The following is a 72,089-nucleotide window of genomic DNA, read 5'->3' as shown; positions in this document are numbered from 1 at the left end:
GTTGGCTATAGACTTGCTGTATATCGCCTTTACTATGTTTAGATATGTGCCTTGTATCCCTGATCTCTCCAATACTTTAAACATGAATGGATGTTGGATTTTGCCAAATGCTTTTTCAGCATCTAGGGAGATTATCATGTGTTTTTTTTTCTTTCAGCTTGTTAATATGGTGGATTACATTGATGGATTTCCGTATATTGAACCACCCCTGCATACCTGGGATGAAGCCTACTTGGTCATAGTGGATGATATCTTTGATGTGTTCTTGCGTTTGGTTTGCAAGTATTTTGTTGAGTATTTTTGCATCAATGTTTATAAAGGAGATTGGCCTGAAATTCTCTTTCTTTGTTGGGTCTTTGTGTGATTTAGGTACCAAGGTGACTGTGGCTTCATAGAATGAGTTTGGTAATGTTCCTTCTGTTTCTATTTTGTGGAATAGTTTGAAGAGAACTGGAGTTAGCTCTTCTTTGAAGGTCTGGTAGAATTCTGCACTGAAACCATCTGGTCCTGGGCTTTTTTTGGATGGGAGACTTTTGATGACCGGTTCTATTTCTTTGGGGGATATAGGACTATTTAATTGATTTACCTAGTCCTGATTCAGCTTCGGTAAGTCGAATCGTTCAATAAAATTGTCCATTTCATTTAGGTTTTCATATTTTGTGGCATATAGACTTTTGAAGTAAGTCCTAATGATTGTTTGAATTTCCTCAGTGTCTGTAGTTATGTTTCCCTTTTCATTTCTTCCTCCCTTCTAAAACAATTTAACAGGCTAGCAGGTAGTTTTCTGGACATGAGGTCTTTTGCAGAAGGTGGGCATTAACCAGAGGGGGGAAGTAGTGACCTGATCCTCCCAAGGCTTTTTGCAGCCTTTTTGGGTGCCTTTTGGGGAGGAGAGGAAGACCCCATTAACACCTGAGGGCATCCCCAGCAGGTTGTGGTTAGGGGTAATCAGACACCAACCTCTATGCAATCAGGTTTGCTTCTCAGGGGACTCAGAAGCGGGCAATTGGGCCCTCCCCTTGCAATGTCATCTTGCACCCCATTACAGGTACCCAGGAAAGCATTTATCTGAGTTTCATGCTGTTCTCATGAGAGCCAAACATAAGCAGTCAAGACCCATGTGATGGACTGTCAGCAGTCTTCCTCTGGCTCAGCTAAGCCTCTGTCAGCCAAATCAAGTCTGTGATAATGAACTTGTATGGGTTTAGATGCCAGGGAGTCAATTTGCTGTTTTACAAAGCCAGTAAGACTTTTAATAGCCCATGGGCCGAAAGATACGAGGAGAAGGAAACCCACCAAGGGTCCCAAGATTGAAGGAAGGAGGGTGGTGAGCCAGGGAGAGGTTGAAAACCAATTATGAAACCAACTTTCCTCTTGTTCTCTCTGTCTCTTTCTCTCTTCTAAGCCCTCTCTAACCTTAGTCATGCTGTCCCTTACAATCCCAGTATAATCCGTGTAAAAGCAGCACTCTTCCTAAAGGGCAGCACATAAGCAGTCATCTTGACTGGAAGGGTCTTCTTTGACATCATCATCATTGTCAGGAGAAAACTCCTCATCCACTTGTTGCACCAGGCGTCCCAGTAGCCATCAAGCTGCATCCTTTTCCTGTGAAAGAAACACAGACAGCCCTCATCCCCACATGAGTACAGGGTCGGGTCTATGCCATTGATTTGTTAAAGGATTTCTCCATTTTACTTTAGCAAAGTTTTTTGGCTTTTGTATGCCAAAATCTATCTGCTGCAGATTTACCATGCTTATCCAAATTTTTCAGAAAATTCAGGCATCCAGGGAAGTGGCTCCCTCTTCTTTGTTTTTTGCAAGTAAATCTTAATTGTTTAATGGGCACACTCTAGCATGCCTTGTCCTTGGATTGCAAGGTATTTTAGTTATATGAGGAGCTTGAAACTGTTGACAAATCTTTTAAAAGATTTGTTAGTATATCCTGCTCCATTGTCAGTTTTAAATTGCTTAGAAACTCGTAGAACATTAAAAGCTTGTACATAATGAACAATAACATTTTTTGCAGTTTCTCCTGGTTGAGGAGTGGCAAAAATAAATCAAGAATAGGTATCAATGTAAACATGTACATATTTTAATTTTTCAAATTAAGGAATTATGAGTAATATCCTTTTGCCAAATCTGATTTGGAACCAATCCTTTAAGACTGACTCCCAAATGAGAAATAGGCTGAAATTGAGGACAAGTACTGCAAGCCTTGACTATACTACGTGCCTGTTTCTTAGTCAATCCATATTTAAGTCTCAAGGTTTGACTATTAAGATGATGCATGTTATGGGCATCTTGAACTCTTTAGTAAACAATAAACTTTGGTGGTTTTATTTGCCAATGCATTTTCTTTTAGACAGGGGTCCTGGCAATTTAGAATGAGCCCTCAAATGTCCTATAAAAAAGGAAAAGGTTTTTTTTTTTTGTATCAAGTTTTGAATTTGTGAAAATAAAATTCCAGCAGGAGAAAATATCTGGATTTGACCTGCAGTCTCTAACCTCGGAAAAGACAGAGCTACATATGCACTATCTGTAAAAAGGAACGTTCAAAGACTACTTATTAAAACTTTAAAACACAGCCAATACTGTAGATAACTTTGCTATTTGTGCAGATGTGCTAGACACTTGAAAAGACATTGTTTTTCTTTTATAAGCACAGGCAGCAACACCAAATCTCACTATAGATGGTTCTGAGCCACCATGTGGTTGCTAGGGACTGAACTCAGGACCTGAGAAAGAAGAGCCAGTGCTCTTAACCTCTGAGCCATCACCAGCTCTCTGTTTGTGACTCTGTTATAATAAGCTTACATATGTTAAAATGCCATATTTATTAGAACTTTTACAAGTCTGAGAGCCAGCATATTTGAATTACTCTCTGTCTACCTTTATTATCTGCTCTAAACTGCATCCTACAAAACAGGATGTTATAATCTCTAATTTTAGCATATATATATATATATTATATATTTTTAATGTATGTTTTAGAACCAAATTTTATGGACAAACTTTATGGTTATCCATTTTAAATTTAACCTTAAAAAAAAAAAACAACCTAAACAAAGGGACTAGGTAAAACTCAACTTTGTATTCAACTATAATCTTTAGCATAACTTTAAATCTGCTCTTTTTAAACTAAAATCAAAGCAAAACTTTTAATTAAACATAATTTTTAAAGGGGCTAGCAAATCTTATCGATCCTATAATATTGTATTAAAACTTAACAGCAAAAAATTAAAGGACAAAAGTTTTACGTAGCATTAAACAGAGAACTAAACTTAGCCTGCAGCCTTTAGCAAAAATGGACTATTCTGGCCATACCAGATCTATAGGCCAGAAAGAAACAGCATTAACTCATTTATTTAGGTATTGTCAGCCAGGCACACTTTTGACCTCCCCCAAAGGGTTGAGAAACTGTTTTTAAGTTTTTTGTTAGATAGTCCAAGGGTTATTATTTTAAAATACCTGACAAATTTTAAAATGTTTTATAGAATTTAGCTATGATGGTCCAAGACCAAACTTAGAGGTGTTGATTTAAACTGTCTCATGTCCAAAAATATTAATATCGTCAGTCATATTTTAAAATATCATCAATTGAATTCCAGAGATAAACATATACACATATAGAGACACAGCTAAAGAACACAGAAATCCGACATTGTCCCCTTGGAGTAACCAGAATACCCAGATGCCAGGATTTGACTGGCCTGGAAAGAGTGGACTTCCTCATGATTCCTCTCCAGAGCTCCCAGATGGAGAGCAGGCTCTAGCAGCCTTCTTTCTACACAGAATAGGGTCCCAGATTAGGGGAGCAATTAAGGGTTCTTTTTTCGGAAACTGGGGTGTCCCGCAGATTTCCTTGACCAGATTGGAATCCAGAGCTCGAAAGCAAACCAACACCAGAGACCAAAACAGACACAAAAACAAAACACAGAGACAAAGACAAAAAAAAAACCAACCTCGGTACCTGTTTTTTAAACATTTAAATATATATACAGAGCATAACCATGATTTTAAAAGTCAGTACTAGAAAAACGCAGAATTTATCAGTGAACACAATTTAATCTTTAAAACTAGAAGTGGCTCCATCCCTCTGGTTTCTGTCCTAGGGCTGGCTGAAGCTGACACTGGCTGAAGCCTGTGGGAGGGGGCAGGGTAAACTGCCACTCTGCTAAACTGTCCTGAATCCTGCTCAGCTCTGCAGCTTGGCAGAGGCAGGTCTTAGGCCGATTCTGAGGGTTTGGGCAAGCGTTCTCATCCACCCATTTTTCCGCAAGCCATCCAAGCCTAGCCTGCAATAGAGGAGTGGGAAGGAGACAAGCAGCCTCCCCTGTTCCTCCTGCTCACCACACCATGGTTCTGCTCCTAGCCTTCTGCCCCAGCCCACTTGCGGGCCTTTTTTCTTTGTTTTGGGCAAAAGGGAAGCAGCTCAGGGAAACAGGCTATGAGACTTAGCAGTTTCTTCCCCTGACTCTGTTTTATTCTCACTATCTAGCTCCTAAATAATTTTTTGCTCTCAATTTACAGAAATCTGTTTGAGCTCCTTTATGAACACCTGAAATAACCTTAGAAGTACCTCTCTCTCTCTCTTTTTTTTTTTTTTGACTGCTCTAATTTCCCAAGTAACTTTTTAGCTTTTGAGATTCCTTTTGTTTACCCTTACTCCTTGTGCCTTGAGGGACTCCTTTAGTCCCTCTAAAAATAAATCTTGTTTACTCAAATCTTGTCCCATGACTCGTCGTTCTGATTTACCTCTCAGATCAAGCTCACAGACGGGCGGCTCTGTGGAGATCTCCTGTAGTTTTACTTCCCGGTGGAAAAGCTGAATCCTTGTGTATTTTAGTGGCCTCTTGAAGAAAGACATTCAATCCAGATCTCCGTACCTTTAGGTCACGTTGGGCACCAGATATGCCCCGGACCAGCAGGGGCTTCAACGGGGTTCCTAAGGGAGAAGAGTGGAAGGAATTGGGGTGGGGGACAAGAAGCGCAAGGAAGGGAGCCAAGTCTGTTTGTCTGATCAAGGCTTCCGTTTATTAGAAATTTTTACCCAACTTATATAGGGAGAAGGCAGGAAAGGGGGAAGGTAATTAGCTGCTGCAGGAGACAGGAAGAGTGCTTTCAAAATGTGTTAAATAGGGTGCCTGCAAGATAACTTAGGGATGTTTTCTCATGGATGCTCTAACAAAGGGATGTCCTCACAGTCTCTCACCCATGAGTTAGGGTCCTAGATAACTTTCACTAAATAGCTTTAGGTCTCCACTAAATGACCTTTGCTCACTATTTGGCTTTGGCCTAGCAAACACCTTTTGTCTCCACTAGATAGCTTTGACTCACTAATTGACTTAGGCTTCAGTAGATAGCTTAGTCTTCACTAGATAGCTTTGGCTTTGGCTTCCGTAGATAGCTTTGGCTCCCAGCAATTTCTGATTTTGTTGATTTGGATGGTGTCTCTCTGCCTTTTAGTTAGCTTGGCTAAGGGTTTGTCGATCTTGTTGATTTTCTCAAAGAACCAGCTCTTGGTTTCATTGATTCTTTGAATTGTTTTATTTGTTTCTAATTGATTGATTTCAGCCCTGAGTTTGATTATTTCCAGCCGTCTACTCCTTTTTGGTGTGTCTGCTTCTTCTTTTTCTAGGGTTTTTAAGTGGGCCATTAAGTTGCTTGAATGAGCTGTCTCGAATTTCTTCTTGAAGGCACTTAGTGCTATGAACTTTCCTCTTAGCACTGCTTTCATTGTGTCCCACAAGTTAGGGTATGTTGTGTCTTCATTTCATTGAGTTCTAGGAAGACTTTAATTTCTTTCTTTATTTCTTCCCTAACCCAGCTGTCATTTAGTAGCAAGTTGTTCAGTTTCCATGAGTGTGTAGGCTTTATGCTATTTCTGTTGTTGTTGAAGTCCAGCTTTATTCCATGGTGATCAGACAGGATACAGAAGATAATTTCAATCTTCTTGTATTTGTTGAGGTTCGCTTTGTGACCAACTATATGGTCTATTTTGGAGAAGGTTCCATGAGGTGCTGAGAAGAAGGTAAATTCTTTTGTGTTTGGGTATAAGGTTCGGTAAATGTCTGTCAGGTCCATTTGATTCATGACCTCTGTTACAGACATTGTTTCTTTGTCTAATTTCTGTTTTGTTGACCTGTCCTTTGTTGAGAGTGGGGTGTTGAAGTCTCCTACTATTAATGTGTGGGGATCTATGTGTGGTTTAAATTTTACCAATGTCTCTTTTACAAATGTGGATGCCCTTGTATTTGGGGCATAGATATTCAGGATTGTGATGTCTTCTTGTTGGAGTTTTCCCTTGATGAGTATGAAGTGTCCTTCTCCATCTCTTTTGATTAATTTTGGTTGAAAGTCTATTTTATCAGCTATTATAATGGCTACTCCTGCTTGCTTCTTGGGTCCATTTGCTTGGAAAGCTGTCTTCCAACCCTTTACCCTCAGGTAATGTGTATCTTTGTGACTTAGGTGAGTTTCTTGTATGCAGCAGATTGCTGGGTTTTGTTTACGCATCCATTCTGTTAGTCTGTGTCTTTTTATTGGAGAATTGAGTTTATTGGTGTTGGAGAGATTAATGTCCAGTGGCTGTTAGATCCTTTGATTTTGATATTGCCTGTGGTCATAAGGTTGTGTGTTTGGTTGCTTTTTGTTTTACTGTAGTGAGGTTAATTGTTTCCTGTGTTTTCTTGAAAGTAGCTAGTTTTCTTGGATTGTATTTTCCCTTCTAGTGTCTTCTCTAACGTTGGATTTGTGTGTAGCTATTGTTGAAATTTATTTTTGTCATTGAATATCTTGTTTTCTCCGTCTATGAGGACTGACAGTTTTGCTGGGTATAGTAGCCTGGGCTGACATCTGTGTTCTCTTAGGGTCTGCATGATATCTGTCCAGGCCCTTCTGGCTTTCATAGTCTCTGTTGGGAAGTCAGGTGTGATTCTAACAGATTTGCCATCATATGTTACTTGGCCTTTTTCCCTTGCAGCTTTTAGTATCTTTTCTTTGTTCTGTATACTTACTGTTTTGATTATTATGTGGCGGGAGGATTTTCTTTTCTGGTCTAATTTATTGGGTGTTCTGTAGGGTTCTTGAATTCTTATTGGTCTCTCCTTTAAATTGGGGAAATTTTCTTCAATGATTTTGTTGAAGATATTTTCTGGTCCTTGGAGCAGGGAATCTTCTTTTTCTGCTACACCTATTATTCATAGGTTTTTGTCTTTTTATGTTGTCTTGAATTTCTTGGATGCTCTGTGTCAGGAATTTTTTAGATTTAACATTTTCTTTGACAGATACATCTATTTCTTCCATTGTATCTTCCACACCTGAGATTCTTTCTTCCATCTCTTGTAGTCTATTGGTTATGCTAACCTCTGTGGTTCCTGTTTTCTTCCCTAAGTTCTTTCTTCCCACAATTTCCTCCATTTGTGTTTTCTTTAAGTTTTCCAATTCTATCTTCAGGTCTTGAGTCATTTTGTTGATTTCCTTCACTTGTCTGACTGTATTTTCCTATTTTTCCATCAATTCCCTCAGCTGTTTTTTTAGCAATCCTCTTTTTCATTTATTTCATTCAGTGATTTAAGCATTTCCTCTCTATAGGCCACTAACTGTTTGACAGCAACTTCCTCTATTTCTTTATGGATGGCCATAAACTCTTTTTAATCTTCCTCTATTTCTTTACACATTTTATTTGTTTCCTCTGTTATCTTCTTCGTGATCATAGATGCTAGGTCCTCTTCTTGCATTTCAATTATGCTGGGGTGTCTAGGGCTACCTGTCCCTGGATAACTGGGTTCTGGAGATACCACATTGCTCTGGCTTTTGTTGGTTGAATTTTTACGCTGGCCTCTACCCATTGGGTTATCTTAGGTTTTTGAAGTTGGTTTCTGTTTTTTCCTGGAATCCTGTGGTGGAGAGAATCCCTTTGGCAGGAAGATGGTTTTTTTTCTGAAGGAAGCCTTCTCAGCTTTTTTGGTATAGTCACAGTCACTGGGTGGCTGGTGTTTTCCAGGAGTTGCTGCTGCTCACCTCAGGCGTAGAGACCTGAATGGTAACTGTGGTCCTTATTAGTCGAGAGGGCTCTCCTCTCACCAGGAGAAGTCCTGAAGACAGCTGCCCAGTTTCTTGCTGTAAATTTAATGATCTGCTGTTGTAACCTGTGTGTCCCGTGGTTTGGTCAGTTTTGTTAGGGATAAGTGGTTGCCCCATGGAGCAGAATCTGGGGGTTGATCTCGGGGATCCCGGGTTTTTGAAGGTCTGAGGTTGGGGCTCTGTGCTCCAGTACCCAAGCAGTAATCTGTGGCGGGTAAGTACTGCTCTCCTGGTAACAGCAGGCTATCTGGTGCACAGCAGGTCCCTGGGTTGGGCCAGTCTGCGGGACCGTTTTCAGGGATATACTGGGTGGCTTAAGTCCATCCCCTTTGCTTAGTTCCCTGTGAGGATTTCTCCAGACAGTGACACCAAGTCTCTGATGTCCTGGGGCACACAGTTCTGTCTGTGAGGAATAGTTGGTACACAGCAGGTCTCTGGGCTGGTGGCACGTGCGCCTGCCTGCTAGTCTGCAGGAGCTGGGTGCCCAACTACTCTTTGTGCTTCCGGCCTGGGCCCAGTTCCTCTCTGTGCTGGCACTGGCATTGGCACTGGCGGCTGGAGCCCAGTTCAGTGATGGGGCTGGTATCTGCTGGTCTGTGAGAGACTTTCCCCAGGTAAAGCCTGGGTATCCCAAGTCAGTACTGTTTCCTTCCTTCCCTGTGGGGCCCTCTCCCGACAGGAACTCCCTGTCTCTGTTGCACTGGGGTGCGCAGCTCTGTCTGTGCTAGAGAGCTGGGCGCAGCCACTCCATGCTGGAGGCGGGAGGCCAGTTCAGTGATGGCGGCTCATACCCGTGGTCTGCGAGACTTTTTCCTGGGAAAGACTGGGTGACTCGTGGCCAGTCCAGCTGTTTTCCTTCCCTGTGGGTTTTTCTCGAGACTGGGACTCCCCATCTCTGGTGTTTTTGTGCCCACCGATCAGCCTGGGAAGGTGATCAGGACACGCAGGTGTGTGGCTCTTGTCTGGGGACCTAGTGCCTGCACAACCCAGGATCTCTTCCAGGTTCTGGGTGGGTGGCCTAAGCTTGGACACACATGATTCCCACACCGTGGGGGTATCCTCTCACCTGGGAAACTGATCGCTGTTGTTTTAGGGCCCGAAGTTCAGTCTCTTGGTTGCTACACGGAAAATGTTGTCCTGCTTCTTAGATGCAGTGTTCTCCTGGTGCCACCGTCTTGGCCTCTCTCCAAGCCAAAAGCATACCACATTTTCTTTATCCATTCTTCTGTTGAAGGAAATTTAGGTTGTTTCCAGTTTGGGGCTGTTAGGATTAGAGTAGCAATGAACATGATTGAGAAAGTGTTCCTGTGATAGGTTGAAACATCCTTTGAGTAGATACCCAAAGCTGGGTCTTGATGTGTATGAATTTCCATCTTACTGAGAAGCTGCCACACTGATTCCCATAGTGGCTATAAAGAGTGCTCTCCTGCTAGCAATGGAGTAATGTTCTCTTTTCTTCACACACATGCAAGCAGGAGCTACCACTTGCATTACTGATCTTGGCAATTCTGAATTGTGTAAGATAAAATCTTTAGTTTTTACTTGCATCTCCCTGATGTCTATGGGAGTTGAACATTTTTGAAGTATTTCTTAGCCATTTGAGTTTCCTCTATTGAGAATTCTGTGTTTAAATCTTTACCCCATTTTATAATTGGATTATATGGTTCTAAAATATCAGGTTTCTTGAGTTCTATTTATATTTTGAATATTAGCCCTTGTCTTAGGGTTTCCATTGCTGCAGTGAAACACTATAGCCAAAAAACAAATTGGAGAGAAAAGTGTTTGTTTGGCTTACATTTCATATTGCTGTTCATTATTGAAGTAAGCCAAAATGAGAACTCAAACAGGACAGGATACTGGAGGCAGGAGCTGATGCAGAAGCCAAGGAGAGTGCTGCTTACTGGCTTGCTCATCAAGCCTTGCTCAGCCTGCTTTCTTGTAGAATCCAGAACTTCCAGCCCAGGGATGTCAACAGGCAATGGACCGGGCCCTCCTCCATTGACATTTATTTAGAAAATGCCTTACAGCTGAATCTCATGGAGGCATTACCTCAACTGAGGCTCTTTTCTCTTTGATGACTGTAGTTTGTGTCAAGTTGACACACAATACCAGCCAGTTCAACTGACCTCTTGTCAACTTGACACACAAACACATCACCATTAAACCATAATCTTTGCTTTCTTATTCATCCCACGATCTCATAGTAAAAACATAAAATGACATTAAAAGTCCCACAATCTTTACAAATTCAAACACATTAAAATTTCAGTTCCTTTAAAATAGGCAATTACTTTTAAAATCCAAAGTCTTTTAAAATTCAGTCTCTCACTTGTGGACTCCAGTGAAATAAAAATAAACCAAATACTTTCTTACTTCAAGAGGAAAACTTAGGGCACAGTCACAATCACATCAATGCAAAACCAAACTCCAACCATCCAATCTCAATCTACTCTCAATCTTGTGGACTCCTCCAAAGGGCTTGGATCACTTCTCCAGCTCTGCCCTCTGCAGCACACAAGGCTTGTCTTCTAGGCTCTGTCTGGCTCCACTCCACTGCTTCTGCTCTTGGCGGTCCTTCCATGGTCCTGGCATCTCCAAAACTTTTGGAGGTCCTTTACTTCAACTGGGCTCCACTTTCTTCAATATCTTCTTGTAGTCTCTATTCCTGGTGCCAATCCTCAACTTTTTTCCATGACCCCTTCAGTCCTAGGCCTTCACCTGACAGTGAGGCTGCACATTCACCAATGGCCTTTCATGACCTCTTGCAGTATCAAACCTCACCTGCTCTCCATGACCCCTTCATGCCTTTAAAATCAGTACCACTTGGGTGGCTCTTACACATTGCCAAGTCCTGCTGCCAACACAGGCACAACCTTGGCCACTTCTGGAACACAGCTTCTCTGTGCTGTGAGGAATCACTTCTCAAAAGATTTCACCTCCACAATGCTGATCTCTTCTTAATCACTGCTAAATCTGCAGCATTAGCTATCCATCATTGAGTATCCCGCAAAGCAAAGGTTTCAGTATTGTAGTTCTGATACCTTGTTAATCACAGTTGATCATTCAGCCCCAGCTAACCAGAACCAGAGAATCTTAATTCAAAATAGCTAGCAGTCCCAACAGTCTTTAAACTTCTCTGAAACTTCACAAGCCAGGCCTCCATCTTCCGCCCTGCCCTCAACATTCTTATATTCCAAGCTCTTAAAGAATATCCCACTGAGTTCTTGCCACCCAATGGCTTTTCTTGCCCAGAGGTCCAGAGTGCTTCCACAACTCTTTCAAAAACATGGACATATATGTCTGTCACAGCAACAACCCACTATGCTGGTATCAACTTGTCTTAGTTAGGGTGTCCTTTGCTGTGGTGAAACACCATGACCAAAAGGGAAGCTGAGGAGGAAAGGTTTTATTTGCCTTACACTTTATATTGCTTTTCATTATTGAAGTAATCCAGAGTGGGAATTCAAACAGGGCAGGACTGTGGAGGCAGGAGCTGAAACAGAGGCAATGGAAGGTTGTTGCTCACTGGCTTGCTTCACATGGCTTTCTCAGCCTGCTTTCTTATAGAATCTGGAACCACCAGCCCAGAGATGACACCACGCACCGTGGGCTCTGCCTTCCCCACTGATCACTAATTGAAAAAATGGCTTTCAGCTGGATCTCATGAGTCTCAACTGAGACTCCTTTCTCTCTGAATTCTCTAAGCTTGTGTCAAGTTGACACATAAAACCAGGTAGTACAGCCCTCTGTTGGATGTAGAATTGGTGAAAATCTTTTCCCATTCTGTAGGTTGCTGCTTTTTTTCCAAATGAGGGTGTCTTTCACATACAGAAGCTTTCCAGTTTCATGAGGTCCCATTTATTTTTTTAAGATTTATTTATTTATTTATCTATTTATTTAGTGCTCTGTCTGCATTTATGTCTTCAGGCCAGCAAAGGGCATTAGGTCACATAATATATGATTGTGAGCCACGATTTGGTTGCTGGGAATTGAACTCAGGACCTCTGGAACAGCAGTCAGTGCTCTTAACCTCTGAGCCATCTTTCCAGCAACAAGGTCCCATTTATTGTTCATCTTAGTGCCTATGCTATCAGTGTTCTGTTCAGAAAGCATCCTCCTGGGCCAGAGTATTCAGGGCTATTCCCCACTTTCTCTTCTGTCAGGTTCAGTGTTTATGTTCATGTTCAGGTCTTTGATCCACTGGGAGTTGAGTTTTTTGCAGGGTGGTAGTTATGGATCTATTTGCATGTAGCTATCCAGTTTGACCAGCACCATTTGCTGAATATTCTGGGGGTTTTTTTTAGTATTTATTCTGGCTTCTTTATCAAAAATCAGTCATGTGGATTTATGTCTGGGTCTTCAATTCAATTCCATTAATAAATGTGCCCATTTTATGTCAATACCATGGTATTTTTATTACCATAGCTTTGTAGAACAATTTGAAATTGGTAGTGGTAAGGCCTTTAGCAGCTCTTGTTTGGGATTGTTTTTGCTATCCTGTTTTGTTTTGTTTGTTTGTTTTATTTGTTTTGTTTTGTTTCCCACACAGGATGCTGAGGATTGTCCTTTCAAGACCTGTAAAAAAATGTGCTGGATTTTTTACGGGCATTGCATTGCTTTTGGTAAAATGTCCATTTGTACTGTTAATCCTACTGATCCATGAGCACGAGAGAATTTTCTATCTTGTGATATCTTCTTTAATTCTTTCTTGAAAGACTTTAAGTTTTTATACTACAAGTCTTTCACTTGCTTGGTAGAGTTACCCAAAGAAATTTTACATCATTTGAGGCTATTCTGAAGGGTGCCATTTCCCTGATTTCCTTCTCAGCCCATTGCTGGCTTTTAGAAGAGAGCTACTGACTTTTGTGTGTAAATTTTGTATTCAGCTACTTTTCTAAAAGTGTTTTACCACCTTAGGACTTCCCCAATAGAGTTTTGGGGATCAGTTATGTATACTATCATGGCATCTTCAAATAACGATACTTGGACTTTTATTTTTCCAATTTGTATTCCCTTATCCTCCTTCTCGCGTCTTACTGCTTTAGCCAAAACATAATGTACTGTATTGTATAGCTATGGAGAGAGTGGACAACTTTTTTCCAGATTTTTGCTTTGAGTTTCTCTCCATTTAAGTTGATACAGGTTATTGACTTGCTGTAAACTGCCTTTATTATGTTGAGGTATGTTTTTTGTATCCCTAATCTCTCTAGGATTTATAGAAGAGGTGTTCGATTTTGTCAAAGTTATCTAATGAGTTGATCTTGTGGTTTTTGTACTTTCAGTTTGTTTATATTCTGGATTTTATTGACTGATTTACATATACTGAACAATACCTGCATCTCCGGGATAAAGTTTACTTGATGATGATAGATGATCAAGTAGTAACTATCAAGAAAATTATCAGTTTCTATTAGATTTTTCCAATTTGGTGGAGTAGACGTTTTTAAAGTAGGTACTTACAATTCTCTAGATTTTCTCAGTGTCCGTTATGCCCCCCTTCCCTTTCTGAATTTTAAAAATTTGAATGTCTACCTTTTAGTTAATTTGGATAGGTGTTTGTCAACCTTGTTTTTCTCAAAAAAAACTAACTTTGTTTTATTAATTCTTAGGATATTTCTCTTTCTATTTTATTGATTTCAGCCCTGAGTTTGATGTTTTTGTCCTCTAATCCTTTTCTATGTGATTTCTTTTTTTGTTCTAGAACTTTCAAAAGTGTGTCCATTGTTCAGTTGTTACTGAACAATGAGATTTCTTATTTTTTTAAATGCAATCACTTAGTGCCATGAACTTGCTCCTTAGAACTACTTTCTTTGTGTCTCATGTGTTTGGCATGCTGTGTGTTTATTTTTACCCAATTCTGGAAAGTCTTTAGTTTCTTTCTTATTTTTGTCTTGACCCATTTTTTATTTATTGTAGAGTTGTTTAGCTCCCATAAGTTTGTAAGCTTTCTTTTGTTGATGACGTCCTGCTTTAATCTGTGGTAGTCAGGCAGGATGCAGGAACTTATTTTAATTTTTCTTCTATATGATGAAACTTGCTTTATGCCTGAGTATGTGGTCAATTTTGGAGAAAGTTCTATGAGATACAGAGAAGAAAGCATATTTATTCTGTTGTGTTTGGGTGTAATTCTCTGTAAATATCTGTGAGGTCCATTAGGTTTATAAAGGTAGCTCCAGCATTTCCCTGTTTAGTTTTTGTCTGGGTGACCTGTCCATTGGTGATAATTGGGTATTGAAATCTCCCGCTATTGTGGGAAGGTCAACATGTAATCTTTTTTAAAGCTGTGGTAGGTTTTTTTTGTTTTGTTTTGTTTTTTGTTTTTTTTTTTTTTTTACAAACTCAGTGCCTTTGTGTTTGGGATGTAGATGTTAAGAATTAAAATGTCCTCTTGGTGTATTTTTCCTTTCATGAGCATGTCGTGTCCTTCCCTATCTCTTTTGATTAGTTTTGGTTTAAGGTACATTTTGTTAGATATTAAAATGACTTCACAAGCTTGTTCCTTCGCTTGGAATACAATTTTTAATCCTTTACTCTGAGATAATGTTTATCCTTAATGTTAAAGTGTGTTTCTTTGATGCAGCAGGAGGGACCCTGTTTTCACATCTATTCTGTTAGTTGGTATCTTTTTTACTGAGGAATTGAGACCATTGAAGTTGAGAAATATCTGTTATGGGTTCAGAAATAGCTGCACTGACCACTGGAACACCAGACCCAGGTTGATGGAAGTTTATGAACATTAAACTAAAACTGATCAGTCGGAGCCAGACTATGCTACTGGTTTGTTTCTAAGGCGGGTTTTTGTTTGTTTGTTTGTTTGTTTTTATATATGAAAAACTGAAACCCAGTAACCAGGTGTAGGAAGCAAGAGGGCAGCATTAAATCATTTTGACTAGCTGAACATAATTGATTTTGTTCCAAGTGTATTGGGCTTTGTCTAGGTAGCCAAACAAAGCCTCTAAGCTAGAATTTAGGGTAGGAGACCTCTTGTGAGCTTTTCAGCTTTCTCAAAGTAAGGAACATAGCAGGATCTAGCAATCTTACCTCTAACAGAACATACATTTATCTTTAACTCAAACAGAGCATGCATTTATCATCTATTGTTTTATTGTCAGCAGCAAGCACTGAACTACTGAATTGTATCCCATTCTGAGGCATGGAGAACCTGGGAACTTAAACTTAAATTTACCTCATATTCAAGATGCTAAGTTTCTCATATGCTAAAGGCAACAGTAGGTGTTAAAAAAGGAACCAGAGTTATGCTAAGAACTAAAGTAGGTCTCAACTGAGGGGCTGTATAGTTCAATCAGGTTAAAACAATATACTCACTTATAAGTGGATATTAGATCTATAACACAGAATAAACATATTAAAATCTGTACAACTAAAGAAGCTAATCAAGAAGGAGGACCCTGGATAAGATGCTCAATCCTCATTCAGAAAGGCAAAGGGGATGGAGAAAGAGGGAGAAAACAGGGAACAGGACAGGAGCCTACCACAGAGGACCTCTAAAAGACTCTACCCTTCCGGGTATCAAAACATACACTGAGACTCATAACCAAACTTTGGGCAGAGTGTAGGGAATCTTATGAAAGAAGGTGGAAATAGAAAGACCAGGAGGGGACAGGAGCTCCACAAGGAGAGTAACAGAACCAAAAATCTGGTACGGGTGTTTTCTGAGACTGGTACTCCAACCAAGGACCATTCATGGAGATAACCTAGAACCCCTGCACAGATGTAGACTGTGGGAGCTTAGTGTCCAAGTAGGTTCCCTAGTAACGAGAACAGGGACTGTCTCTGACATGAACTCAGATCACCTACCCTTCAGGGGGGTGCAGCCTTACCAGGTCACAGAGGAAGAAATGCAGCCACTCCTGATATGACCTGATAGGCTAGGATCAGATGGAAGGGGAGGAGGACTTCCCTTGTCAGTGGACCTGGGGATGGGGCATGGGTGGAGAAAATGGAGGGAAAATGGGAATAGTAGGGGACAATGGAGGGGCTATAGGTGGGATACAAAGTGAATAAACTGTAATTAATAAAATAAAATATTAAAAAACAATATCAATGTTCAATGATGATTGATTCCTGTTATTTTGGTGGTGGTGGTGTGTGTATGTTTCTTTTCTTTTTTAAAATTTTGCTGGTCTGAGATCAATTTTTCTCTCTATTTGCATGGTTGTAATTAACCTTAGAAAGAAAATTTTCCCTCCGGTACCTTCTGTAGGGCTGAATTTAGAAATAAATACTGATTAAATCTGGTTTTATCTTAGGGTGTCTTATTTTCTTCATCTATGGTATTTGAAAATTTGGCTGGGTATACTAATCTGGGCTGGCATCTGTGGTCCTTTAGAGTCTGCAATCCAAAACCTTCATGTTCTTAGACTCTCCACTGAGAAGTCATATGTACTTATATTATGCCAGTTTTTCTATGTTATTTGGTTGTTTTCCTTGCAGTTTTTAATAATCCTTTGATCTTTACATTTAATGTTGTGATTATTGTGTGCCAAAAGGAGTTTCTTTCCTGATTCAATTTACTTAGCATTCTGTATGCTTCTTGAATCTGTTATTTTAATTTTTATAATTTTTATTTCTATTAATTACACTTTTTTCACCTTGTATCCCCCATAAGCCCCTCTCTTCTCCCCTCCCCATCCCACCATCCCACCCCCTTCTTCACGCATGTCCCTCCCCAAGTCCACTGATAGGGGAGGTCCTCCTCTTCTTCCTTCTGTTCTTAGTCTATAAGATCACATCAGGAGTGGCTGCATTGTCATCTTCTGTGGCCTGGTAAGGCTGCTCCCCTCTCAGAGGGAGGTGATCAAAGAGCAGGCCAATCAGATTATGTCAGAGGCAGTCCCTCTTCCCAATACTATGTAACCCACTTGGACACTAAACTGTCATGGGCTACATCTGTGCAGGGGTTCTAGGTTATCTCCATGCATGGTACATGGTTGAAGTATGAGCCTCTGGGAAGACCCCTGTGTTCAAATTTCTGGCTCTGTTGCTCTCCTTGTGGAATTCCTGTCCTCCCCAGATCTTACTATTTTTTTTGTAGGTGCTAGCTTGTAAAACTCTACTTTATTTGGGGGTTCCTTAAACCTTATATCTCCCTTCCAATCCCCTAACACCACATAAGGGAAGAAGAGGTTGTAAGGGAGAGGGGACTCAGCCCTCTTTACTTCTTCCTGCTGGGTAAGGTTGAGGATTCTTTTGGGGGCAATGGTAATATTCGTCATCAGGAAATCCAGACGTCCAGGTAACCAGCAAACCAGCAAGCCAGCAAGAGCTGCAAGCAGTAGTCCCCTGACTCCTCCAAACTGCCACCCTGTCATCTTCTGGGCTATCATATTTATAGTCCTCAAAGTCCCCAAAATTCAACTAATTCTAAAGAGCCTGTTGTGGACAATCTGAATCGGTTCCATATCCCACACCAGGGATTAAAATAAAAACATATTTACATCCACAACATTTCCCACTTTCTGTTTAAAAAATTTGACTTTTTCTCTAACATTAAACTATATACAGTAAGAATTATGAGAATTATCAGGTAAGAATTACATTTACAATGTCCAGTCCATTTGTATTTGGCAATCTCAGAAAAAGTATTTCCAGCATCTATCCCATCCTAGTGAGCCTAAATTCTATACGTAAATTACTTCTTATATTTTGTATCTAAAAACATCTAGACCTTAAAACATCTTTTTAGACCTAAAGCATTGTCTTAGTTTCTAAACAACTAAGCTTACTTTATCTTTCTCTCCTATCTAGTGTTAGGGGAAAAGAGGAAAAAAGGGAATGATAAAAGAAAAAGCAGGATATAGGATTATAGGATAAAAGGTAGATTATTGAATCTACTAATCTCAAATATTTTACGTTGGTATGGATTATTGTATATTATAGAAATTTAAGTTTTGTTCAACTTTTGTTTAATGTACAAATGCAACTCATTTATTGTATATTGATAAAAATTTAAGGTTATTTTGATCAACTTTTGCTTAATGAATTGTACATACGCAACTGATTTATTATATATTGAAAGAAATTTGATTTGATCAACTTTTGTTTAACATAATGTACATGTGCAACTCAATTGAAAATGTGGGGTAAAATTCTAGTCTTATAAAAGCTAACTGTTACAAACTGTTCAAGGTGATTGGAGATGCAAATTAGGTAGTCACCTATAAGTAATCTTACTTGTAGTCTTGTTAGATACTAGTTTAATTAACTACTGAAATAAGCTTTATTTAGTCTCATGTATATGTTTTCAAGATTAAGTAGTGAATATCTAGAAACAAGCAACATTGCTCTATAGATGATAGTCTTCAAACACTTCAGAGATCTACAGAATATAGCATTTAAAGATATTTTAATTAAAACAGCACTTTTCTGACAGAGAGACTCATCCGCTGGCAGCACCTCTAATCTACTTCAAAGATGATGATGGGCAAAAGGAAGAAACTGTGGCCAGATAGCCACTGGAGAAAATAAAACTGTTTTTCAACTGCTCATAGCAGGCTGTCTGCGCAAACTGTGAAGAAGCAGGACACTGGAAAATTTACCATCCAACTTTGCAGAGACTAAGTGGTCAGCCCTTCAAAACCCCTGCTTCACAGAAAAGCCTGTCAGATATCCTGGACCAGAAGGCTGAAGACTAGATGCCCAACAATACTGAGAAACCTGTGGTGACTATCTAGGCAGTCAGCTGCTTCTGTCCTTTCTATAGTTCTGTAAGCTGTTTGCTTTATGTCTATACTATAATATACCTATACTATATTATTTCCGTTAAGATCTCTGATGGTTACATAAGATTCCATGCACACTGCCCAACAGTTGTCCATAAGTCTCAGCATCTGCTTTTATAGTCTGCAGGGCAGAGCCTTTCAGAGGCCCTCTGTGGCAGGTTCCGAGGTTGTTTCCTGTTTTCTTCTTCTTCTGATGTCCATTCTCTTTGCCTTTCGGGATGGGGATTGAGCATTTTAGTCAATTTAGAGCATTTAGAAACTCTCTTGATTAGTTTCTTTAGATGTACAGATTTTAGTGGGTTTATCCTATATTATATGTCTATGTGAGTGAGTATATACCGTGTGTGTCTTTCTGCTTCTGGGAAAGCTCAGTCAGGATGATCCTTTCCAGGTCCCACCATTTACCTGCAAATTTCATGATTTCCTTATTTTTCATTGCTGAGAAATATTCCATCGTGTAGATGTATCACAATTTCTGCATCCATTCTTCAGTTGAGGGGCATCTGGGCTGTTTCCAGCTTCTGGAAGCTACTACAAACATGGTTGAGCAAAGGTCCTTATTGTGTACTTGAGCCTCTTTTGGATATATGCCTAGGAGTGGTATGGCTGGGTCTTGAGGAAGTGCTATTCCTAGTTGGCTGAGAAAGCGCCAGATTGATTTCCAGAGTGGTTGTACAAGTTTACATTCCCACCAGCAGTGGAGGAGGGTTCCCCTTTCTCCACAGCCTCTCCAGCATGTGTTGTCACTCGAGTTTTTCATCTTGGCCATTCTGGTGGATGTAAGGTGAAATCTCAGGGTCGTTTTGATTTGCATTTCCCTAATGGCTAATGACGTTGAACATTTCTTTAAGTGTTTCTCTGCCATTCAATATTCTTCTACAAAGAGTTCTCTGTTTAGCTCTGTTCCCCATTTTTTTAATTGGATTACTTGGTTTGCTGTTTTTCAGCTTCTTTAGTTCTTTATATGTACTGGATATTAGCCCTCTGTCAGAAAAAGGGTTGGTGAAGATTCTTTCCCAATCTGTAGGCAGTCGTTTTGTTTTGATGATGGTGTCCTTTGCTTTACAGAAGCTTTTCAGTTTCATGAGGTCCCATTTATTGATTGTTGCTCTTAGAGCCTGTGCTGTTGGTGTTCTGTTCAGGAAGTTGTTTCCTGTGCAATGAGTTCTAGGCTGTTCCCCACTTTTTCTTCTAACCAATTTAGAGTATCTGGTTTTATGTTGAGGTCTTTGATCCACTTGGACTTTAGTTTTGTGCAGGGTTATAAGTATGGATCTATTTGCGTTTTTCTACATGTAGACAACCTGTTAGACCAGCACCATTTGTTGAAGATGCTATCTTTTCTCCATTGTATGGTTTTGACATCTTTGTCAAAGATCAGGTTCCATAAGTGTGTGGGTTTATTTCTGGGTCTTCTGTTCAGTTCCATTGATCCACCATTCTGTTTCTATGCCAGTACCATGCAGTTTTTATAACTGTTGCTCTATAGTACAGCTTGAGATCAGGGATGGAGATACTTCCAGAAGATCTTTTATTGTAGAGGATTGTTTTAGCAATTCTGGGTTTCTTGTTATTCCATATGAAGTTGAGAATTTTTCTTTCCAGGTCTGTAAAGAATTGTGTTGGTAATTTGATGGGAATTGCATTGAATCTGTAGATTGCTTTTGGTACGATGGCCATTTTTACTATGTTAATCCTACCAAGCCATGAGCATGGGAGATCTTTCCATCTTCTGATATCGTCTTCTAATTCTTTCTTCAGAGACTTGAAATTTTTTTCATACAAGTCTTTGACTTGCTTGGTTAGGGTTACACCAAGATACTTTATGTCATTTGTGGCTATTGTGAAGGGTGTTGTTACCCTAATTTCTTTCTCAGCCCTTTTGTCTTTTGTATACAGGAGTGCTACTGATTTTTTTTTTTTTTGAGTTAATTTTGTATCCGGCCACTTTGCTGAAGCTGTTTATCAGCTGTAAGAGTTCCCTGGTAGAATTTTTGGGGTCACTCACATATACTATCATATCATCTGCAAATAGTGATACTTTGACTTCTTCCTTTCCCATCTGTATCCCCTTGATCTCCTTCAACTGCCTTATTGCTCTAGCAAGGACTTCCAGAACTATGTTGAAGAGACATGGAGAGAGTGGGCAGCCTTGCCTTGTCCCTGATTTCAGTGGGATTTCTTTAAGCTTCTTTCTTGAATCTTTTTAAATTATTTTTATTAATTACAGTTTATTCACTTTGTATCCCCCCTGTACCTCCCTCCCTCCTCTACTCACAATCACAACCTCCCTCTTCCCTACCGTGTCCCTCTCCCAGTCCACTGAAAAGGGAGGTCCTCCTCTCCTTCCCTCTGATCCTAGTCTATCAGGTCTCATCAGGAGTGGCTGCATTGTCTTCTGTGGCCTGGTAAGGCTGCTCCCCCCTCAGGGGGAGGTGATCAAAGAGCAGGCCAATCAGTTCATGTCAGAGACAGTCCCTCTCCCCATTCCTATGGAGGCCACTTGGCTATTGAACTGCCATAGGCCACCTCTGTGCAGGGGTTCCGGACCATCTCCATGCTCATGTATCTTTATAAGCATCTCCATTTCATCCTTAGGTTAAATTTTTTTTTCTATGATGTGTTGAATATATCTTTCTCAGCCTTTGATCTGTATTTCTTCTCCTTCTTCTATTCCTAATATTCTTACTTTTGGTCTTTTCAGTGTCCTAGATTTCCTGAATACTTTTTAGATTTAACATTTTCTTTAACTAGTGTATCCATTTCTTCTATTGTATTTCTTCTATTGTATTTCTAATGTCTGTTACTCTCCCTTCCATTTTTATATTCTGTTGGTAAAACTTACCTCTGTAGTTCCTATTTAAATTCATAAATTTTTCATTTTTTTCTTTTTTTACAATTTTTATTTTTATATAACTTTTATTTTTTTATATTAATCACAGGTTGTTTACTTTGTATCCCAGCCATAACCCCCTCCCAATCCCACCCTTTCTCCCTCATTTTCTCATTGCCCTTTTCCAAGTCCACTGATAGGGGACGTCCTCCTCCCCTTCTTTCTGACCCTAGCTTATCAGGCATCTTCAGGACTGGCTGAAGTGTTCTCCTCTTTGGCTTAGTAAGGCTTCTTCTCTCTCAGTGGGGAGGAGGTCAAAGAGCCAGCCATTGAGTTCATGTCAGAAACAGTCCCTGTTCCTCTTACTAGGGACCACACTTGGATACTGAGCTACCATGGGCTACATCTGAGCAGGGGTTCTAGGTTATCTCCATGCATTGCCCTTGGTTGGATAAACAGCCTCATAGAAGAACCCTGTGCCCTGATGTATTTGGTCCTCTTGGAGCTCCTGTCCTCTCCAGGTCATACTAACTCCCCCTTCGCCGAAGGTTTGGTTATGAGTCTCAGCATCTGCTTTGATACACTGCTAGGTAAAGACTTTCAGAAGCCCTTAGTGGTAGGCTCCTGTCCTCTTCCTTTTTTTTCTCCTACTTCCAATGTTCATCCCATTTGCCTTCCTAAGTGAGGATTGATCATCTTACCCCGGGTCCTCTTTCTTGATTATCTTCTTTAGGTGTACAAATTTTAGTATGTTTATTCTATCTTACCTGTCTAGTACCCATTTATAAGTGAGTATATACCATGTGTGTCTTTCTGCCCCTTGGATACCTCATTCAGGATGATCTTTTCTAGATCCTACCATTTGCCTGCAAATTTCCTTATTTCCTTGTTTTTAATTGCTGAGTAGTATTCCATTGTGTAAAAGTACCACAATTCCCTTCCTCCATTGATGGACATCTTGGTTGTTTCCAACTCCCTCAGTTTGTGTTTTTTGAAAAAAAAATTATTCTGTTTCTATTTTCAGGCCTTGAACAGTTCTATTTATTTTCTTCTACTGTTTTCATCAACTTGAATATCTTTAAGGGATTTATTCATTTCTAAGGACCTCTATCATCTTCATATAGACTGTTTTTAGGTTTTTGACTTGTGCTTCAGCTATGTTGTGCTATTTGGGGCCTGCAGTGGTAGGGTTGCTGGGCTATAGTAGAGACATATGGTCTTGGCTGTTTTTTAAGCTGACATCTAGGCGTCCTGGGGTTGGGATGATTACAGGTCTAGGTTCTGATATCTAGTTTTGTATTTGTTGTATGGTGTTTTGTTTTTTTGTTTTGTTTTATTTTTGTTTTGTTTTTGGTATCTATTTTTCTCCTAGATTTTAGGAGAGTATAATGGTTGTATTTTGGCTGTTTGGAAAATTTCTGTGTGTTCTATAATATCATAGTAATCTAAAAGTTACATCATACAGTAGGGACTACCAGACAAAACAGAAAAGAACACGTTATATTTCGATTTCATACATACAAAGAAGTTTAATAGGTGTAAGCAGAATAATATAAACATGTATTTACTTGTTTCTTTATATTTAAATTAGGTATAACTGAAATTTTAATTTGGCTATTTTTCTTGTTTTTACTTTCTTCATTTTCTGAGACCTACATCATACAGTACCATAAAAATTATGTGAGTGCTCAAAGAAAATTTCCAGTTGCATATTGTATTCAAACTTTGAAGCAAACCTATAATACATAAAATTCTCTATAAAAATGTACACATATAGTTTAAATAAAATTTTCATTTCTGGGCTGACCATGCTCCCTCATTTGAGCCTCACAAGGCTCAAAGATCATCTAATTAAAAAAAAAAACGCAGTCATTAGAAGCCATCTTTTGAATTGTTGGTCAAGGTTGTCCTAAAGGCTCCCAAAGCATTACAGGCTGCTGATACTGCTCTTGCTCTTGGTTAATCTCTAGACATGAAAGGAAAGAATGCAAACTTTGACTATGGCCGAAATCCCTGTGTAATTAGGCTTTGTGAGAATATGCTAATGTGCAGTGTAGTGGGAAAGGTTTACAGAATAATGTGTCCAGCCAATAGCAGCTAGTAAGTTATAGCTCTATCACATATTTTAGAAAATTCATTGAATTGTCTTTTCAAACATTTTCTACTTCTTCTTAATTCAAAATTTCTAGATGCTTATAGAAATGGCTTGAGAAAGATTCTCAAGACAGACCATTTCAATTTATTATCTTACCTTAATATTGTTGGTGAGAGTTTACTGACAAAGGTCATAGTTTTAGAAACAAAAGCTAAGACATTTGCTTTCACCAAGAAAAAAAAAATAACAGGGTACAAACCGTTCATCTCTGTAAGTGACATTATTGGTGGAATAAAATGTGAGGTTATGTTAGCATCTATTTTTTTAAATTCATCTATTTTACAAATTATCTGTAAACAAAAATTTCAAAGCAACTTCCAGTACCACGAAAACTAGACAGTAGAGATGAAGCTTCCAGGACAGTAGCAGCTTTATTTCCTTTCTTCAATATGAGTGTTCCTTTGCTAGTGGTGCTGGGTATAATAGTTTGTATTGACAGTTGTGGTTTCTCAGAACTTGGAAAATAAAGGACAATTAGCACTAAAAGTTATTCAAAAAAAAGAGAGAGAATGGAATAGAAATAAGAGCCTCAATAAAATACACATGTATGTATTTACATACACAAACATTTATGTGAATTCAACGGACTTGTAATAAAAGTACCAATAACACATGATAGAGAGAGAAAAATATGCTCTTCAGTAAATAGTGTTAAGAAAACTGAAAATGCACATGTAGAAATGATACTGAATAAATATATAATTATACAAGTTACTAACAAAATTTTAATTAAAAAGTATATACATTTCAAAAAGATATTGAGCTTCAGTAACTTTGATACCTAAACCACACAAAGACACAACAAAAAAGAGAACTTCAGACCTACCTCTCTTATGAATATTGATTCAAAAATACTCAATAAAATACTCTCAAAACAAATCCAAGAACAAAAAAAACATATCATTCACCAAAACCAAGTAGGCTTCATTTCCGGCATGCAGGGGGTAGTTCAATATATGGAAATCCATCAATATAATCCATCACATATGCAAACATAAAGAAAAAATCATGATCATCTCCTTGGATGCCGAAAAAGTATTTGACAAAATCCAACACCCATTCATGTTTAAAGTTTTGGAGAGAGAGGGATACAGGGCACATACCTAAATATAGTGAAGGCAATATACAGCAAGCCTGTAGCCAACATCAAACTAATTGGAAAGAAACTAAAATCACCACTGAAATCAGGGACAAGGCAAGGCTGCCCACTCTCTCCTTACCTCTTTAAGTACTTCAAGTACTATTACTTGAAGTCTTACATAGAGCAATAAGACAAGTAAAGGAGATCAAGTGGATTCAAATCAGAAAGAAGTCAAAGTATCACTATTCATGGATGATAGGATAGTATACATGAGTGACCCAAAAAATTATACTAGAGAACTCCTTCAACTGATAAATGCCTTCGATAAAGTAGCTGGATACAAAATTAACTCAAAAAAATCAGCTGCCCTCCTGTAAAAGGGTTGAAGAAGAAATTAGGAAAACAACATCCTTTACAATAACCACAAATAACATAAAGCATATTGGGGTGACTCAAACCAAGCAAGTCAAAGACTTGTTTGAAAAAAACTTCAAGTCTCTGAAGAAAGAAATTAAGAAGATATCAGGAGATGGAAGGCTCTCCCATGCTTGTGGATTGGTAGGATTAACAGAAAATGGCTATCCTGCTAAAAGCAATCTACAGAGTCAATGAATTTCCCATGAAATACCAACACAATTCTTTACAAAACAATTCTCAATTGCATTTGGAAAAGCAAAAACAAAAACAACAGCAACAAACTAACAAACACAGAATTGCTAAAACAATCCTGTACAATAGGATATCTTCTGGAGGTATCTCCATTCCTGATCTCAAGCTGTACTATAAAACAACAGTAATAAAAACTGCATGGTACTTGCAGAGAAACAGTCTGGAGGATCAATGGAATTGAATGGAAGACTAAAAATAAACCCACACATCTATGGATGCATGATTTTTGACAAAGAAGTCAAAACAACACAACGGAAAAAAAGATAGCATCTTCAACAAATGATAACTGGATATCTACATGTAGGAAAATGCAAATAGAGCCATATTTATCACCCTGCACAAAACTAAAGTCCAATTGGATCAAAGACCTCAACATAAAACCAGACCCACTAAACCTATGAGAAGAAAAAGTGGGGAAGAGCCTTGAACTTATTTGAACAGGAGGCAACTTCCTGAACAGAACACCAACAGCACAGGCTATCCTAATTAATGGCCATGAAGAGGAATCAACCACATCCCCTCCTACATGTCTTACCTGCTTCTCATGGCCTAATAATTTCTTTTCTCTTAAGGCTATCACTTTTAGGATCATAGGATCAGTTCATGATCTATGCTTAGAGGTCCTGGGCACAGACCAATAGAGAGGCTTTGAGTTCCAAGCCAAAGACTCAGATGAATTATTTCAAAATGGTGTCCCAGTCCATCAGTGCAACCTAATGCTAGAGAAAGAAGAGAGAAATTGGCATGAGTCAGAACACTACAGACTCCAAACCCACATCTGGTGAGACTGTGTTTCTGCCTAGTGTTGGCACTGCTGTCAATGCTGTTTTCTGAGTCTTTCACTATTTCTCTCACCTCAGTCATAGTCTATACTTACTCCCTTTCAGGTATATTGGGTGCTGAAGCTGTTTCTGTCCCTAAATTCTACCTTACAAAAATGATTGTTTATCTCTGTTTGCTTTAATGATTCTATACTCTCACTTCTAAAATTTCAGTGTCTTCCCATCATAAAACACTTGGAGCTGTGAGAAATGGATGAATAGCATAGTTAGCCACATTTCTTATGATAGCTAAACAGTGGAAACAAAATAGGAGCTCTCCAATGGGATGATGGTTAAACAAACTGACACACCACACAATGAATTACTGCTATGCATGCACAAACACAATCTATTGACATCCACAATAAGATAATTTAGAGAATGAATTTAGTAAACAGTTTCTCCTTGAGTAACTGTAGGCATAGGAACATATGAATAGTACAATCTCTCTCCAAACATACATCATCTTCAGGGAGAAAATGTCACTATTCTTATTACAAAGAACTTTCAGAAAATAGGAAGTGGTTTATAAATAACTACAGTGGAAAATAAGCCTTTAATTTTATCAAGTATCCTGAATTTGAAAAACTTATTCACTTTAATTCATTTTTGCTCCCCCCATTCATGTTCACCATTTGTGTCTCATGTTTCATTTCTTACGGAATTCATGGAGGAGGATTATGAGTCATGCCTGTGATTCGTATGAACTATAAAATATAGCCCACAAAACAATAACCTGACCTAGAGGTTTCCACAGTGTCAAAAATCTGAGCCCCATGAGTATGTGTAATTTGTTTCAGCTACTCCAGATTTTATTATAAAACTTGTATAGGGAATGCAAATATTGATCATGAGCTTTTCAACATCTGGTAATACATTAATTTTACCCCTCACGAGATGTACTTAACTCACTGTTCACTACTGAAAATGGTAAGAATGTCTGAGCTTATATGCCCTAGTTATAATGATGCTCAATTCTAGTTATTACTATTATATTTCCATTCGATGTCTACAAACTTGTTAATTCCAAACTCATTGTACATGTGACTAGCAATATGATAGAGTTTTTAAAATAATTACTGTGCAATTAAATATCATAGCAGTGAATTTATTCTCTAAATAATTATTACAATGTTCAGCATAGTCTGTAAATTTCCCGAGCATATTCTCATTAAGATTTCTTAATCAAAATACACACATTTCAGGACAAGCACAGAATCAGTTGTATTTTAAATAATATGTTCTCAATTTTCAGTTTTAAGAAGACCCTATTCCATTTAATACTAAGACAAAGGATTTATTGCACAGATCTGTTTTAAATTTTTCATTAACGGAACTAGTACTCTGGTATTTGATAAAACCTTAGGATTTGTATCTATATTATGGACTGACCACTGAGAGATTTGCTTTTGCAATAGGTTCATTTAATGAGTATATTTGTGACTGCACATCAACCGGTAAAGGCTCTTGTGTACAGAACAAAATAAAGAATGAAAATCCTGTGGGTTTGGTTTCTTAGCACTCAGTAGTTTCCAAGAAGTCTTGCTCTTCTTTTTTGCTGATGCTTTTGTTTATCAATCCACTCCTAGAATCAAAAAAATAGGAAAAACAGCAGATGAATGGGCATAAAGGTGCAAGCGAAATGTTAAAAATATATAAATGATGTTTTCTTGTACTACACACTTAGAGATTACACATTTCTCTTAAAAACTCATTCAGACTTTGAAAGATATTCTTTTTCTTAACTTGGAAATTTTTTAATTAAAATTGTATTTTTAATATTAATTACAGTTTATTCACTTTGTATCCCATCTCATTCCCTCCCAATCCCCTCCCTCCCTAATCTCCTCCCATTCCTCTCTCCAAGTCAACTAATAGGGGAGGTCCTCCTCCACTTCCATCTGACCCTGTCTTATCAGGTCTCATCAGGATTGGCTGCATTGTCCTCCTTTGTAGCCTGGCAAGGCTGCTAACCCCTCACGGGAGGGGTCAAAGAGCCCTCCACTGAGTTTGTGTCAGAGACAGTCCTTGTTCCCCTTACTAGGCTACCTACTTGAATACTGAGCTGCCATGGGCTACATCTGAGCAGGGGTTCTAGGTTATATCTATGAATGGTCCTAGTATGGAGTAACAATGTCAAAAAGGACCCCTGTGCCCAGATATTTTGGTTCTGTTGCTCTCCTTATGGAGCTCCGGTCCTCTCCAGATCCCACTATCCCCCTTCTTTCATAGGCACTCTGCCCAAAGTTTGATTAAGAATCTCAGCATTGCTTTGATACCCTGTTGGGTAGAGTCTTTCAGAGGCCCTCTGTGGTAGGCTCCTGTCCTGTGAAACATATTCTTAAAGAAATAGTCTTGAGATCATGTATGAATATAAATTAGAACCCCTGCTCAGATGTAGCCCATGGTACCTCAGTATCCAAGTGGGTTCTCTAGTATGGACAAAGACTATTTCTGACATGAACTCAATGGCTAGCTCTTTGACCCCCACCACCTTGACCCTCACCACCACCGAGGGAGGAGCAGCCTTGCTAGGCCACAGAGGAGGACATTGCAGCCAATCTTGAAGATACCTGATAAGCTAGGGTCAGATGGAAGGGAAGGAGTACCTCTCCTATCAGTGGGTTTGGAAAGGGGCAGGAAATTGATGAGGGAGAGAAGGTGGGATTGGGAGGGAATGAGGGTGGAGCCTACAGCTGGGATACAAAGTAAATAACCTGTGACTAATATAAAAAAATAAAAATTATAAAAAAATAAAACACTCACACAAAAATAAACTCAGAATTCCATATGTACTAGGATGCAAGTCTAAGCGTTTCATGTGGACATAAATCTGTCTAAATAAACCTTCCTCTAGTACTGTGAAAAAAAAAAGAAAAGAAATAGTCTTGAATTAACATTACCATTTGAAAGATGTTTAAGTGGAACTCTGCGATCTTTTATAACTCACCCAACTTACACAGTTACTTAAAACAGATATTTTTACAAGTAAAGTTCAAAGCTTTACACTTTAATTCAATGTTCATTTTTTTGGCATACCAGAAAAGTGTTACTTTCCCCGAATAATACATGCTTATGAAAAAAGATATATGAAACATGAGGCATTCCTGTCATCTTGGTTTGAAAACTATAGTCTAAAGAACAAAAAGTGTAGTGGACATCTGGCATGTCAGCAGATCTATGTCAGTCACTGTGTCAGCACATACATTAGGCAAACAATGAAAAGATAAACTTGACTGGAAACAAACTAGTCATACGGAGATGATGCTTAAGGTGGTATACGGTATGATTTATTTTAATAAAGAAACACTTTTACTCCTACCAAGTGAATAATTATGTGAATATTGTCATGTTAACTTTAAGTTTTCATTTGACATAGCAAAGCAACACTTGAGAAGGGAATTTTAGCACAGATCAGATTGGCCTGTGGACAGATTGTTGGGCGGACAGGAGTTATTGGTTGTTATAGGAAGGTCCAGCCCACTGTGGGCAGTGCCATATTCTAGGCAGCCAGTTGTGGACTGTACAAGAAAGATATCTAAACATAATCCAGAAAGCCACCCAGGAATGCAATTTGATGAGCTGGGATGTATGGGAAAGGGAGCTTCCCTTTTCTGAGGAATAGGCAGGGAGAAGGGGGAAAGGGGGAGAAAGGGTGGAACTGTGAGGGGAGAAGGAATGGGACTACAACCAGGATATTTATAAAATAAAAAATGATTGTGCAATATGATGATAATGCTTAATGTATAACATTTAAGCCCATTAGGAAAAGCAGAAATAAAATAAGATTTGGCTTGAAATTCTGGTTTTGAATTTTCACATATATATTTCTGATTTTATAGTATACATATAAATTATCTGACTAGATAGATAGATAGATAGATAGATAGATAGATAGATAGATGTAGATAGATAGATGATAAATAGAAGATAGATAGATGATACTAAATTTTCTAGCATGAAATATAGAAATTATACATTCCAAATCATAGATTATATAAAATAATAGACAAATAAACACTTTTTAAGTTGCAAAGTTCTATAAGATACTAAGACATTTGTTATTTAAATACATAAATGTATATAATAAAATTATTTTGTAAAAGGAAATCAGAGTTGTGTATCTTATAGATATTCATGTATTACTAGATATAATATTAACAAAATATTCTATTCTTACTCTTATCAAATTAGAGTGTATAAGTCTACCATGTAATCCTAAACTATTTTAAAATTGCACAACTTTCCTTTCCACGAAACTGCACCAACACAAGATCTCACCTTTTCTCCATATCCTTGATATCGTCAATAAATGGAAGATTAAAGGTCTCCGGCAGAAAGTAGACGTTGATTATTGCTACTATGGGTAGGATTCCATAGAGAATCATGGGAAGGTGTACAAAATAATTTCTTGTAACAAGTACGAGGGCAGACAGCATTCCTGCCAATCGAAAAACCATGCTATAAATGCCAGCTAGAGTTGACCTTCAAAAAGAGAACAGAAATGCCAAACCTGAATCGAGAAGCTTGGTCTATTGAAGCGCAACATTTTCAGTACAGATATCTGAGATCACCCATGGCCAACATGGGTTTTCCAGCATTCAGTGCTGCTAATGTTGTATACATGTCATATATATCCCAGTGCCTTCTAGTGTCCCATAATAAGCATTATTTTCATACAGACACAGACTTTTGCTTCTCTTGGACATAGTACATGGTGTTTAAAGCTATAGATTTTGTTGCTGACACAGTATACATACACTGTTATTTTTACTTTTGTCCTCTGTAAAATGGACAAAACAGATATTGTATCAATGTTCATGGAACGCAATATTAGGATAACTTGATAAAATAAGATAAACTAAATCGAAAGTTAAAATAAACACGGATGTTATTTTAGTATGGAGTATTCAGCATGGGTCATTTCCTCAGTTTTTGTTCCATCTTTGTCCCTGCACATCTTATAGGCGGGACAAATTTTGAGTTAAAGGTTTTGTGAGTGAGTTAGTGTTTTATCCCTCCACTGGAAGTCCTGCCTGGCTACAGGAGATGTCCAGTTCAGACTCCTTATGCCCTACTGCTAGGAGATCAAGGGCATACAAATTGGAAAGGAAGAGGTCAAAGTAGCACTATTTGCAGATGATAGGATATTATACGTAAGTGACCCCAAAATTTTTACCAGAGAATTTCTACAGCTGATAAACACTTTCAGCAAGTGGCTAGATAAAAAATTATCTCAAAAAATTAGTAGCCCCTCTGTATATAAACAATAAACAGGCTAAGAAAGAGAATAGGAAAACAACACCCTCATAATAACCATAAACAATATAAAATATCTTGGTGTGTAACTGTAACCAAGCAAGTGAAAGACCTGTATAAGAGGAACTTTGAGTCTCTGAAAAAATCGAAGAAGATATGAGAAAATGGAAAGATCATAGATTGGTAGGATTAACATAGTAAAAATGACCAACTGACCAAAAGTAATCTACAAATTTTTTGTTTAGTAAAATAAAGGAGTAAGAAAATAAATATTGGATGCTACAGGAGGTCCCCATGTTGCCATTGTATCTATAATGACGTCATGCCTTCAGGATATGGTAAGGCAATGGTGGCGCAAAGCTTGGGAAGTAACCAAACAATGTCTCATTTGACATAAGGCTCACGCCAGGAAATAGCACTCATACTGGACACCCAGAGCCAGATACTCCGTAGCTCAAGGACCTAGGGTAAAACCACATACCACTGGGCTTGAATTTTTTTAAAAGTAGAGAAAAGTGACTTTTAATAAAATTCTGCTATACTCATAGATTTGTACTTTCTTTGGCCCTAATCAGAAAATTTTCCTCCTGCAGGAGATGGAAACAAATACAGCGACCCAAAGCCAGGCATCACTTGCACACACACACACACACACACACACACACACACACACACACAGAGAGAGAGAGAGAGAGAGAGAGAGAGAGAGAGAGAGAGAACACTCAGCCCAAAGTGGGATGTCTTCATCAAATGCTTCCCCTCAGATCTTAGGGAATCTTGATGACAAAAGAATGTAAAAGCCAGTTGGGATGGAGGACATCAAGAAAACAAGGCCCTCTAAATCAACATGAGAAAAGCTTACATGAATTAACAGAGTCTGGTGCAGCAAGCACAGAGCCTGCACAGGTCTGTTTTAGACCTTTTGTGTACATATTATGGCTTAAAGTTTAGTGTTTCATGGGATCACTGAATGTGTAAAAAAGTGGGTTTCTGTTTATTGTGCCTTTTCTTAGAATCTTTTCCTTTTGTTTGTCAGTCTTGTTTAACTGATTTGATAGGTTTTCTGGGAGGGGGTTGTTAAACCTCATAATATTTTATTTTGTTGTATTTTATTATTATCTTCTAAAAACGTGTTGTTTTTCTTAATGTGAGGCAGAAAGGGAGCATATTCTGATGGGAAAGGAGGTGGGTGACTCTGGGAGAAATAGAGAGAGGGAAAGTCATAATCATAATATATTATGTGAGAAAATAAGCTATTTTCAGTAAAAGCTCGAAGAGGAAGAGGAGAAGGAGGAAAGTCCACCACAAAGAAATGTAAACCATAAACCAAAAAGTAAGATTTTCAGTAACTTTTCCAAAATAAGTTTCCTTTTCCATGTTGCCTGATATTCTCCCATTAAACGTTAAATGGTTTACATATTCCAGATATTCCAAGATTCTTTATTTGAAGATAGAAAACTTAGAAAGTTCTTCCATTGGTAATGGAAAATTCACTAGTAAGGAATACTGAGTTGAGTGTTATGTTTGGCAAACAAACATAAAGGCTCAGTTTTGCAAAGGAAAGGCTCAGTGTTGAACATGAAGCTCTAATCTTCTTGGACATATATGCATGTTTAAAGCTGTGTCATAGGACCAGTTATGGTGCTATAAGTCAACCATTCCTCAGTATGCAACATTTTGGTTTTGTACATGAAAACAACTTCAGGAAAGCGCCTTTCAAAGTTTGCACACAAGTTTTCTTTGAGCCATCAGCAATGCAAAGTAATAGGCTAAGCTAGGTTATTATTTTAAGCCTGAAGAGATAGAGTAAGAAGATAATAGTCTGTGTTCTGCAATTTACACATGACCAGAGTTTTAAAAGTATGGTGATGTAGAGGAACTTGGGGCAATATGACAGAATATTTCTACCTGCTGAATTATTCTTTCAACTGCTGCTTAAATGTCAATGATTTATCTCTGAATGTTGTTGGAGGATCCTTTCTATTTATTTAATATTTTAAGTGGGCTTTATGAGATAATGGGTTTAGTTAAGATATTTTCATACATTTGTAACTTTGCTTTGTCATTATTTCTCTTTCCTCCCATTTTTCCTTCCTCATCCTCCTGCTCCAGGTTCTTCCCCCAACAGATTTCCCACCTTTTCATGTCACATGCACTTCATTATTCTCTCTTTTTCCTTCTCTTCTCCCCTCATGTATATTCCTTTCTATTTTTTTTTACTTTAATGACTCATAAACCTAAACATACACAGATACACTCACACAAACACACACATACATATGCAGAAAGAGAGACCTACATATCACATCACATCACATCACATCATATCACATCACATATATCTCACTCACATTTAGACAGTTTGTACTGTATAATTTTGTGTCAACTTGACTCAAGCTAAAGGTATCTAAAAGGAGGGAACCCAAATTAAGAAAATGCAGGGGGACAGTACAGGAGCCTACCACAGAAGGCTTCTCAAAGCCTCTACCCAGCAGGGTATTAAAGCAGATGCTGAGACTTATAGCCAAAGGCTGAGCAGAACGCAGGAAATCTTATGGAAGAAGGGGGAGATAGAAATACCTGGAGGGGACTGGAGAGCCACAAGGAGAGCAACAGAACCAAAAAATCTGGGCATGGTGATCTTTTCTGAGACTCCAACCAAGAACCATTCATGGAGATAACCTAGAACCCCTCCACAGATGTAGCTCATGGCAGCTTAGTCTCCAAGTGGGTTCCCTAGTAATGGGAACAAGGGCTGTCTCTGATATGAACTCAGTGGCTGTCTCTTTGATCACCTCCCCCTCGGGGGTACAGCCTTACCAGGCCACAGAGGAAGACCATGCAGACAAGTCCTCATGAGACTTCATAGGCTTGGATCAGATGGAAGGGGAGAAGGACCTCCCCTATCAGTGGACTGGGGAAGGGCATGGAGGGAGAAGAAGAAGGGAGGGTGGGATTGGGAAGGGAGGAGGGAGGAGGCTACAGCAGGGATACAAAGTGAATAAATTGTAATAAATAGAAAAATTAGAAAAGAAAATGCATCCATACAGTCTGATTGTAGACAAGCCTGTAGGGCATTTTCTTAATTAGTGATTGAATAGGAGGGTACAGACCATTGTGGGTGGTGCCATTACTGGGCTGGTGGTCTTAAGGTCTACAAAAATGAAAGCTGAGCAAGCCACTTAGAGCAAGCCAGTAAGCAGTGCTACTCCATGGCCTCTGCACCAGCTCCTGCCTGCAGGGTTCTGCTCTGCTTGAGCTTCTTTTCTGTCCTGACTTCATTTGATGATGAACTATGATGTGGAAGTATACACTAAATAAACTTTCCCCACCCTAAGTTGCTTAGTTAGTAACCCTAAGACAAAGGTCATCCAAACTAAAGATCAGCATGCACTTCAGAGCTAAACAACAGTATGAATTAAATAGACCTAACAGATATCCATAGACTATTCCTTCCAAAAGAAATGGAATACCTATTTTCCCAGCAAACCATCGAACCTTTTGTAAACTAGGCTAAATGCCGGAAATGCCTCTTAAAATGATGCCTGTTCTACTCATTTACACTATCTAGATGCTTCCAACAATATTCAGGATGAACTGTTGTGATTTCTTTTCTCACCTGAGTGCTGTTGGTGTGAGTTCCTGGTTGTAGACCGAAAATACACAAAGGGAAGCAGCATAAGATCCTTTTGCCAAAAGGAAAATAATAAGCCGCAGGACATGCATCTCTGAAAACCATGTTAAGAGGAGAAAATGCTTACTTTGTCAATATTTATTAACCTCTAATTAAAAAAAACTACAAATATTTTCTAAAATATAACAACCAAGCCATTATCTTGAATCAAGAACTACTTTTGAAAATCTATTCTGATTATGTTTCCCTCCTGTAACTCCTTGTATATTCTCTCTACTTTTTCTCCACTCAAATCCACATCCTTTCTTGCTATCTTTCATTAGAAACAAAATAGGAACCTAAAAAAGAAAAAATAATAAAATTATATAAAAACAAGCCAGACTATAACAAAAAAACACCGAAATAATTTTTAAAATCTTTTTTAATTGAAATATTATGCATAAAATGAACTTGTCTTGATATGACTAAAGTCATATGTAAAGATCCACTTCCAAAATCACATTCAACAATAAAATATGAAACTTTCCTTAAAGACATGGAACAAGGCATGTGAAATCCAATAGAGTGAAAATATAATCTATAGAACGGGAACAAACAGCTTAGCACTCAAGTGGGTGTCCTAGTAAGGGGAACAGGGACTAACTCTGACATGGACTCAGTGGTGGGCTCTTTGACCTCTTCCCCCTCCCCCGAGGGAGGAGCAGCCTTGTTAGGCCACAGAGGAGGACATTGCAGCCAGTCCTGAAGAGACCTGATAAGCTAGGGTCAGATGGAAGGGGAGGAGGACCTCCCCTATTAGTGGACTTAGAGAGGGTCAGGGAGGACATGAGGGAGGGAGGATGGGATTGGGAGGGAATGATGGAGGAGGCTACAGCTGGGATGCAAAGTGAATAAACTGTAACTAATATAAAAAAATAAAAAATTAAAGGACTGCTAAAAATGCTTAACAAAAATTCAAATAATTTGGGTAAAAATGAACAGAGGCATCAACAGAAATAAAGACAGAGTACTTAGATATGATTGTGGAAAGTAGACCATTCTAAGTGAATGGAGTCTTGGGTGAGTGTGTGTTGTGGAAATGAGCAGGCTATTTCAAGAACCCTAGACTCAGACTCATGGGAAAATGTTAACACTCACTTCTCTTGTAGGGTTAGACTCTCAGGGATGGCACAGCCTTCCTGTAGTCTTGTGAAAATGTTGACAGTGTGTGCAAGAAGTGTCCACTGTTGCTCTCTCCCCCAAGATATTTATGGCCTGAGACCCTCTCCCCTACAGAGTGCTCCTATTGAAGTTAGCTATGCCTACCTCTTTGTTCAGCTATGTATAACTCTGTCCTTTTTTTTTTATCATATGTCATAATCCCACCTTATGGCCTATCTATATGTAAAAACTTTGCCTCTGTATTCAACTGTGTATTGTATTAAAAATACAGTGAGTTTCCAGGATGCTACAGTTTCTCCAACAAAGATCCCAGTTTACCCAATTCCTGTGTGTGTGTCTGTATCTGTGTCTGTGTGTGTCTATGTATGTGTAGGTGGAGTATCCCTGAGGAAGCACATCATTGGATACTTGAAGTTTACAACTCAGTCCTGCTTCCTGTCTCCTTTAGGTTTCTTATTTCACCAAGATGTTAGAAGGTAAAGAGTCCTAGCCACACACTCATGCTTTCATGGAGCCACTGGCCATGATGCCTTCACCACCATGATAGTGACTGTATCCCGTCAAATGAAAATAAATCCCTTCCTTTAAGTTACTCCCTGGCAGGTACTACTCACAAGCACAAAAGGGAGCTAACAGACTTCATATGCCCTCTTTTCTCTTTCTAAGACAGCTTTCCTTCATCTATCCTACCTGTCTACAATGCAGCCTAGTCATAGTCCATTGTTTCAGCCTTACATTATTTAAATAAATACTCTGAGATACAGTCGTTCCAGCAGAACCTTTCCCATTGGTGAATAGCTTCAATAGAATACCTTCTAGATAATGAAAATACTCTGTAATCAAGTCTTTCCTTATCTCTTACCTTCTCATTATTTACAGGTAATTAACACAATGACACTAATTTTTCAAACCACATGTCTTCCTGCCACTTCCTGGTGTATCTTTCTCCTACATCATTTTTTTGTGCTTCTTCACCAAATAATACCTATTTGGATTTAGGGGTTCTCTGAATGGCACCAGAGAGATTCTTCTAACTACTCATGTGTAGTTACTTTTCTTTCCCCATGCTGTCTTCATGCCAAGCAATATTGTTGATATAGGCCTTCCACACACGACTGTGCTTTCACTGATGATACATAATTAGATCCTAGTAGAATCTGATTTAGAGCTTCCAGGTTTAAAGGAAGCTATAAAGCTGGAATCCTTCTTATTAAGAAATTCACAGAATTTATAATGTCGAGACTTAGAAGTAGAGTGCAGAGCTGCTAGCATGGCTAAGCTGGTAAAGGTGCCACCAAACCTTAAGACCTGATCTTGGTCCCTGAAGCCCAAGCTGTAGAAGGGAACCAACTAATGCAAGTTTTATTGACTTCCAAATGTATACTATGAGAATGTCATAGAGATTTGTGTGTTCAATCTCCCCTCCTGTTACTCTTAATCTAGTGCAAGGGTTCTCTAAGCAATTCATGCACATTTATGAAAATCATATAATTTTTTTCTGTGATCATTTTTCTTATCCTGAAATTTAACTAGAAGTAAATCTCACAGGAGAAAGCTACAAATTTTAACTTTGATTGTTTTGTAGAAGAATCACTTGTAGTAATTCTATCCCTTCCACTGATTTCATATCAATATAAATAAATCAATTAATATTAAGATATGAAAATTTTCTTTAAATCAGTAAATAGGGAGCTGGAAAAACAGCTCAGGTGTTAGAACCTACTGCTCTTGCAGAGGATCATATTTTTTCCCAGCCCCCACAGTAAGTAGTTTATGACCAGCTTGCTAAAACTCCATTGCCAGGTGATCCAATATCTCTTATGTAGAATTTTAATCCAGCAACATGTCTGCTTTATCAACATATCACATCTAAAGTTCTTCTAGGTCTATATGATCTGGCTGGAATATAGATATTCACTGACTACACACCTTTAATCCCAAACAATGAAAGTTAAGATTCATTTATAGAAGAGAGCAGGCAAGTTTGAAAGTGATGTCTAAATGAGGAGCAGACAATGAGATGAAAGAGAAAGGTTAGAATGGATGACTAGGGATACACCACTTTTTCATAAGAGCAGCACAGGAAACAAAGGTTACTTAAAAGCATCACAGTGAGAGGAGGAGGAGGAGCAACAAGAGGAGGAAGGGGAGGTGGAGGAGTGCAGTGAGAGTATTGTGTGGCAGTTTCACCAGGACTGTTTTATAGAAGCAGGTTGGAGAAAGAATAAGCCAGAGAATGAGAAGCCAGAAGATTAGAACAAATTGCCAGAATTAGTTTGCAGCAAAGCAAAGCAATTCAGTCAGAAGCTAAGAGAGAAGGAAGATTGAATCAGTCTGTTTGGAGAGGAGCTTGGACCTGAACAGCTGAGTTGAACCAGCCAGTGAAAGTGAGTTTATTCAGCAGGAAGTCTCAGAGGTTGAAGCGTTGTAGGCCTAAGTTAGGAGGTGGAGACTGGAAGCTGAAACTTTCAAGGATTGGGTTTACAGAAGATTGTCCAGATGTTAGAAGCTTCCAGGCCTAGGCCTAGGGGTAGCTAAAATAAAGAAAGAAATGCTCTGGGCTCAGCCCAAGCAGTGTATTTGTACAGCTTGGGTAAGTCTCTTAACTCACCCCTTTATAGGAGGAAATAAAAACCACATCATTCACATCTACCTCTAACAGTTACATTCCTCCTTCCTAGGGCGCCCACGTTCATAGACCCGCGCATTCAAGTACCTGTACATTCACATAGAGCATACACACACATGCTGGCACATGCACGTGGCATGCATGTGCGCACACATATACACACACGTAATTGAAAATAAAATAAACATCTAAATAAATAGTCTAGTGTCCTTCTAGGCAGCAGCGTCAGTTACATGATCTATTTGGAAAGTCATGTCTACATAGATATACACTAATAATAAGATTCTGGGATACCAAGGAAGTCTCACCTTCAGGTAGAAACATGGTGATGGTAATACAGCTTCCAACTGAAAGGAGCAAATAAGCTGTTAAAGGACGGCGTCTTACATGCCTTAGTGCAAAGTATGTGAGTAATTTGCTGGGTATGTCTACTGCTCCCAGGAGAAACTGGGTGAGGAATATGTTCTTTCCCAAAATTCGAATATCCAACAAGATGCCAAAAGAGCTGAAAATTTCTGCAAAACTGGGAGAAAGCACATAGACACATTCAACCAACTGAGCAATCAAAACATTTTATTATGGGGTCAATGAGTGTGTGTGTGTGTGTGTGTGTGCATAATTTCATTTAAAAACTAAAACTGAGCATTCCAAATATGGAATGAAATGGACTTTTATAATGTCACAGAAATTACTTAGGAAAAATATGAAAATAAGATCATTATAAAAATTGTCAGTAAATCAAATAGAGGTTATATAAATAAATTTATATTAAAAAACATTCTGAACTTACACCACATTTGAAGTGTAGAGAAGAATGAAGCAGTTTTTAGTGACAATGTTTTGTTTGTTTTTGTTTTTGTTTTGTCTAGAAAAGCATGGGCTCACCATCTTTCTCTTGCCACTCTTGGTACAGTACAAAAAACTGACCATGCAGTACGTGTATATTTAGGAAAGTCAAATGATTTATCCTGGGGTCTTCTTTTCTTATCCTGTAATTTTGACTAGAAGTAAGTTCACTGGAGAAATCTGTAAATTTTAACCTGTATTGTCTTGTGGAAATGTATTATCACTCAAACTGATTCTGTCCCTTCCACTGTTTTCGTACAATTGCCCAGTGGGCTGCAAAGATGCACATTTGTCATAATTGGAGATTAAACCAGAAACTCATGATGCTTAGCCTTGAGCAAAACTTGAAGTTTGTGTGGATTTGATTTCAATGTCATGTATGTAAGCTTACTGTATTGCAGTATAAATGAAATTGAACAGTTTAATTGAAAACTTGCTTTGTCATTCTCTTCATTTAGTGAAAATTAGTTGAGGTCTAGATTGCCTTTTAATTCATGGTTACATTTCTACAGTTCCTGAACATTGCAACCATTCCATAAACCATTTCAAAAATCATGGCCCAAATGAATTGTTTAAAATTTTTTCCTGAATATGATTTTTGTTTCTACTGTCTTGAATAAAGGAGGAAAGAAGGTGTTTGTTTACCCCAGACATTCCTCAAAGGGCTTAGCATTATGCTGAAGCAGCTGACCTTGTGTTAGAAGACCAAAGGGATGGGTGACACTACTCACATTACGCTGGAAAAACACAGCATTGTTTTACGCATGATCGGATTAATAATGATGTTCTTTATTTTGGCATGTTTTCTGGTTGAATTCACATCTTCCTTAAATTTAGATCGCAAAGACTTCAAAAAAGATCAAATCAAAACATTTAGGTTGAACAGAAGTTTGAAACAAATTCTCCACAAATTATATTCCAGTACTCTTTGCTGTCATGCACCACGAGGGAATATCTCCTAAGCCCAGAGTATCATGGCTTATATTCAGGCCATCTAAAAGGAAAGCAGGACTGGCAGGGTTGCTTTATGTAAAGGCACCGTCCACCAAGCCGGATGACTTAACTTGAACCCCAGTACCCACAGGACATGCCCAGAACTGACTTACACAGATGTCTTAAAACTTCCACATGATTTTCCTCTCAAGTGCGTGTCCCCAACACATGCACACAAAACGACTAGTAAATACAATTGAAAAATTCTTTAAAGCAAATAAATAAAAAATAAGAGAAATAGATTTTAAAATGTTTAAATGATGAAGCATATATATGTTATGAACCTATTTCCTGATAACAATTATAGAAATTACTTTAATAATTCCTAAATTATCTGGTGCCATGTAGTCTGACACAGTCCTAAGTATCTAAATGATGCTCAAACTGAGTGGTAGTTGTCAAGCTCTCCCTAGGAATCCCCACTACTAGTTACACATGATTAATTAATAGCCCTTTCATGATAAGTCAAGTCCTTTACCTGGTTAACTACTAAAAAATTTCTATTATATAAATATACATGAAGATATTACATATCCTTTAAATATTAATATAGTATGCAATATTATGTTAATTTGAACCATAGAAACAATTACCTAAAGGATGTATAATATAATCCTAACCTTATTTATTATATATTATTTAGCTAATTATTTCTGTGATTAAAATTGAAAAGAAACTGTAGAGTGATCAGGAATGAAGATACTTATATCTAGCTATTTGTCTATGATGCCTGTAATTACAGACCTCGGAAACACAAATCTCCAGCATACCTTACTAGATCATTTTACCTAGATGTGTTACATACTACATTATATCCAGGACAAAGCGAGGCTTATTTAACTTCTTTTCTTTTTTACTAAATAAGTACAGTGACTAAAATTCACCTAGCAATCATGAAGATACATCAAGGCAAGCAGAACTTGTTAGACACATAAAAAAAAAAATATTAGTTCTCAATGTATTGACTTTGTATCCCTGCTATGGTCCCCTCCCTCATCTCCTCCCAATTCTGCCTCCCTCCATCTTCTCCACCTATGCCCCTCCCATTAATAGGAGAGGTCCTCCTTCCCTTCCATTTGACCCTAGCCTATCAGGTCTCATCAGAACTGTCTGCAATGTCTTCCTCTGTGGCCTGGCAAGGCTGCAACCCCCAGAGGGAGGTGACCGGAGAGCCTGCCACTGAGTTCATGGCAGACTATAATATAGTAATATCGTAACTTTTCTTCTCTTGAACCCATCACGTGCACCCCCTTGGTCTCTGCCAAATTCATGGCCTTTTTTGCATTGTTGTTCCTGTATGAGCACTTGGTATAGGATAACCAATTGGAGGTGGGGTAGGAAATTCTCAAAATGTTTTTTTTTCTATTTAGAAAATATTGGTGATGTACTTACAATTATTACAATTATTTTTTTTACAATTATTAGGTTAGAAACCAAATTACTAAGTCTGTGAGACCTCCTTTCCTCCCATGCCCAGTTTGACACACATAATGTGGACTTCTTAAACACCTACCCATCCTATACTCAATTATTTTCATATTTCCAACATAATCTTATAATAAAGCTGAAAATCACATACCCCAGGCATATTTTCAAAAGGGTATTTGCACATCCATGCTCACTACCACTAACTTCGTAACATCTAGGAAACAGACAAAACCTAAACATTCTTCAACTGATGTGTGAATAACAAAAATGTGGAACAAATAAACTAATTTAGCAGAAAAAAGATAAGACTGTAAACTTTGCAGGTGAAATGGCTCAAGCTAGAAAATATTGTATTTATTGCCACATTTTCTGTCCTACCTTTGGTTTCTAGCTCCAAATCTTTATAGTTGGGATGACAGTGCACACACAAAGATAAATACATTCTCAAAAAAACAACAACAAAAACAAAACAAAAAAACAAGTACGAAGCAGAAGAAATAGCATCACTTAGTCAGGGCTGTCCAAGAGACTTTCAATATAATACAGACTTTTGACTTTGCATTTGTTGTCTCCTAGAGGTTGAAGGTAATTCCCTATTGCTGAAGACACCATGCACTTTGAACACAGGACTTGGAAGGTCTGAGGGGGATCTAACCTCCTCCTTGAGTACTAGCTGTTATAGTGCTGGAAGGTGTTGTCTAAGTGGCCAAATGAAGGAAATAACCAATAGTCCTACCCAGATGTGATGTGTAGGAATCACAGCAATGACCAGCATCATCAGATATCACTAATGGTATGATAGTGGCATATCTTGGAAGTAATCAATATCTATCTAATTGAATTTAAGGCCTACTCAACAGATAGGAAATGCTGTTTGGTACTGGAAACTAAGCCAACTACCTAGAACTATCAAAATCAAAGATCTTCATGCATGTTCCTTGGTTGGAATATGAGTCCCTGGGGAGACCCCTGTGTTCAAATTATCTGGTTCTGTTGCTCTCCTTGGGGGGTTCCTGTCTTCTCCAGATCTTACTATTTCCCACTTCTTACTTAAGATTCCATGCACTTTGCCCGTCAGTTGGCCTCAGTGTCTGCTTTGATAGTCTGTAGGGCACAGCCTTTCAGAGGCCCTCTGTGGCAGGTTCCTAGGTTGTTTCCTGTTTTCTTCTTCTTCTGATGTCTCTCCTCTTTGCCTATCAGGATGGGGATTGAGCATTTAGTCAGGGTCGGCTCTCTTGATTAGTTTTTTTAGATGTTCAGGGTTTTAGTAGGTTTATCCTATGTTATATGTCTATATGAGTGATTATATACCATGTGTGTCTTTCTGCTTCTGGGACAGCTCACTCAGGATGATCCTTTCCAAGTCCCACTAGAACCCCTGCACAGAGAGCGTAGTATCCAAGTGGGTTCCATAGTAATGGGAAGAGGGAATGCCTCTGACATAATCTGATAGGCCTGTTCTTTGATCACCTCCCCCTGAGGGGAGAGCAGCACTACCAGGCCACAGAAGAAGACAATGCAGCCATTCCTGATGGGATCTGATAGAGTAAGATCAGAAGGAAGGAGAGGAGGACCTCTCCTATCAATGGACTTGGGAGGGGCAATCAAGAAGAAGGGGGAGGGAGGGTGGGGCTGGGAGGGGAGGAAGGAGGAGCTTATGGGGGGATACAAAGTGAATAAACTGTAATTAATAAAAAATAAAAAATTAAAAAATTAAAGATCTTAGAGAAGAATCTTCTACCACTAATTCACTAAACCAATATAATTTCTAACTGCTTTCTGCATATTTGTCCTTCTATTCCCATAGATAAGTATAGTTTACATTCCTGATCAAACAAAATTCTCTCTGCTAAAGACAGAAACCGTTATAGAAAACCTCGACTTGTCTAGATAAAACGAACAACTAACTGACCATGAGATTCCTAGATCCAGTTGATACATCTACTTCACAACTCCTGTACCCTTAGGCTCAGGAAACATCAAGGGAGAAGAAAGCAAAGATAGTAAGAGCGAGAGGATCAGGAAGTCTGTTATATTATTCTGTCTCAGAAGTGACAGGGGCGCATCAGCCCTGATATCTGAACAATATGTCTTATCTACATAAGACCTGGACAATGACAAGATCAATAGACATGCTGATATGTCTTTCACAGGTACCCACCCAAACAAATAGCTATAGGAAGCTAATAAATGTTGAAAGAAGGAGAAATAATCTTCTCGAGGGAATAGGTTTTCTATTTGGTTATTTAATACTAGGGTGTCAACCCTAAAATCATATATATGTAAATAACACAAAGTAGATTGAAAAGACTATATTTATATATTCAGGTGTAAATATACAGCAACAACAATTAAAGAAAAAAGAGGCCACGAATTTAATAGGGAGTAGGAGAGAGGTGTCGTTAGGGGAGTTAGAGGAAGGAAAGTGAAGAGGGAATATTTTAATATACTTAATATATTAAATAACAATTTAATAAAATATATTAATTAGTATATTTTAATTTAAAAGACATTTGAAAAGAATAATAATAGTGAACACTTTAATTTGAATATGTCCCCAAATTCTTCTAGTTCTTGGGTATGTTTTTCTATAATTTCACTGCGGTTTTTATTATTTGATGGTAGAAAGGAATTGAAAAATAATTGTAATGTGTGTCTAATACCTCAGTAGTTAGATTTTGTGCAATGTCTTTCTTTCCATTGATGGAGGCAATTTTCTGTAGTTCCTTTAGTGCTCGGTCTATTTTCCCAGTGGTCATGAGCCACCGGGCAGATTCTGGCCCCAAGCTGTTTAAAAAGAGATTAGTAGAAAGAGAGGTCATATTCCAGCCCAAAGACATTCTTGTTTTTTCCAGGAAAAGGTTAATCTTATACCATTATTAGCCCTCCTACCAATAAAGGACATTCCAGGATTTAATCAACCTTCAACTTATCAACTTATTCATGAATCACACTGTCATACCCTGTTACTAAGCCTTTTAATACACTTTCACAGCTAGAAAAAAAAAAGATTTTTATTTTTAAAGAGGAATAAAGACTCCATTACTCAAAATCTGAATGTGTTTTATAGTTCTCTAATTCTAAAATTATTGCCACTTTAATATGTGACAGTAATTTGAGATTCACAATTTTTAAATACAAAATGTTTATATTCCAAATTAAAAATACTTATTTTTATATTTTTTATTTTAAATATCTTGTGTTTATCCCTGAGAAGACTAATTAAAGTTTTAAAGAATACCAGAATAGTTGCTTTAATATAAAAAAGACTGTTTCTTGTTTCCTTAAAGAAAGATCAAAAATATCTATTTTCAAATCAGTCTGTCATTGACTGTCATCTATGTAGACTTTCCTATGGTTTGAACTCAGAATCAAGTGAAGAATAAAGTAATATTATATGAAATTTTGAGCCATCATTCACTTAAGTTTATAAATTAACTGAAGGAATTATCCTGCTATTGATTTTTCTGTTAAGGCTTTTACATTTATTTCTCTGCATATATCACTTAAAACAAGCCAGAGTACATGAGTAAATGGCAAAATATTCCTCAATGGATATAACAACACTATCATATGTTATGATCATTGAAGTTTAATGGCTTAGTACAAATCAAAATGCACATACCAGAACAAAAGAGAAAAAATGAAGTATGGTAAGGCAAAAGCAAGTTGCAGTCTGTGCCAGTCTGACATCATGTAAGCCAGTCCTCCAAGCCCAGCCTGACCAATACTCATGAACAGTCCACCTAGTATTACAGCTGTGGTGCACCACTTGACTGACATTTCTTCTAAAACTAAAAGAAAAGAAGAGTTATGTATTAGTTTGCACTTAGTGGTGTGTATATCACCATGATCAAAAGCAACTTGGGGAGGAAAGAGTTTCTTTCATCTTAGAAGTTATAGACCATCATAAAGGGAAGTAAGGGCAAGAACTTGGAGGCAGGAACTGAAACAAAGACCATAGAGAAGGTTGCTTCCTGGCTTGCTCTCCATCGCTTGCTAAGCCTGCTTTCTTGTGTAACCCAGTACAGTAGTCTGTCGCCCCATATTATTCATTAATCAAGAAAAAATGTCCCATATATTTGCCTACAGTCCATTCTGATGAAGACATTTCATCAATTGAGGTGCCCTCTTTCCTTATGACTCTAGTTTATGTCAAGTCAACAAAACAAAACAAAAAACAAAACCAGCACAATACCAAGATTTCAAGAATGTAAGGCAATACATGTATGCAGATCAAGGCAAACTTACCAAGGATAAGAGAGCTGTTCATTACAGTACTCATGGAGGCAGAAAGCAGGAATCTCAAAACACAGTAAAGGGAGAAATTGGGGACAAAGGCACAGTAGGTGCCCAAAATCCCATAGGCTAAGCAACAATACACCAACAATGGCTTCCTTCCAAACCTGTGTAACAGTAATGAAAGCAGTGAAAAATCTAACAACTGATTACATACAGATCATTGTCACAGCCCCAGAGAATCCCCATTACTCTTAGATCCTTGTAATCTGAGAGCCTGTGCTACCATACTGCAACAATGAAAGTCACACATCTGTACATAAATATCAATGCAGAGCCACTATGTATCTAATACAGCACTATTCACTATTTCAGATCTGAGACATCACACTGAATACTTCTAAGTTCTTTTTGTTATTTTATTCATTTTTATTTCATGTGCATTAGTGTTTAGCCTGCATGTATGTCTGTGTAAGGAAGCAAAAATCAGTGAACTTGAATTATGGATACTTGTGGACTGCCATATGAGTGCTGGGAATTGAGCCTGAGACCTTTGGAAGAGCACCCAATGTTTTTAGCTGCTGAGTCATCTCTCCAGTCCTCCTTCTAGTCCTTCTTCAGTGTATGCATTTTTGCGAGTGTGTGTGTGTGTGTGTGTGTGTGTGTGTGTGTGTTCATGTGTGTGTTGCATGCAGGTATCCCTTGAGACCAGAAGGGAGCATCTGAACAGAATTGTGACCCTCTGAAAGATCAATAAGCACTCTTAACTATTGAGAGTGCAGGGAGTCTTATGGAAGAAGGAGGATGAAAAAAGGACCTGCAGGGGATAGGAGCCAAATAAGAAGACCAACAAAGCCAGAAAAATAAAAAAAGAGAACATATATTGAGAAGACCTAGACAAACCAAAGACCATGCATAGAGAGGACCTAGACCTCCTGCTCAGATGTAGCCCATAGAAAGCTCAGTCTCCATGTGGTTCCCTTAATAAGGGGAGAAGAGACAGTCTCTAACATGAACTCAGTTGCCTGCTCCTTGATCACTTCTCTCTGGTGGGACAAGTTAGCCAACCCACAGAAGAGGATCCAGACAGTCCTGATGGGACCTGATAGGATAGGATAGGGTCAGACAATAGAGGAGGAGGACCTCCCTTATCCGTAGAGTCCAGGTAAACAATTCCTGAAGCCCACAGATCCGAATACCAGGAGGAAAGTAAGACAGACCTGTGGGCCACTGAGGTATTTAGGCAACATGCGCATTGTGCCCCCAAACACTGCCAGCGCCCACACTCCCTCCTGCACTTAAGCCCCACATTCCAGTCATCTACATGCTCTAGCACCCTGTCCTTCAAGGTACACTTCCGTAAGTTTCAATACTAACTTTTCTTCTTTCTTGCAATGCATATCCACACACATTAATTGATTATATCCTTCCCCATAAATATTTATTGTATCCCAGCCATAGCCCCCTCCCTCTTTCCCTCCCAATCCCCCTTCCTCCCCCATCTCCTCCCTGCCTCCTTTCGAGTCCACTGATAGGGGAGGTCCTCCTCCCCTTTATGAGGAAGTTTTAAAATCTGCCTCATTACTTATCTGGATATGAAGCGGTTATGTATTCATAACTCTATATTTTTCATGATAGAAATTTCTCTGAGCAGGCACCATACTCAAAACTTTTGCCTCCTGTTCACAAGCATTCTTATAGACTTCAGGCAAATGTATTTTTTAAGTTCATTAGAAAATTTATTTATAAATAAATGAATACTTTAAGCATACTTTATCTTTTTTTAAATGTAAAAACCACATAGCAGGGAGATCCAAGATGGTGGCAACCAGTGCCAACCTTGCCTGAAGGGTCAGGATCTAAAACTCCAGAATTGGTGAGTGGAGAGGCACCTGAAGCCAGAACTTGGACACTGAGGCTTCCTGAGTGAGAGGGGACAACCTGTGGGCTGAGACCATTTGGATCCAGGTCACCGGGGGACTTCTCTTAGGACTGAGAGTGGCGAATATTCAACCCCCCTACACCTCCCCTTGACAGGCCTCTCTCCTCAGCAGAGGAGGCCCACAGTGCCCACTGCTCCAAGCAATGACATCCCTGCTCAGTAACTGAGACAGCAGAGGCAGACCTCCTAGTTCTGTAGCAGCTGGCAGCTGTACCGGCCTCCTAGGTCTAAGTGCAGCTGTACAGGCTTCCCAAGGTCTCCCAGAAAGAATCTGTACTGACCTACCAGTTATGTGGCTGTGGCTGGAAACTCTATGGGCCTCACAGAGGGCCACTGTACAGGTCTCCCAGGTCTGCGATCAGCTGTGCAGGCTTCCCAGGGACTTCCAGGTCTGGGGTCAGCTGTACAAGCTTCCCAAGACCTCCAAGCATGAGACTGTCCCAGGTCTGCAGTGGTGGCAGCTAGCCCTAACGGGAGCCTCCAAGCTCTATGACTGAGAAAACAGAAGTGGCTATCCCGAGTAAGGGTCTTTCTGCCCAGCGGACAAACAGTGTACACACTAAGCTGATGGATCTCTTACACTCTCATTTGCCCCTGAAGGCCCAAATTTTAGAGTAGAGAACAGGTAGAATGCATCACCAATAGACTACAAGAGATGGAAAAGAGAATCTCTAGAGCTGAAGATACATGCGCAGAAATTGATACTTCTCCCAACGAAAAAGTAAAATCAGAAAAATTCCAAACACAAAACATCCAAGAAATCAAGGACTCCATGAAAAGATGAAATATAAGAACAATAAGAATAGATGAAAAAGAAGATTCCAGGCTCCAAGGTCCAGAAAATATTTTCAAGAAAATCATAGAAGAAAATTTTCCCAACTTAAAGAAAGAGATCTCCATAAACCTACAAGAGGCCTACAGAACACCAAATAGACTAGATCAGAAAAGAAACTCCTCGTGTCACATAATAGTCAAAACACTAAATCTACAGAACAAAGAAAAATTATTAAAGGCAGCAGGGGAAAAAGGCCAAGTAACATATAAAGGTAGACCTATCAGAATCACATGGGAATTCTCATCAGAAACTATGAAAGCAAGAAGGGCCTGGGCAGATGTCATACAGACTTTAAGGGACCACAGATGCCATCCCAGACAACTATACCCTGCAAAGCTTTCAATCAGCATAGATGGAGAAAACAAAATATTCCATGACAAAACTAAATTTAAGCAATATCTACACAGCAAACCAATCCTACAGAAGATACTAGAAGGAAAAATCCAATCCAACGAAAACAACTATACCCAAGAAAACATAGGATACAGATAATTTCCCAACAAAAAGTAAAAGAAAACAAGCAGTGAATCAGAGTAAGACCATCAATTCCACAATAAAAGGAACTAATGTTCATTGGTCACTATTATCTATCAACATCAATGGACTCAACTCTCCAATAAAAAGACAGAGACTAACAGATTGAGTGTAGAAACAGGATCCAACATTCTGCTGCATCCAAAAAAAATATCCTCTGCAACAAAGATAGAGTAAACAGCTGGAAAAATGTTTTTAAAACAAATGGACCCAGAGAACAAGCTGGGGTAGCTATCCTAATATATAATAAAATAGACTTTCAACTAAAATTAATCACCAAGGGACAGATCATCTAGACAGAAGCTAAATAGGGAAATAACGACACAGTGGTCCTAAATCAAATGGACCTAATAGATGTCTACAGAAATTTTCACCCAAACTCAAAAGAGTATTCCTTTTTTCAACACCTCATGGAATCTTCTCAAAAATTGACCACATAGTCAGGCACAAAGCAAGCCTTGACAGATACAAGAAGATTGGAATAATCTCTTGTATCCTATCACACCATTATGACCTAAAACTAGACCTCACCAAAAAACAGAAATAACAAGAAGCCTATATACACATGGAAACTAAACCACTCTTGACTCAATGACAGCTTGGTCAGGGAAGAAGTGAAAAAAGAATTTGGAGACTTGCTAAAATTCAAAGAAAATGAAGGCACAACTTACCCAAACTTATGAGACACAATGAAAGCAGTGCTAAGAGGAAAGTTCATAGTACTATGTGCTCCAGAAAGAAGTTGAAGATATCACATACAAGCAACTTAACAGCACACCTAAAAGCCCTAGGAAAAAAAAAGAAGCAGACACACCCAAGAGGAGTATGTGATTGGAAATAATCAAACTTAGAGCTGAAATCAATGAATTAGAAACAAAGAAAGCAATTCAAAGAATCAATGAGACCAAGAGCTAATTCTTTGAGAAAACCAACAAGATAAACAAACTCTTAGCCAAACTAACTAAAAGGTAGAGAGAAACTGTCCAAATCAGCAAAATCAAAAATGAAAAAGGGAACATAATGACAGACACTGAGGAAATCCAAACAATCATTAGATCTTACTACAAAAGCCTATATGGCACAAGATTTGAAAATCTAAAAGAAATGGACAATTATCTTGATAGAGTCTATTTACCAAAATTAAATCAGGTAAATAGATTGAATGTCCTATATCCCCTAAGGAAATAGAAGCAGTCATCAAAAGTCTTCCATCCAAAAGAACCGCAGGTCCAGATGGTTTCAGCGCAGAATTCTACCAGACCTTCAGAGAAGAGCTAACTCCAATTCTCTTCAAACTATTCCAGAAATAGAAACAGAAGGAACATTACCAAACTCATTCTATGAAGCTACAGTTACCTTGATACCTAAACCACACAAAGACCCAAATAAAAAAAGAGAACTTCAGACCTATCTCTCTAATGAACAATGATGCAAATAAAGTACTCAATAAAGTACTTGCAAACTGAATCCAAGAACACATAAAATATTTCATCCACCATGACCAAGTAGGCTTCATCCCAGGCATGCAAGGGTTGGTTCAATATATGGAAATCCATCAATGTAATCCACCATATAAACAAAATGAAGGAGAAAAACCACATAATCATGTGGTTAGATGTGGAAAAAGCATTTGACAAAATCCAACACCCATTCATGTTTAAAGTCTTGGAGAGATCAGGGATAAAAGGCACATGCCTAAACATAGCATAGACAATATACAGCAAGCCTATAGCCAAATCAAACTAAACGGAAGGAAACTTAAATCAATCCCACTGAAATCAGGGACAAGCAAAGCTGTCGACTCTTTCTATATCTCTTCAACTTGAAGTCCTAGTAAGAGCAGTAAGACAACTAAAGGAGATCAAAGGGATACAAATCAGAAAGGAAGAGGTCAAAGTATCACTATTCATGGATGATAGGATAGTATACATGAGCGACCCCCAAAAATCAACCAGAGAACTCTTTTAGCTGATAAACTCCTTCAGCAATATGGCTGGATACAAAATTAACTCAAATCAGAAACCTCCTGTATACCAAAGACAAAAGGGCTGAGAAAGAAATTAGGGAAACAACAGCCTTCACAATAGCCACAAAGGACCTTGGTTTGTTAGTTATCCCTTTGAAACACACCTATCATTTATATTGCACTCAGTCTACCTAGATTCTGTCAATGTTCATAATTTTTAATAAATATATATAGTCCTTAAAAACAGTTTTTTACTGCTTGCATGCCTGGTGCCTGAGGAAGGCAGAAGAGGTCGTGGATCTTCTACAACTGGAGTTTCAGATGGTTGGGGGCTACCATATGGGTGCTGGGAATCAAACCTCCTGTCCTTTGAAAGAGAAGTAAGTGTTCTTAACCACTGATCCATCGCTACTTAAAAACAGTTTTACAGGTATTCTTTGTCAAAAAATGAAACTTACCTGTCAGAAACAATGCCAGAGAGAGGACTAATCAGCACATGTCCTGCCAACGAGGTGGCTTGTGCATAGTATCTGAATGACTGAAAATCGCATACTAAATTCCACTGTAAAAGAGTGAATAAAAATATCATAACGAATAATTATATTTAGGATATGAAAAGAGGCTCCAAATATAACTAGAGAATAAACTTCTTGGATAATAGGAAATAGTCTGTAATTAATGTTTAACATTGACAAGGACTACATTCTAGGTAACTTACGGTTAAAAATGACAATGGGTTGGGGAGAGCCTACTACTGTTATTTTACTAAATGTACACAGTATTAATGTGGCTTCTCTGACTTACATCTATATGCACAAATTAGTGCATATACCACTTCTTGTCAGAGCGGACGGTGAACTGCATAATGCTTAGCCTCAAATGGAACATATACATTCTATACCCCCAAAGAGAAAGATGGGGAAAAGGGGATGGGGTGTGAAGGTGGGACTGGAAAGAGAGGAGGAAAACTGACATCTGTCATTTGATTGCATTGATCAATGTGTTTGTTTTTTAAGCCCTACAATGTGGTTTTATGTTTTTTGGTTTTTTTGTTTTTTGTTTTTTTTTTTACTATAGCTTTGTAGTACAACTTGATAATACCTCAAGCAGGTCTTTATTTCTTTATATTTTTTAGCTGTTCTGAGTTTTCTGAAAATCAATCTTTCAATTTTTATGAAGAATTGTGTTGTAATTTTGATGGAAATTGAATTAAATTTATAGATTGCTTTGGAAGGATGGCCATTTTCACTTTTTCAATCCTACTGATCCATGAACAAAGAGGGTTTTATGTTGTTGTTGTTTTTATCTTTTGATGTCTTCTTCAGTGTCTTAAAATGTTTCCTATACATTTCTTTCACTTGCTTGGTTATAGTTACGTCATGATATTTTGGGGTTTTGTTTTTGTTTTTAGAATATTGTGAAAGGTATTAAATTCCTGTTTTATTTCTCAATCTAGTTGTCATTTGCATATTTAAAAAAACTTAAATTTTGTTCTATTATAGTAGGTATTCATGAATATTTCCTAAGTGCTTTAGTGTCATTTCTCCTTTCCTTTGTTTTGTTCTCTCTTCTACTATCCTCTCCCAAACCCAAAATTAATCTACTAATTAATCTACTACTAATCTATTAATTAATCTACTCCATTACTCCTTTTTAAACTTTTATATCAACTCTCTTGAAACTCTTTTTCATTGCCCCTTAATAATTGCCTGACTTATATGAATATTCTAAACAAAATACACATATGTGAAGATTCAAAACTAACATTTAAAGAAAAGATGAAAGAAAGTATGCAGTATTTCTTTTTCTAGCTCTGGGTTGTCTCACTCAGAATAATAGTTTCCATCTCCAACAATTTACCTGTGAATTTCATAATTTCATTTTTCTTAATAGCTTAATAAAATTTTAATGGGAATGTGATTATAGCAAATGGAGATAGTTAAATTTTCTTCATCTGTGTTCTACAATTTCAACCTTCAATGAAGAGGGCTTAATTATCTTTAATATAATGTAAGATATTTGTCTTAGTCTGAGAGCAGGTTTTGGTTATATGAAAAACCATTTCTAAAAAGAGATGTATCCATTCGTGTAAGAGTGATATGATTTAACAATCATGGCATAACTAACTACATTTCCACTGGATCTGAGGCCTGCGTTACAGTGGAAGATTTCATGCTTGGTGTGGCAATACTGGTCAAAAGGCCAGGGCTACAGAGGTCATCTACCTTCATAGGGGGACAGAACTTTGTTCAATAGTTATAGTGTCAAATTGCTTTCTTGTGGTGGTTTGAATAAGAATGACCTCAAGACTCATATGTTTGAATACTTGTTTCCCTTTTGGTTGAACTTTTTTTGAAAGGATGAGGAATTGTTGTCTTTTTGGAGAATGTGTGTCACTGGGAGTAAAAATTGAGGTGTCAAAAGACTCATAAGATTGCCAGTGATTTCTCTTTGCCTTATGGTTGTAGATCAAGATGTGAGCTCTCACTCCTCCATTATGGACTCTAATCATCTGAAACCATAAACCAAATTAAATCTTTCTTTTATAAGTTGATTTGACTATGATGTTTTATCACAACAATAAAATATTAACTAATATACATATAAATATTTATGTGTATACTTATAGACCTAACTGTTCTCAGTCTTGCTCAAAGAAGCTTCTTTTAGTAGTAGGTATCAATCAATGAAGAGATACGTAATTAGACAATAGCTTAGAAAAAGAGACTGACTGTTCAGTCCTAAAGTAAACAGTTTTTTTACATGTTTATTAACCACTATCTGCCCCCCAAGGCTCAGGGAAAATTCTATATCCTGAACATATCATAACTGTCCAATTCACGAAGTCAGAGGAGCTATGGTTACCTACTCAGATATGCAAAATATCAAACCAGCTCAAATTCTAGCAAAGATAGGAGTGATAACCTCTAGAACCCATCCCTTACAAAGAATTTATTGCTGAGAACTTCTGCTTTTAAATGTCTTGTATATGTCTTGCAAATACTCTAAATAGTATTATCTTAGGTAGTAAAGTAGAATTTTTAATAATTATGTTCAGATAACAGCATTAACCAGAAATTTTCCTAAATAACAGTATATAAAGCAGTTCTGCCTTAACTATAAATAAACTGAAATATAAAACTGTTCAAGAATAGATCTAGGAAGTTAAACCCAAGTAAGCTGAGTACTGAGCATAATATCTGAATGCAATCACCACAGGCAGTTAAATGTTGTGTAGAATGATGGTGTTACTTTTTTCAAATATATGGAGAAAGATGCATATGAACTATAAACATAGAAATATAAAGTATGTGCCAAAGATGAAAGTTTACAAATCTTGACTTTGAAGCTATAGCACTCTTAAAAATATATAGACATGTACTTACACAGAGAAAGAGAGAGAGAGCTTCTCTTCGCCTCCTTACTCTCAGTATTTTGTGAAAATGATCTTACATCTCATGACTCAACGTCAGGGCTCTCTAGTTAATTCACTAGACATAAGTATCTTACCTCAGTGACGATGGTAGAAGTAAAAACACTGTGGTCATATGTCCATCCATCCAGGCATGGCTCGGTCTCCAGCTCGGTGATGTTAGAGGTTGATATATTGGGATTTAAGAATTGCCACTGGGTGTGCCGGAAGCGACGACATGGCTCCAGTTTCTGATTTGGGCCCATTGGGATGGAGACCTTCATCATAGCTTCAGTAGTCAAGTTCATGGTGATATTAATTTCAGTTATTGGATTGTCCAGAAGATTTACTCTGCAGTGATGATCAGGGATGGCTGCTGTAAAATTCTCCATGAAGTCATGAGAGGATGACAGCAAAGATAAAATGTTGAAAAGGACAATCATCAAAATCTGAAATCTTCCACTGTCACCTACATGATGTAGAATTTCATCAAAGGCCATGGTGATTCTTACAAATGTCTGCTGTAGAATTATAGGTATATTGGTATAGAAAACATAAATTCAAAATCTTGACTTTTTAATTTAAAGATATACATTTTATGTGACAGAAATTCAAAAATTGAAATAGTCAATATTTTCTAAAGAAAAATGTACATTCTCTGACTATGTATTAAAATGTAATAACCCATTTGATTCACAACATTGACAGCAGTATGTTTTATTTCACAATGACAGAAAAAAAAATTTTAAATATCCCTGATTTGGCAACCTACTGAATGAACACCAATTTAGAAATTCAGTTAATGTGCAAAGTAATGTGTTCCTCTCAGCTCTCAAGAGGTAGTTTTTTTTTTAAGATACCAAAAGCTATTACCATTCTTCTGACCCCTGTGAGACTATGTCTTCTTTACAGGACAAGGAAGCTATTATATGAAATCTCAAAAATATTGAAGCCTAACCAAGATCTGAACAACATCAATTACCATGCCAACATGGATGGTGAAAATCTCACAGGCCCCAACCCTAGATGAAAAGCTGTATTCAATTAATAACTGCTGAGAGTGAGAGGATCAGTTAACTCCAGGAAAGTAGTTATGAAGTGCCAATTGGTCAACCCTAAAAAAATACATATGAGCAACTAAATGGACTTAGCAGGTTATATATATATATATATATATATATATATATATATATATGCATAACATATGTAACAATAATATTTGTAAAGAGAAAAAGGCAAATAATCTAGTTAATACATAAAAAATAGAGGAAAGAATTAAAGGTAAGGAAGGCGAACAGTGGGTTGCAGGTAACAGGATATGATAATGAGAGATTGAAGATGACCAAAATACATTATTTACATAAAGAAAATGTAATAATGTAAACTATTACTTTGTACAATCAATGAATGGAAGTAAAAATAGAGAAAATATTAACATACATATATTCAAAGCATAAAATGTCCAATAATCAGATTTACTACTATTTCTATCATCATGTATATGTGTCTTAATAGTGACAGCTCAACTTGTACAACCACTTTGGAAATCAATTTGATGCTTTCTCAGACAATTAAAAATAGTGAAATCATGAAATTTACAGGCAAATGTGGGAACCAGAGAAGATCATCTTGAGTGACTTACCCAGAAGCAAAAAGACACACACGGTATATACTGACCTATAAGTGGATAATAGACATATAATATATGATAACCATGCTAAAATTTGTACACCTTAAGAGCTGGGTATGCTGCTTAATCCTCATTCAGAAAGGTAAATGGGATAGACATCAGAGGAGGGTGAAAATAGGGAAGAGGACAGGAGCCAATCACAGAGGGCCTCTGAAAGACTTTACCCAGCAGGGTATTAAAGAAGATACTGAAACTCATAGCCAAACTTTGGGCAGAGTGCAAGGAATCTTATGAATGAAGAAAGAGATAGAAAGACGGAGAGGACAGGAGCTCCACAATGAGAGCAAAAGAACCAAAGAATTTGGGCACAGGGGTCTTTTCTAAGACTGATACCCCAACTAAGGACCATTCATGGAGATAACCTAGAACCCCTGCACAGATGTAGCCCATGGCTGTTAGGTGTCTAAGTGGGTTCCATAGTAATAGGAACAGGACTGTCTCTGATGTGAACTGATTGGCCTGTTCTTTGATCACTACCCCCTCAGGGGGGAGCAACCTTACCAGGCCACAGAGGAAGAAAATGCAGTCATTCCTGATAGCTGGAATGAGAAGAAAGTGGAGGAAGACCTTCCCTATCAGTGTACTGGGGGAGGGTTATGGGTGGGGCAGAGGGAGGGAGGGTGAGCTTTGGAGGGGAGTAGGGAGGGAGCGACAGGTGGGATTCAAAGTGAATAAACTGTAATTAATAAAAAACAAAAATAAAAACATTAAATAAAAATATACTGATAGCTTGCCTATCTCATCATTGTGGTTTAACCTTTCAATCGCATCTTCCAACTTATCCCACCTCAAATCAGCATTATTCTACCTTTTGGTCTTATGAGTTCAATGGTTTTGATCTGCATATCTAAGTCAAATCAAAGAGAATTTGTGTTTCAGTGTCTTGTTGTCTTCACATAGAATACTATCTTTTAGTATTGTTTATATTTTCATTTATAGCAAGTTTCTTCTTCTTATACCTGAATAATAAAAATAATAAAGAAATCCAAAACATATATATGCATATGCAGATATACGTATATGCGTATATGTGTATATATATCATACATTCTTTAGACAGCTAGGAACCCTTAAAAAGAACTTGTTATCACAAATCATCTGCAAAATGGAAATCACAACCAAGTCCAGTCACAAGGATAACGTATCCCCTCACATCTTAGGATAGCTCTTACAAAAATCTATTAGAAATACAAATATGGGGCAATTGTTTGAGAGAGGTGAGTCCTTGCGTATTGTTCACAGGAATGCAATGTAAATCAGCATCCCAGTCAGGAACAAAACTATGAAGATTCCTCAAAAGCATCTAAAAAGTTCATCAGTCAGTCTTCTGTTTCTAAATCCAAAGGAAGACACATTCATGAGATATTCGCCTCTTATGTTCATTACTTAATTACTCACTATAGGAAGCTAAGGGAATAAGTTAGCGTCTATCATTGAAAAATAATTTCAATTAAAACTGCTTAACCTTGGCTTGATCAAATGATGTGTTTGCATAAATGATCAACATATATTTTTATATATGATAGGAATTATGTGAATGCAAACGAAAGTATATTCTCAAATGATGTCTTAAAATGAAAAAAACCTTAAGTTTCTCCTAAGTATTGTGAAGGCCTTCCTACTGCACTGCTTCAAGGCATGGTCCCTGTAAACTCATTCCATGAAACACCAAGGTCTTCTCAGGTGATAAAGGTAAGGAAAGGGAAGTTTAAGAAAGAAGTGTCCAGGTACTATGCTAAAAACAAAATGATTACTAGCACTGATCAGGAATGTATCTGATTAAAATATAGCTAAAAATAAAAAGCACCACAAAAAAAAATCATGAGTCAGACTGAATGAGATTGGTTAAGAATTGTGTCAAGGATTAAAACTGTTTTGATAAATTTAAATGTCCCTTTTATTGTACTGTATCATTTTATTTCACAAAGTTAACTGAGTTAGCTGACACTTCTATGTATTTAAATGACATATATGTCAACTGCATTCATTGAATTACACTTCCATGCTCTACTTTGTTTAAAAATTATAAAATCTATTCAGACCAGCAAAACATACCAGTGTAACTTATCAAGTTATAATTTTTAAAAAGTAAAGATAGAGAATTACAATTAAAAAGCTACTGCAGTTCAACAGTAAACTGGTAGTTGTGCTCATAATGCCTGAAGGTAGCAGTATAAGATCTTAAAAAAGGAATTGTCATATTCCTGTAAGTTTATTCAGATTCTTTCTGAATAGGAGACATAAGGACAACCAAGTCCTTGATTTTTTTTTCCACCTAAATCAAGATCGTTTTGCTTTGATAACTTGATTCCTCTGGGTAGCCCCCTCCCTAGTCTTCCCCCAGAACACCCACCCTTGCTTTTTCCCCCTTATCCCTGGGCCCAGATTTTTTGGTTTTGTTGTTCTCCTTGTGAAGTTTCTGCCCCTTCCAGATCTTTCTATCTCCCTCTTTTTCTGTAAGGTTTCCTGCACTCTGCTCAAAGTTTAGCTGTGCATCTCAATATCTCCTTCAATACCCTGGTGGGTAGAGTCTTTCAGAGGTTCCTGTGGAAGGCTCCTGTCCTGTTCCTTGTCTTCTCCTACTCCTGATGTCTATTCTGTTTGCTCGTCTGAGTTTGGCTCTTTCCTGGGGTCCTCCTTGTTGTTGAAGACCCAGAAATGAACCTACACACCTAATAGAACTTAATTTTTGACAAATAAGCCAAATGGAAAAAAGACAGCATCTTAAACAAATAGTGCTGGTCTAATTGGATATCTACATGTAGAAAAATACAGATAGACCCATATTTATCACCCTGCACAAAACTAAAGTCCAAGTGGATCGAACACCTCAAAATAAAACCAGACACATTAAACCTGTAGAAGAAAAAATGAGGAAGAGCCTGGAAATCATTGCCATAGGAGACAACTTCCTGAGCAGAACACTAGTAGCAAGGCTCTTTTATCAATATCAACAAATGGGACCTCATGAAACTGAAAAGCTTCTGTAAAGCAAAGGACACTGTCATCAGAACAAAACAATAGCCTACAGACTGGGAAAGGATCCTTCACTAACCCTACATTTGTTGCTATTTTAATAAAAGTACAAAAACTTACCTATATAAGACTTCTGTTACACACGGCCAAATCACAAATAAAGAAAGGCCGTGTATCTTCACCAAAAAGAGATGATATTGAAGCCAAAGTTATTAATTTACCTCTGGTTACTACAGAAAGTACATGACTAAAGTGGACTTTAGTTTGTAGAGTTGTTTGTGCTTTTCTGCTTAAGGGGAAATACTGTATTAGGTGAGAAACGTTGGTGTCTAGGTACTTTATGGGAAAAACAAAAACAAAGTAGAGTCCCACACAACCTTCAGGATGGATCCAGAACAAGAACTAGAACAATGCCAAGCAACTTTTTTCTGACTCTGTGTTTCAGTGTAGCTTTCTCTCATCGCCACCGTGGTTTCCCAGCTTTGACATTTTTACCTGAATAAATTAAAGCTTTCAGAGAACATGCCCATCCGGTGACAAATAATTATTACCTGGAAATAACTGCATTTTTCTCCATTCTTAAATATTTCATTCAGACATACAATAAAGTTCATCATATGTATTCACATTTTCCCACTCCCATTCATTTATATACTGCCAAATGGTCACCGTCCAACCTCATGACTTTTAAAATAACCCACTGTGGTCAGTTAGTTCTGCCCATATGTGCATGGGCATGTGGCCACTCATTGGTGTATGGCAATTATAGCAATTCCAAACAAACAAACCAACCAACCAAACAAAAGATGATTCCTGTAGCTTCTATAAGACCTTGGATCTTTAGAAATCATAAATTCAGCATGTGTTTCCCTATGATACATGTCGTCATCACATATTTTACTAAAAAATATTTACTCAGTCCAGTCAATTATCTCCCAAGTTGAATATTTAACACATTTAACTAAGTGAACTCTGAAAGCAAGTGCATTCCAGTGGATTTCCTGAATTTAGCATGCAGCCAAGAGCAGGAGCAACAAATGTATAATGTTCTCGGTCTCCATATGCACCACATCTGCTGATACTTTGTGGAACAGAGCAAGAAACATTACAAAATAAGAACAAAGAACAGAGATATAATCTTAGCTGCTCAGCAAAATAAATCACAAAGCAATACAATAAAAGTCATGGACATAGAAATAGCTGACAGAGTTGATACATTAAGACATAAATTTAGCATAGTAATTTTATTAAATATAAATGCAATCCTAAGTTAACTCCTCTTCTAGTATTAATTTCAGTTCAGAAAATTTTCATCCTCTTTTAAATGGATTCAATATTTTTTGTCATTCAAAATGTAGACAATAAAAATATTGTTTTCCTATGAAAAAAAATGAATGATGTCTAAATCTGTGCATGAAATTATTTCAACCAGCTCCAATTCTATTTGCGGCCGCTGCTGTACTGACAACAGGATATATTCATGAAGAAAATTAGGAGATCCAGGCATGCAGCTCACTGGGCATCTACCTAGTATATAAGAGGCCTGGGATATATTTACATTTTCAGGAAAAAAAAATAACTCAGAGTTCTAAATTCAAGGACATGACTCTGCCAGTGGCACTGCTCTGATGATGAGCTCATAGAAGATGGTGTTAAAAATATCTAAGAAACTCAAAATGAAAAGAAGGAAAAAAAATCCATTCAAAAAATGGAGTTATCAGAATAAGAAAGACATGGCTAAGAAGTATCTCAAAATATTCATCATTCCTAGTAGTTTGGAAATGAAAATTAAAGCAACTTTGAGGGTCTTTCATACTCCAGTTGGAACAGTAAAGATCAACAAACAACCTATGATAAATCATGGATGAAGATGGGGAAGGCAGCACCCAGTCATTGTTGGTGGGATTGCAAACTGATCCAGCCACTTTTAAAATCAGTGTGGCTAATTCCCAAAAAGCTAAAAATAAACCTACAGTAGAAAGTCAGCTACCAAGGAGTAAAAATAAATAAATAAATGAATGAATAAATCTGTAAATAAATAAATAGATAAACAAACAAACAAACCTGCCAAGGAGTCAGCTATACCACTCCCTGACATGTGTACAAAAGACTGGAGATTCTACTCCACAAACACTTGCTCGGCCACATTCGTTGCTGCTTTATCCACAATAGGTAGGAAACTGCAACAATCTAAATGTCCTTCAGTCAATGAATGGATAACGAAAATGCGATACACACACTATAAAATACAATTCATCTGCAGAGAAAAAAAAAGCGAAATTATGAACTTTGCAGATAAGTGCATAGAGCTAGAAAAGGTCAAATTAAGCTAGGTAACCCAGACCCGTAAAGACAAACATGGCATGTTCTCTGTTGTCTGAAGTCTCTTAGCTCAAAATCTTCAGCTGTGAAGGTATAGCCTGCTCTAACTACTGAAACCAGGGAAGTGAAAAAATACCATAGTTGCTGGGGAAGGGAGTGAGGAGCAATAGAGAGGGGACATAAGATAGAAGTGATCTGATAGGGAAAGGGTGGTCAACTTGCAGGAAAACATCATATGACAAAACGGAGTCCAGAAATTTCCACTTCAGAGTGGGGGCTCTTAGGGAGGGACAAAGAAGTAAATACAATTGAAGGCGGGAGAAAAGCTGTAAATTTTTTTCTAGAGAAGAAAATTTAAAAGGTGCAATGTTTTCACAATGGAATGTGAGCTGGAATGAATACAGTGAGGAAAATTTGGGGTGTATGTGAAAGCACTGAGGAAAAAAAGGGAGGAAATGCAGGGATTAGTTTTTATCTGTTTGCTTTAAATTTGTCATAAAGAAGAAGTAACATGTTTCATATTCTGGTGGAAATAGATTACACCACGAGGGTGGATCAACTCTCCATAGAAATGATTGCAAGTAGAAATGGCTAATTGCATCCTGGGGAACAGAAAATGAAGAGAAGACAAAGAAATGACTTAAACAATGTTAAAAGCAGCACTTACACCTGAGTCAGATTTGCTAAGCCCCTTCACTCAAAATGTAAGACAATCAAGATAATGGAGTAGGAAACTATTAAAATAAGTTTTAGAATAAAAACAGATTTGTGTTTTTGTTCCTTTGTTCCTTTGTCTGTCTGTCTACCTCCCATGCTCTATGGCATTAACTTCTTTTAGTTGTTATTTTCAAGAACAGTTTCTGAGATTCTTAGAATTTGTTAGAGTTAAGACTGTGTGTGTGTTCATTAGCACAACTTCCACTGAAAGTCAACAATAGCTCAGGTTGCTTTGTATGAGTAATTTTTTTTTTTTTTACCTCACTGGTCTTTGGTTTGTATATTATGATTTCAGATTTTGTGTTTTTATTGTTTTTGTTAGTGTGTGTCTGTGTGTGTGTGTGCTTGTGCATTTACTTGTGCTCTTTTTCTTTTATTGTTTGTCTGTTTTATTTATCTTTTTTTTTCTTGCAAAAGAAAAATGGCACACAGTTGGACTGGGGATGGGGGAGTTAGGGAGGATCTGGGAGGAAATGAGCAAATAAAAACTGTGATCAAAATATATTGTATAAAACAATTATTTTTAATTAAAAAATAAAATGTTAACATTGGGCCTGGGAGCAGGAATCAAGGGTAAAATTATTGCTTAGTATGTGTGGAGTCCGGGTTTCAGTCCCCAGTGAAGGAAGGAAGAAAGGGAGAGAAGGAGGAAGGAAGAAAGTCTGGTGGGTGAAGAGCTACATAGAGATCCAGGTAGATTTCCTTTACAAGAGCCAAGTTTTCATCTCTTCCTCTCACTGCTTCTCTGAAGGATGTTCCAAAGAACTGAACAAGATTCAATTATCTGATACTATCTTGCTGATACTACTAGCTCAGGTGGCAAACAACAGAGCCACAAAAAGAAGCTTGAACCTTTCTTTAATTTAATTTTTGGCTTTATTTTGAAATTACATACATGAGTACATCATTTTTGCCTCTCAGTCTCTCTTCTCCAACCCCTTCCATACGCCTCATGCTTGCTATCAAATTAGTGGCACCTTCTTTAGTTACTATTGTTTTACATACGCACACACAATGCACACATCCATTCTTGCATCTTATTTCCTATAGAACATATTAAACATATTAAATTAATAGTTATAGAACATATTAAAGATAATAGTTCCTTTTAGCACCTATTGTAAAAAAAAATCTCATGCTTATGGGTGAGGTGGAGAACAGTGTGGTTAGTAAAGTGATTGTAATGTAAACATGGTAGCCTAAGACTAATTTTCTTTAACCTATGTTGTTTTTTGTGTTTGTCAGTCTCAAAATATGTTGGACAATGTTCCCAAGGAATAACAGTTAAGGTTGCTCTAACCTCCATACATATATACATATACATATTTACACACACATGTATCCGTTACATACTTGGGCAACCATTCACATGTACACACACACAAAAAAATACAAAACTCCAACATTCCAAGACTCATTTACCTGCTTGTTTATAATTACCAGGTCTCAAAATGATACACCCTGTGAGATCATTGACTAATTTTTCTGCCAAAACTGCAATAAAATATAGCAGTTAAGGTACACAGCAAAGTTAAAATACAGATATTGGTATACACACACTTAGTTCGGGTACAATCTAAATATTTTTCCATAATTTTTCTTTACCCAACTTTATATGTTTCTCCACACCATATTCTGTTGTTTTAGGAAGTACAGAAAGCTGATTGCAGTACTGTTTTACCTGTAGAGCTCTGGGGGTTCATACAACACTGAAGACTTACGGAACTTTTTTATTTAATGTAAAATTAATAATCTGTTCATTTGCCATGGACTCAAACTTTTACACACCATAAGACTCTCTGCTCTTCTTAGTCCATTTAACTTGAAATAAAGTCATTTGCAGATCTGGAATCTTAGGACAAACCAGATTAGCTGTAAAAAGAATCTCTCTTTGTCATCCAGCCACCAGAATACCCACCTCTGTCTGAGGATAACTGTTCTTGAGCAAAAGCAAGAAACAAATATACTGAACATAATTCAATCCCAGAAGAATGTACAGAAGAGTATTGATTACTCTAAGTCATCAGTGGGCTGAACTACATACAATGATGATAGCAGTGGCAAGACAAGACTCCCTCCATTGTTAGACCGCAATAATGCCAAAGGTGAGAAAATTTTTACCCTGTTCACACTAAGGCAATGGCTACTTTTATGTAAAGCCCACTAAGTCATTCTTCTTTTTAGACATAGTAGCAAATGTTTCCCTTCCAGGTGAGCAGATGTCATGGTTTACATGTGGACCGAGGTCATAAAAGGAAAACTTTTGAGAGTCGGTTCCTTCCTTCTATGGAGGGTTACAGAGATTAAATACTGAACTTCAGACTGGCATTCTAAACAGTACTTATTCAGTGAACCATCTTACCACCCCATGAATTTTACTTCTTAACAATTAAAATAGTCCCTTAATGTTTTCAATTTAATATTTTGTTCATGTTGTTTAATATTAGTCTCTTTTTTAGTGGTTTCCTAAAAGAACTGATTATGTAGTCCACGTCTTTAATTTGTCTCTATCAACTCTGAAAACCAATGTAATCATGTATGTCCTTTTGAGTCCATCAAAATTGCTCATTAAGAAACTGATGCAGCCTGTGTTGATAGCTCATAGTGGTGAACTCACTCCATCATTGTTTTTGACTTAGCAGGGGATCTGACACCCTGATTACTGTCTCTTTGGCAGTTGCTCCTAGGACATTGTCTTCACTTGATTGTCCAGCGTTCTTGAGACCCTTTGGAAGACACTACATCTTGTATTGATTGGTTTCTGGCTTTCTTCATTCAAATTCATCTCTTGGTGAATGTTTCTAGTTATGTGTCTTTAAATACTCTATCAAAGTCCATCTGTTTTCTATAAGTCTTTAACCCACCTAAGAAGCATTTCAGTAGCACGCACATAAATACCACATCACAATACCATCAAAACAGAATGGATATGAGCCAAGATCAAGTAGGCAGGTGAGTCTTCATGAAGCCAAAAATGAGAGCATGCATTTTTAAATCAGCAAGTCCTAATGTGACCTTCATGAAGTTTTAATGATTAATTTTGCAGTTTGTTCATCAGAGACTAGAAATACAATGAATGCCTTGGCCTGAGCGTTTTGCAAGCATTCCCTTTCTAGAGAAACAAACAAACAAACAAAAAAAACAAAACAAAACAAAAAACTGTCTAGCTCTTGTTTTCTTATCTAGGCTTAAATATTGTCTGCCCCATTGTCCCTATTTAGGCCAAATAAGGAGTAATCTTTAGGTCTTCAAAAGAATGGAGAATGTTTTCACCTCTACACTTTTGTTTAGGATCTTCCCATTGTGCAGTATGCTCCCACTCTCCGCATTAGTGAAGTATGGGTACTTTTGTTGAAACATTCTAATACAGTAGTCAGTCCCCAGTTAACTCTTTACACCTCCATCAAGCTATTAGCATTGTGAGAAAAAAAATACTAATTCTGTTTTATCTCGTTATGTTCTGTTAAGCTCACAGGGCCTAATGATTACTCCATCTGAACACAATAAATGAATGGTAACACGCAGTTTCATACCAACATCATATCAAGATTCTATGATCCAACGATCAATTGAAATTCTCTTTGTTCTGATTTATTCAGAGCTCCAGAATTACAGCTTAGTCTTCTTGTAGGTATAAAGCAAGAAAGAGAAAGAATTCACCTTTAGACATCCAGGTGGTCTGGACAGTATCTTCAGATAGGGATTGAGATTGTGCTAGATATAATAATTAGTTGTGATAGCAGGGAACATCTTGTTTCCAACACAAGCAGAGAAAGTCCCTGGAGAATAATGAATGCCTTCATTAAATCAAAACAGAATAGCTTTGCTTTCCATATGTTGGCTGTAATCCCACTCCTCTTACTTATGCTGAAACAAGCCAACTTTCTCTCTTAATATAAGTTTTAAAAGCCAAGAAGCTGCTAACAATACATAAATGCACACAGCTCAGGGCTACTTTAGGCTATGCCAATTTATACATCCTTGACAAAGTATAGTGAATAATGAAAAATATATGTCCACCATGAAGAAGAAACACAGTTTGCCCACAGTCGAATATTATTCTTAATCAATTTGGCGAGTTTAATTTAAGGTGAATTAATTTCTTCAATTTTGGGCAGTTTTATTGTCTTCTAGAAATTCAATCATGTAATTTCAAACAGATGGCTTGAAAAGTGGATAAATAGGGCGTAAGAGTTCTGTATACTTCATTGTTCTGGTTTATAGCTAAACACAGCAATCAGGTTTTGTTGAAACCCAGATAAAATTGCAAGTTTCACTTTGTTTGAATTCCAGGTAATCTGGAAGAAATAAAATTTATCCAGGAGCACGTGTTCTTGGAATCCCTATTTCATGTAATTTACCCAAGAAATTGATTCAGTCCCATGAGGATTTCCAAGCTATAGATTTTTTTTTAATCTAAGATAATCATGTCTTTATCATGATTTGCCAAGATCAAACATGTCAACTAATTAATTACATAGATGCAATGAATTTTAAGTGAAGAAAACATAAAGTCGGTGTTAGACAAAAAGGTATAGAAAAGGTAGAGATTCTGATGAGTGTTCTAAATACTCAGATACATCAACTAACACACCACAAACATCTGTAATTTGATGAGTAGTCATTACAGAAGGCAACAGACGCTTGGCATGAGGGATTAGACTTCCTTATTTCTCCATTTTGAGAATACACTGTGCATCAAAATGTTCCACCATAGTCTTTCTTTTTATAGAAATAGCTGAGGATTAACTAAAGTATGGAGCATTCAATTGCAGGTCGTATGTCAGTTAAATAATACAACGGACCCTTGAACAAAAGAGTTCTAAAACACATGCATCCACTTTTAGTGCAGAGTTTTTTCACTCAGGGATTTGTGAATACTTCAAGATGAACTGTATAGTCTAGAATATTCAATAAGAAAGAATTAAGACATAAATGCATAATATAGAAGATAGTCTTTTCTCATTTACTACCAGAAATATGCAAAAATCTATTTTTAGATATATTTTATTTTTATTAATTACAGTTTATTGACTTTGTATCCCTCCTTTAGCTCCCTCCCTCTTCCCATCCCAATCCCACCTTCCTTCCCTCTTCTCCACCCATGCCCCTCCCCAGTCCACTGATAGGGGAGGTCTTCCACCCCTTCCATCTAGTCTATCAGGTCTTATCAGGAATGGCTGCATTGTCTTCCTCTATGACCTGGTAAGGCTGCTCCCCCCACCCTGAGGGGGAAGTGATGAAAGAGCCAGCCAATGAGTTCATGTCAGAGACAGTCCCTGCTCCCATTACTAGGGAACCCAATTGGACACTGAACTGCCATGGGCTACATCTGTACAGGGATTCATGGAGCTTACCACAGAGGCCTCTGAAAGACTCTACCCTGCAGGGTATCAAAGCAGATGCTGAGACTCATAACCAAACTTTGGGCAGAGTGCAGGGAATGTTATGAAAGAAGAGGAAAATAGAAAGACCAGGAGCTCCACAAGGAGAGCAACAGAACCAAAAAATCTGGTACGGGTGTTTTCTGAGACTGATACTCCAACCAATGACTATTCATGTAGATAACCTAGAACCCCTGCAAAAATCAATTTTTATAAATTTATTAATTTTTATTTTATTTGCATTGGTGTTTTGCCTGCATGTATGCCTATGTGTGAGAATTTCTTATCCCCACAAATGGAGTTACAGACAATTGTGATCTGTCGTGTGGGTGTTGGGAATCGAACCCAGGGCCTGTGGAAGAGCAGTCAGTGCTTTTTTTTTTTTAAATTTCTTTATTAATTACACTTTATTCTCTTTGTATCTCCCCTGTGGTTCTCTCCCTCCTCCTGTCCCAATCCCTCCCTTCCTCCACCCTCTGCATGCATGCCCTCCCCCAGGTCCACTGAGAGGGGAGGTCTTCTTTTCCTTCCTTCTGATCCTAGTCAATTAGGTCTCATCAGGAGTGGCTGCATTGTTCTCTTCTGTGGCCTGGTAACACTGCTTCCTCCTCAGGGGGAGGTAATTAAAGAGCAGGCCAAGCAGTTCATGTCAGAGACAGTCTCTGTTCCTATTACAATGGAACCCACTTGGACACTGAACTGTCATGGGCTACATCTGTGCAGGGGTCTTAGGTTATCTCCATGCATGGTCCTTGGTTGGACTATCAGTCTCAGGAAAGACCCCTGTGCTCAGACTTTTTGGTTCTGTTGCTCTCCTTGTGGAGTTCCTGTCCTCTCCAGATCTTACTGTTTCCCACTTTTTTCATAAGATTCCCCACACTCTGCTCAAAGGTTGCCCTTAAGTCTCAGCATCTGCGATGATAGTCTGCAGAGGTCCCCTGTGTTAGGCTGCTGACTTATTCCCTCTTTTCTCCTTTTTCTGATGTCCATCCTCTTTGCCTTTCGGGATGGGGATTAAGCATTTTAGCAAGAGTCCTCCCTCCTGATTAGTTTCTTTAGGTGTACAGATTTTAATAGGTTTATCCTATATTATATGTCTATAGGAGTGAGTATATACCATGTGCGTCTTTGCTTCTAGGATAGCTCACTCAGGATGATCTTTTCCAGATCCCACTATTTACCTGTAAATTTCATGATTTCCTTGTTTTTTATTGCTGAATAATATTCCATTGTGTAGATATACCACAATTTGTTCATCCATTCCTCCACTGAGGGGCATCTGGGCTGTTTCCAGCTTCTAGCTATTACAAATAAGAAGCAGCCAGTGCTTTTAACCACTGAGACATCACTCTAGGCCCACAGAATCTATTTTTAAAATAAAAACCTTGTAGAAATACAGACTACACTTGGTGCCATTCATAGTTGAAAGAACTAGGAAAACACATAAATTTCTGTTTCTTGGGTTGTAGCAATGTGAGGCCCACATCAGTGACTCAGCCCAAGCTGAGATTATAGGTGTCATTTTTAAATTGATTTTAGGGCATACCTGAAACTGACAAATGTATAAAAAAAATGTCTATTTTTTGCCAGTGACTCTGCAATGTAAAATCGTACAGTGAGCTTATTGCTGCTTTTATGAGTTTCTTATTTATGAGAGAAATAATGTCCTACTTACTTTATGTACAGAACCGTCTTTCCAAGGGTCTGGTTTTTTACTTTTTGTTTTGTGTCATTGTTATATCTACTTTAGGTTGGTTTATTCTTCACTTGTTGCACATATTATTATAAGCTACTTCAAGTGGTTTTTGGATAAGAATGAAATCCCTTTCTCTTATATATTACATTCTGAAGACTGCTGTAACAAACATGCATTATAAATAGGGTAGCTTAAAGAATATAAATCTGTATATGTATATACACATATTCCTAAATATAACCTGCCCAGTCTGTATAATGTCACTTGTATGTATGTTTTTAGGGTTGCATGTAACAATTTTTTAAGGCCATGGATTTGAAAGGAAGCAAGGTTAGGTGCATGGAAGGGTTTGGAGAAAAGAGAAAGAGGACATGATGTAAAAAAAGTAATTTTAAAAAGAGTTCAGTTTTGCAAAGAATGTAAATCTATTTCCTCTTAGTTCAAGAGGGCAGAAGTCTGAAATCAAGGTATTGGCAAAGACATACTTGAAATCTCTAGAAAAATCACCTCTTGCATGTGGTCAGCTATGATGGACACTGGCATTTTCCTAGGGTCTTGTGCATAGTGAAATCATTTCAATTTCTCCCCATCTCCACAGGACCTTCCTTGCTGTGTATAGAGCTCTATTTCTACATCTCTATTTGCTGTCACTTTTTATTTTCCCACAAAGACTACAAACTTTTAATCATTTGAATGCGGTTTCTCCCAACCCTCTCTGACCTCATTTTAACTTGATCACACTGGTAAACAACATATTTCCAAACAAGACTATATTAAAAAGTACTAAGAATTAGGCCTAGAAGATACTTTCTGCAGGACACAACTGGATCACAGCTTTTGCTTATCCATATGGCATCATACGACCCACAAGTCTTTCAGCTTGCATTATTGTATAAGAAGAAAATACTCAATCTACTATCATTCATCAATCCTTTAACTTCACTGAAATTGAAAAGCTATTATAGAGTATTTAATCACTGACCTAATACAGTGATGTGAAAACCACAGTGGACATAGACAGAGAAAATTGGGGTTTTCATCCCAACTCTTTAGCATTCTAAGGACCATAAAATGTAAACCATATGTCAGTTGAGTTGAATTTGGCTTGAACCCTGCTTCCGACCTCCTGCCAAAGCCTAAAGCCCAAAACCCACACCAGGACATCTGTTGATTCCCAAGTGCTTCCTTCCTCAGGTTTCTCTCTGACTCAGCATCTCTGATTCAACTGTATCGTTCATTGTTGCTCACATTAATCTGAGGCCACTGGAAAATATCGTGAAATATCTTAAATAGGCAGCTCCATTGCTGGGTGTCCTTCACATACACCCTTCCTGGTTATCTGTGCCCATCATGCCTCTCTCACTGGCAGAAAAAAAAATGATGGCAGCTGTTGTACATTACTTTGAGTAGCTTGTGACACCTTATGCATTCTCCAATCAGTCATTAAATTATAAAAATCTATGTTAAAGTGTTAAAGGTTCATTTCTTTTTTCCCCCAGCTCGTGTTTCCCTTTTTAAATAAAATCATCATTTAATAAGGCCAAGTATACTACCTTCAGTTCAAACTAAAATCCTTAGATTAGCCATGTTAGCATGACAAGTGTTTAGTAAGTTTTTTAAAGCTGGAATAAAGGAGGGGAACACAGAGAAGGATCAGATCTCTCTAGTATTTTCATGTAGAATCCAGAACTTGAATATTCCACATATGTACGTATCATGAAGCCCCAACTACCCCTGTAAAGGATCTTGACAAATTACAACTAACCTGAAAAAGACTGTACTAATACATTGAAAAAACTAGACCTACTTTCTACTACAAAAAGTTATGCAAATTTTCTGAGCCTCCATTAGTCTATCAAAACACTTGAAGATGACACTATGCAAAAAGTCATGTACTAACGAATCAAAGAAAAATGTTGTCTAAAATAGTTTACCTGCATTTCTTACTTCAATTTAGATCAAACACAATGATAACATAGAATAGCCTAAAGTTTAAAGCAGTGGGGATTTCGTGTAAGATCTTGAATGGTAATCATTCCG

General features: G+C 37.8%; 1 protein-coding gene across 1 annotated transcript; it reads right to left on the bottom strand.

The window, feature by feature from the left end:
• Positions 1-27,901: 27,901 nt before the first annotated feature.
• Positions 27,902-55,764, bottom strand: LOC129690588 (solute carrier family 22 member 22-like). The gene is made up of 10 exons (XM_055626270.1): positions 55,363-55,764; positions 52,311-52,414; positions 46,588-46,742; positions 45,962-46,130; positions 45,000-45,123; positions 40,647-40,762; positions 39,378-39,592; positions 35,265-35,373; positions 30,668-30,871; positions 27,902-27,971 (listed from the first exon to the last, which is right to left on the bottom strand). The coding sequence occupies exons 1-10, from the start codon at positions 55,762-55,764 to the stop codon at positions 27,902-27,904; spliced, it is 1,668 nt and encodes a 555-aa protein (XP_055482245.1).
• Positions 55,765-72,089: the final 16,325 nt, after the last annotated feature.

This window comes from Psammomys obesus, unplaced genomic scaffold (assembly GCF_907164565.1).
Source record: "Psammomys obesus unplaced genomic scaffold, mPsaObe1.curated_primary_1811, whole genome shotgun sequence".
In the NCBI taxonomy this organism is placed as follows: domain Eukaryota; kingdom Metazoa; phylum Chordata; class Mammalia; order Rodentia; family Muridae; genus Psammomys; species Psammomys obesus.
This window is presented reverse-complemented; position numbering and strand designations above follow the sequence as displayed.

Coding starts and splice junctions, on each gene's coding strand:
- LOC129690588 (XM_055626270.1), bottom strand. CDS start 55,764: ATGGCCTTTGATGAAATTCTACATCATGTAGGTGACAGTGGAAGATTT. Junction 46,131..46,587: donor GAACAGCTCTCTTATCCTTG/GTAAGTTTGCCT, acceptor CTTTTCTTTTAG/TTTTAGAAGAAATGTCAGTC. Junction 27,972..30,667: donor ATCAAGGATATGGAGAAAAG/GTGAGATCTTGT, acceptor TTTTGATTCTAG/GAGTGGATTGATAAACAAAA.